This window comes from Thamnophis elegans, chromosome 4 (genome assembly GCF_009769535.1).
Source record: "Thamnophis elegans isolate rThaEle1 chromosome 4, rThaEle1.pri, whole genome shotgun sequence".
NCBI classification, from domain to species: Eukaryota; Metazoa; Chordata; class Lepidosauria; order Squamata; family Colubridae; genus Thamnophis; species Thamnophis elegans.
In genome coordinates this window covers 63,097,482-63,169,570 of record NC_045544.1, presented here as the reverse complement: position 1 = coordinate 63,169,570, position 72,089 = coordinate 63,097,482, and the positions used below count along the sequence as shown (strand labels likewise).

The 72,089-nt window shown below is 40.5% G+C and overlaps 2 protein-coding genes across 2 annotated transcripts; one reads left to right on the top strand and one right to left on the bottom strand.

The window, feature by feature from the left end:
* Positions 1-14,194: 14,194 nt before the first annotated feature.
* Positions 14,195-20,495, top strand: TTLL2 (tubulin tyrosine ligase like 2). The gene is made up of 3 exons (XM_032216030.1): positions 14,195-14,265; positions 15,450-15,487; positions 18,847-20,495. The coding sequence occupies exons 1-3, from the start codon at positions 14,195-14,197 to the stop codon at positions 20,493-20,495; spliced, it is 1,758 nt and encodes a 585-aa protein (XP_032071921.1).
* Positions 20,496-24,020: 3,525 nt separating this feature from the next.
* On the bottom strand, positions 24,021-45,100 carry LOC116507704 (centromere protein J-like). The gene is made up of 11 exons (XM_032216028.1): positions 45,092-45,100; positions 44,220-44,435; positions 43,627-43,773; positions 40,948-41,059; positions 40,682-40,764; positions 39,944-40,072; positions 38,040-38,126; positions 30,234-30,374; positions 27,663-27,747; positions 25,103-25,223; positions 24,021-24,207 (listed from the first exon to the last, which is right to left on the bottom strand). Exons 1-11 carry the CDS (start codon positions 45,098-45,100, stop codon positions 24,021-24,023), a joined length of 1,317 nt encoding a protein of 438 aa, XP_032071919.1.
* Positions 45,101-72,089: the final 26,989 nt, after the last annotated feature.

Here is a 72,089-nt window from a genome sequence, read left to right as displayed (position 1 = left end):
ACAATGCAACCATCATAAATATGAAATCACATGCTAGAGGGCTTTGAATTTTGATCACATGGAATTGGGGATGCTGCAAGGCTCATAAGTGTGAAAAATGGTCATTAGTCACTTTTTCAGTGCTGTTGTAACTTTGAATAGTCATTAAATGAACTATTTTAAGGGTTTTATTTTTTTCATTTTCATACAAAAAATCACATGTATACTGTTATATAACTAACATTATTTTGTATTATTAAATATTTACATCAATTTGTCTTACCATCAACCCCCAAGAATGATTATTGGCTCTTCTGTTCTCCATACACCATATTTGTACCATATCCATCACTTTCTTCTCCCTCTCTCCTCTTCCTCCCTACCTTCTTTCTTCTCTCTGTCATCTTTCTCTTCTCTACTTCCCCTTCCTCTCTCCCCTTTCCACTCCTTCTTTCTCTCCTCCTCCATCCTCTCTAATAACCCTTTCTTCTTCCCTTTATCTCTTGTTTCTTCCATGCTCTTCATCTCATTTACTTGGTGTATTTCAGCCTCTGAGCTGGCTCCATTTTATGTTGATGGTATTTATAATTTCATTTCAATAAACATCTTTAATTTTAACACATATCCTCCTCCTCCTTTTTTTTTTGAAAGAAAAAAGTATACATATATATACCAATTATATTTTAACACCCCCCGCAACTTATTTTTGGCCAAAATGTGGACCTGGTTACAATTCCCAGCTATTCTCATCATAATATTGTATAGTTATACATCATTACATGCCCCAAATTTTTAATTCTGTCTTTATAATCTCAATAATTTTCCATTATTAGCATGTTTCATATGCCCCTCCATTTCTCCATATCTTAACTCAGCTTACATTTAATTGTCTTTAAATAACAATCCTTGCTGTTTAATGTTCATTACAATTCTGTTGGCCTGCTATGTAAAATAACAAGCAATACACCTCACTTTTGTTCACCTTCTTAAGAATTCTATATGTGTCCATATTTCATATATTTAACCTATATTTAATTATCTTTCCATTATCATATTCAATCAATTAGCAACTCAGTTTAATTATCATGTAAAAGAGTAGGTCACCTCAACTTCATATTCTCCACATAACAATTTCTAAATATCTGCTTTCTCCTAGTAAGTATTTTATCCCAAATTCTAAACTGCCTTTTCTTTCTACTGAGTATATCTTTTTTCTTCTCAACCCACTGCTGCATCTTTTGGCATATCCTCTGTCTCCCTGTCTTCTCTTCCTCTTTTCTCTTATCACTTCTTTCTTTCTTTTCTTTCTTCTCCATTCCTGTCTCTTTTCTTTGTTGGGACATATCCCCCCTTTTCAAATTTCCCTATGCCACTGTCAAATCCAGTGAAATCTTTTATCTGCTTTTTATTTGCCACCATTTCTACCATTTCATTACTCTCTCCCTCTTCTTCCCTCATTTCCTGCCTCTCCTCAGTTTCTAACTTCAAGATTCTATTTAAACTTAAGTTTAATGATTTATGCATATGTTTATTAATGTAATTCTTCAAACTTACACCTTTCCATAATATCCAGTTCCAAGGTTACAGTTAGTTATACAGTTACCGTATTTTTCAGAGTATAAGACACAACAGAGTATAAGACACACCAAGGTTTTGAAGAGGCAAATTACAAAAAAGTAGGTAGGTAGATAGAGGGATAAAGAGGGATAGAAAGAGAGAGAAATACAGTAGGTAGCTAAGGAGAGAGAAAGAGTAGTTAGGTAGGTAAGTAGATAAAGGGATAGAGAGACAGAGAAAGAGAGAGAGAGAGTCAGTAGGTAGGTAGGTAGAGGGATAGAGAGAGGGGAAGAGAGAGAGAGAGAGAGAGAGAAATACAATAGATAGGTAGGGGGAGAGAGAGTAGGTAGGTAGGTAGGTAGGTAAAGGGATAGAGAGAGACAGAGATAGAGAAAAATACAGTAGGTTGATAGGGAGAGAGAGAGAGTGTAGGTAGGTAGATAGATAGAGGGATGGAGACAGAGAGAAAAATAGAGATAGAAAGTAATACAGTAGATAGGTAGGTGTTTCTGCTGGCACAGCACTTGATCAATGTGATTCTCATCAATCAGTTAAAGAGCTTTCCAAAAGGAGAAAAAAAAGTTTTTGCACTATGCAAACCTCCCAAACGGCCCATTTTTCGCAAAAATTGTCTATTTTTTTAAAAAAGGCATGAATAGCCGGGGGGGGGCTTGCAGAGTGTTCTGAGGGGGAAACGAGCAAAAAATGGCCCATTTTTCATGAAAATGGGCCTGTTTTTTTCAAACAAATTGCATGCATAGCCTTATGGAGGCTTATAGAGTGCTGCTGGGTTTTTTTTTTTTTTTTTTTGCTCATTTCTGCCCTCCCCAGCGCCCAGGAGCTCTCTAAAAGCCTCCATAAGGCTATGCATGGCCATTTTGGTGAAGGGGTGGGGCTTTGGGAGGCAAAATATGCTGTATTCGGTATATAAGACACACCCAGATTTTCAGCCTCTTTTTTGAGGAAAAAAGATGTGTCTTATAATCCAAAAAATACGGTAATTATAATTTAAGTTCCACGGTTTCTTCTTATTTCATAATTCTGATCCAACTTATATGTAAGGTGACCAGATTTTCAGATTGGTAAAGAGGGACACCATTGACCCGGGGGGGGGGGGGGCTTGATTAAAAATTTTACATTTTGTCAAACATGACCCCAGGACACTGAAACCATCATAAATACGAATCTGTTGCCAAACATCAAAATTTTGATCACGTGACCATGAGGATGCTGCAACAGTCGCTAAGTGTGAAAATGGTCGCTAAGTGTGAAAATGGTCGCTAAGTGTGAAAATGGTCATCAGACACTTTTTTCAATGCCATTGTAACTTTGGTCACTAAATGAACTGTTTGAAAGTTAAGGCTAGCTTGCATTATAATGCCTTATGCTAGCTTACATTTTCAAGAGAGAGAAGCTAAACTCCTTGTTAGAATTGAAATAGAAATGAATAGAGTAGAGTAAAATAGAATAGAATAGTTTATTAGCCAAGTGTGATTGGACACACAAGGAATTTGTCTTTGGTGAATATGCTCTCAGTGTACATAAAGAAAAATAAAATAGTAAGATAGTGGGATCCTTGCTGCACCAAGCCTTCACTAATCCTCTCACTTTCATCAAAAACAGTAAAAATCAATCATGCTTTTTTATTTCTATTTATTATTTTGCTATGGCCACATATGAATATATATGCACATTCCAAACAGATTTTCTTACTAAACAGCCACCATTCTCATCCATAGGCCACTAAATGCCTCAACAATCTTTTCTGTATTCTTTCATTTCCTTTCATCCATTTTATTTATTTAACACAGAGTAGATTATGCTGTCAGCCTTAGTCATTCTTCTAACATGACAACAATTCTTACCAACAAGGATGGTATTGGCACATTTTAGCTAATGCAACCTAAACATACCCAAAGCCTATTTCACTTCAAGTATGCTAACTTTATTCTATGCCTTCCCACGCATTACATGGCTTGAACGTTCGTGGATTGCCACCAAATTGCACAGGTGGTTGTTCTACCAGATGGACATCCTTACTTTTTCTTGAAAACGGGAGAGAGGCTGCCTTTCCTAGTCTAGCCCTGTAACAACAACCCTACGAGGTAGGCTGGGTTAAAAAAAACGCGAGTGTCGGGGAATTCTGCGACTGCATCACCTCTTCGCTGCTCTCGCTTCCCAGGGAGCTCCCTTTCCTCTCACCGAGCAGCCCGTTCTCGGAACAAAACAGAGAGGCTCAGAGGCGGATACGCCTGGCAGTCGGTGGGGACGGTGCTGAGAGGGGCGTGCGCTGGGAAAGGGAGCTTGCACGGTCCGCTGCACACCGCCCTTTCCCAGCGCAAGCCCCTCTCGGCACCGTCCCCACCGACTGCCAGGCGTATCCGCCTCTGAGCCTCTCCGCGCAGTCACCCCCTTCCCCGTCACGCCCCCCACCCCAAAAACAAACCACCAGCGCTCCTCCCACTCCCTCACTCCCCAGGCCTGCAGCGCCTTTTCTTCCCGTTCGGCTCCGAGCCACCGTCACGGACCTCTTTTGGCTCCGCTCTAGGCACCGGCTGCTGAGCCGCCGTCCTCCCCTCCATCATTCCCCCTCCTCCCAGAGCACCACCGGAAACATGCCAACCTCAATATGGATGCAAAGGCTTCACATCGCCACTACCCATGTTCACGAGGTGCCGGGCATTGCAGGGCGCAGAGGAACCGAGCAGACAGACGGGAGACTGGGGGAGGGGGGAAGGAAGAGATCCCATCCAGGGTAAAAAGAGGGAAAAGCGGAGAGCCTACCCTGGACGGGATCTCTTCCTCCCTCTCCCCCCCGGTCTCCCGTCTGTCTGCTGGATTCCTCTGCGCCCTGCGATGCCCGTCTGGGTTGGCTTCCTTGGACACTCAGCCTCCACCCCCACCCCCACCTTCCCTCCGACCAACTGTCAGTTTATTCTTCGCTACAAACAAAACACCCCCCCTGTCCCGGAATATGGAAAAATTGCTTTGGGGAAGCGGGGTGCATGCTGGGAGGAATCTCTCTTCTCCCTGCATGCACCCCACAGTCCCTGCATCAGAGCTCGGGCAGGATTCAGGTGAAGGAAAGGACTTTTCTTTTGCCAGCATCAGAGCTTGGGCGAGCAAAAGCAAGTATTTTAATCAGTGGGCTGCGTGCAGGGATGAATATATCCCCTCCTCCCTGCACGCATCCACTGATTAAAGTGCTTCCTCTGGCCCGCCCGAGCTCTGCTGCGGGCGAAAGGGAGCTGGGAGGACAGGAGATTCCTCCCTGCACGTGAAAGCGCTTTAGTCAGTGGGGTGTGTGTTGGGAGGAATCTCTCTTCTCCTCCCTGCACACACCCCACGGTACCTGCATCAGAGCTCGGGCGGGATTCAGGCGAAGAAAAGGACTTTTCTTTTGCCAGCATCAGAGCTCGGGCGAGCAAAAGCAAGTATTTTAATCAGTGGGCTGCGCGCAGGGACGAATATATCCCCTCCTCCCTGCACGCATCCACTGATTAAAGTGCTTCCTCTGGCCCGCCCAATCTCTGCTGCGGGCGAAAGGGAGCTGGGAGGACAGGAGATTCCTCCCTGCACGTGAAAGCACTTTAGTCAGTGGGGTGCGTGCTGGGAGGAATCTCTCTTCTCCTCCCTGCATGCACCCCATGGTGCCTGCATCAGAGCTCGGGCGGGATTCAGGCGAAGGAAAGGACTTTTCTTTCGCCGGCATCAGAGCTCGGGCGACCCCTTTTCTTCCTACCTCCTTCCCTCTTTTCTCCCTCCCTTCTTCTTTTTCTTCCTTTCTTTTTCCATCTTCCTCCTTCTCCTTCCATTCTTTCTCCTTCCTTCCATCTTTTCTCCTTCCATCTTCTCCCCCCCTCCCTTCTTCTTTTCCTTCCCCCCTCCCTCCTTCCTTCCTCTCCTTCCCACTCCTTGCAACTGCAATCGGAACCGCAGACAGGGAAGAAGAAGAGGAGGAAGCGGTGGCCGAGCCGAATCCTTTTGAGAGGGGACAGGCGCGACCTGGGAGACACAGGGAAACTCCGCAAAGGGGTAGAAGGAGAGGAGGGCCGTCTCCTCCCCCCGCGCCTCCCGATTCCCACCGGTACCGTTACTCACGAGTTAAGCTGCAGCAAGCAAAAGACAAAATGAAATGGAGACTCGCGCAGTAAGCTAAGCGGACTCCAGCCAATCAGTGAGCTGGCTGGGATGGAAAACTGCGTGCTTAAAGTTTTCCATCCCAGCCAGCTCACTGATTGGCTGGAGTCCAGGCCAATCAGTGAGCGGCAGGCTGGGCTGGCTTAGATTTTTAGTGTATATAGAATAGATGGGGGAACGGAACGAGCGAGCTAGCGGCAGCTGATGATGGGTGGGGGAGCCAGCGAGCGCCAAAATAAAGCGGGGGTTTTTGAGAAGCGGGCGTGACGCGGGAAAAATGATGAAAATGCGTGCCTGTCCCGCCAAATGCTGGACGTCTGGTCACCCTACTTATATGCCAATTCAGCTAAAATGGAGAGGAAGAGAAGGGGGAGACACCTTGATCACTTCGCTTTCTTTGTTCTTCCCTCTGGCAAATGGCTCCATATTCTTTCAACTCGATGATTTCCAGCAATACAGTTTGATATTTTTAAATCCAGTTTTAAATCCAGACAAGATAGAATTATGAGCAGGGAAAATAGTGCTTTTTCTTGATTTTTTTTCCTTGTTACTTTCCACTTCTTATTGATTAGAGTTGCTTAAGATATGTTAATTAGAACAAACTTAAACAAAAGCAAGTCTCCTTAGTATGTTTTTAACTTTCATTTCTCCCCTTCTTCTTCTGTCCCTTTGTAGAATTCCCAATTGTCAATTAATCTCTTTTAAAGACACAATCTTTTCAAACCCAAATTCAAAGTTTGTATTTCAATGGGTTAATCAATTCTCTGTTTCCTCATTTCTGTCTCCAAGTTGTTTAAAACAAGCAGTTCTTTTTGGGCTTAATGATTTAAACCACCATTTTTCTCCTTCTTTCTTTTCTTTCTGCCAAATTCTCAATTTTTCCATCAATATTATTTCTACTCAGAAGGTTCTTTGCCTTTTCCAAATTCTGATTTATGTCAGTTGGTTAATTAAATCTTCTTACCAGGTTTCACACTACATTCATACACCACTCCTGTTCCAAATACTTAGTCCAGAAGCCCCCAGCTTGATAGCAGCCATTCTGCCTCCCCTAACGCCGATTCAGAGATCTTATCTCCGACCTACGAGGAACCTGTAACATTCTTCTGAGTTTAATGAGATGCAGCTCCTTCTTCACTTTTCCTTCAGAAAAGTTCTGATCCAGAAAGGATCCTCGGCTTTGGTTTGTCAGACAGAATTTATGTGAGGTTCTTCAGAGCTCACATTTTTCTGTCTGTCTTGTTGTCTTCTCCTAAACAATTTTGCTTGTCAAAAGGTTGCAAAAGGTTGATCACATGACGCCAGGACAATGCAACTGTCATAAATATGAAATCAGGTGCCATGGATTTGAATTATGACCACATGGAATTGCGGATGCTACAAGGTTCATCACTGTGAAAAATGGTAATTACTGTATATACTCGAGTATAAGCCTAGTTTTTCAGCCCACTTTTTGGGCTGAAAAAAGCCGCCTCGGCTTATACTCGAGTCAGTGAAAAATTTGCCCGAAATGGAGGAGAAAAAGGGGCGGGGCCATGCCGCTGGGTGACACTCGTGAATGGCCCAGTGCCCCTGTGAGTTTCCCCTCCCTCTGTGTCAGTTTGCCACGCAGCGCGCACCGCACCATCCCCCCTCCTCACGTTCTAATGTAATGCAGGGCTGTCTTACGATTCCCCTTCCTCCCCCTCCTGCCGCTCTGCAACGATGTCCCACCTCCTCCTTGTTATGGCAAGCAGCCACATAGCGATGTCCCACCTCCTCTGGTACAGTGATCCAATGATAGGAATCACTGTGCCGTGTGTCATAGGAGGCGGGACATCGCTCCCGCGGCTGCACGGGACATCATCATCACAGCGGGACATCAGCATCATGAGGTGAGTGAAGTATTTCATTGAATACACCGCTAGTTTACTGTTTTTCTTTGAAATAAATATTCAAAAACATTATTGGTATCTATTTTTATTTTTGAAATTTACCGGTAGCTGCTGCATTTCCCACCCTAGGCTTATACTCGAGTCAATAACTTTTCCAGTTTTTTGTGGTAAAATTAGGTGCCTCGGCTTATATTCGGGTCAGCCTATACTCGAGTATATACGGTAGTCACTTTTTCAGTGCTGTTGTAACTTTGAATAGTCACTAAATGAACTGTTGTAAGTCAAGGCCTATCTGTATTTTAAACCAAATTGGGGACTACTGCATTGCACAGCCACCCCCTTGCAGTATAGTTTCTGAACTATAGCAGAACTATGTTCTGTAAACCATCAGAGGATTTTTCTAAAGAGGAGTGAGATTCGATACAGGAAGGTAATGTCACTGATGAAATGACAGGAACCTAAGGAAAGCGCAGCACCAGATTTCAGATGAGAAACATTACAGTAATTAATGCAGTGTTGTGTATCTCTCCTGCTCCACCAAGTGAGCAAAGTGGGCATAGGTTAAATATTAAACAACTAGGTTAAAATGCAGGTTCTTTTATTTTCCCTTTTGCTCAGCCATCTGTTTATTACCCTGCAGAACTCTTTGCTCTTTTTAAGATTTAATTTTATCCATGAAATTTAACAAAAAGGGTGCAAAAAGTGACAACACACATATGTATGTGTAAAAAGAGAAGAAGAAAAAAACTATCCATGTCCGAACTTCCTCCATCAATTAACATTAAAATAAACAGATCGCCTTCAACTTATAACCATAATTCAGAGCAGAATTTCTACTGTTAAGCAAGTTTTGCCCACTTTTACAATCTGTCTTGCTATGCTTATGAAGAGAATCAGACAGTTGTTAAGCAAATCTGGCTTCCTCCATTGATTTCACTTGCGGAAAGATGGCTGGGAATCATGTGATCCAAGGAAACGGAAACTGTCATAAATACATGCCTGTTGCCATGTGTAGTTTTGATCACATGACCATAAGGATACTGCAATGGTTGTTATTGCAAGGACTCGCCTGTAAGTCATTTTTTCAGTGTTTTTTAAGTTTGAATGGTCACTAAACAAATGATTGTAAGTTGGGGACTCCCATATTGTTCCAGCTTATCCTTTCTACAATGTAAAGACATTTCAAAAATTAACAAAGATGCAGGTTTTGAATGTATCTGGTGTAGAAAGTTAGCACCCACCTCTCTCCTAGAAGAATGAAATATTCTAGGAAATATTAAAAAGGCAGAATATTATATTTCCCAGGATGACAAATGGAGAAACATGTTTTTGGAGGCAGGAAGCAGACTCACTCTTAATAGCCCCCATCCTCCTCAATAGCCCACAGCAGATGTCAGCACTTAAAAGATAAAGAGATGGCTAGGTCTATTCATAAGCAAATACCCTCACCAAAGATCCAACAAAGGTAGGATTAGCCCTCAGCCATAATAAAAATTGCCCAAAGCCTCTTCATTACATCATCCAGCAAGATTCAGCCAAGTCTGGGACACAGACAATCTACAAAGTTAGCTAAGATCCCCATCCCCTGGGAGTCTAACAGCCAATAGGAGACTTGCCCTTGCTACAGGAACAGGAAGCTCAAAATCAAACCCCAAGAGAGGATATAAATAACACTCACTCTTTACCCAATGTGGTCAGCTACCCATAATCACACATGCTTGTGGTTCTGCCTCACCATTAAATCACCTTTCCAAGCAGCCTCCATGTTTCCAGAGTCTTTCTACCCACTTGGAACTGAGCGCAGATGAACATTTCTTCCAACACTGGAAAAATTCTCTTTGCTGAATTCCAGACTTGGCAGAGTTAGGAATGAAAGAATTCTACAATCATCTACACTTCCTCCAAACTTGCAAGGTTGACAGAAATAAAAACTTCCTCAGCTTAAATAAATCTATGTCTGATGCTGGTGGAACTATGAATCCATCAGGTCACACTGAAGCTGAAGCTCAGGACTTGGGAATGAGGTGTGGCAAAAAAAATCTTACAAATGAAAAAGCCAACTGCATGATGGTTCTGCATGACAACAGAGTTTCAAAGAAAAGCAATCATTTTTTCTCTGGCTTCCAACATGCTGCAAGTGAGCCAGAAGTAAATTGGCTCAGTTTTCAAGCAGTGTTGATACTGTGGAATCATGGAAGTCCAGACCTATAGTTCAGGATCTATTGCTTATGGGGAGCTGGAGCAGAGGTGGGTTGCTCCCAGTTTGGCCCGGATTGGGCAAACTGGTAGTAGCGGTGGCAGAAGGCTCCGCCCACCCACCCGGATGCATCTGTGCATGTGAAGACGCTTCTGTGCATGCGCAGAAGCATTGTGCATGCGCAAAAGCGTTGCACATGTGCACAAGCATGTGAGAGTGCGCAAGCAAACCAGTAGTAAAATATTTGAAAACCCACCACTGAGCTAGAGGTAAAACTTTAATATCTCATGTGACTGACCAAATGGTAAAATAGTAACTCCATAGACTATTTTAAAAAAAACTTCCAGAGCAAAACTAGGCATTCAGGGGGCGGGGCTGCAATTTAAACAATCACAATTTCTTCCAAGTTGTAAATGTCAACCTGCAAACTTCTCTATGCTAAAGAAATGGTACCTTAACAAGAACAAAAAAACTATTAACAAAACAATATTCAAATGGTAACAATATATAACTGTAGAGTTAACTTAATCCTTGATGTTGTCATTTAATTGATGTTATCATTTAATTTAGACCAGGAGTATGCAATGTGAGCAACTTTAAGACTTGTGGACTTCAACTCCCAGAATTCCCCAGCCAGCCATGGGGGGTGAAGTCCACAAGTCTTAAAGTTGCTGACATTGCATATAACAATGTCTAAATTAAATGATAACAATAAGAATTAAGCTAACTCTACAGTGCACACCCCTGATTTAAGCTCTGTATCCACATAGTGGGCCATTGCATAGAGGTTTTTCTCTCTACTTTTTCCTTTGTCTTGTTTACTTTATCCATTAAATATTCCTAGACTTTCTTTTTTTAAAAAAAGTATAATCTCTACCCTTTTTCTCTGCTGGTGACTTTTTTTGTCTATTGCACTATTTAAATAAATAAATAAATAAAAATTTCACTACTTCATGAATCCCAGTAAAATGAAGTATGGAAATTATCACAGTGCATAAGAAGCATTTCCCCATTTGAAATGGGGGGAGGGTCCTTCCTCACCAAGCAGCCAATGAACTGCTAAAGTTAATTTCTATTGGCTGAATCACTCTGGCCAATTGAGTGCCTTCAAGGTGTGGAACAGGGGAAAATGGAGCTCAGCAGAGAGACATGGTCTGTGTTCCCTTTGAAGATAATTAGGATATTAGTAGGATTTCCTAATTATTTCCTTTCTGCCTTCTTCCTGGTGACTGGGCAGCTAGACATTGCTGATCAACCTTTTATACAGGTAGTTCTTGATTTACAACCATAATTGAGGCCAAATTTTCCATTGCTAAGTGAGACAGTGGTTTTGTCCCATTTTACAACCATTTTTGCCATGGTCGTTAAGTGAGTCACTGCAGTTATTAAGTTATTAACATGGTTGTTAAGTGAATAGGGCTTCCCCATTGTCTTTGCTTTTCAGAAGTTCACAAAAGGGGATCACATGACCTTAGAACACTGCAGCCATCATAAATATGGGTCAGTTGCCAAGCATCTGAATTTTGGTCACATAACCATATGGATGCTGTAACGGTCATAAGTGTGAAAAATGCCCATAAGTCATATTTTGATGTTGTAACTTTGAATGGTCACTAAATGAATTGTTGTAAGTCGATTCCTGTATGAATGCCACTTTATCTGGGAGATGTGCTTTAGCAACTTCTGCATTTCCCCCCTTTTTTATCTTTGATTCCCCAAAGTCACTCTTAAAAATTGCACAATATAACTATTGGGAATAACAAATGACACGGTCTGTATCATATAGTAACATTATAAAATTACAAATTACAATGAATTTTTTTTTAAACTGAAAAAGACAAAAAGGTTTACTATTAATGTACCAAAGCGAAGAAAGAATAAAATAACATTCATGTTTTTTTTAAATCAACTTCTGCAGCGATCCTTCTGGGGCATTTAATGGCTGCAAATATCTCTGCTCCAAGCTACTCTTGTTTCTACTCTTGTTAAGAAAACTTAACTGATGAGCTTTGCAGGGGTCCAGCAAGTCATTGGTCATCTAAGATCTCTCTGCTCCTGCTTGAGACAGGGAAGTAAATGCGCTAAAGAAAAGAAAGGGTAGCTGAAGGTTTTTGTGACACTGGCAATATTTGGTTGTGTTCATAAGATCTGTTTCACATTGCTAGGCAACTGTTAAAATCTTTGAGACTTATTTGCTCCATGAAAGATCCAGGTAAGCAGCAGCTTTTAATGCTTCTTTCGATAGCTTCTGAATTTTCACCTGAAACATAAAAGTCAACCAAAAAAGTAGAGATGCTAATTTAAATGATGTCTTCTCCCTGGGTCAAGTCTGGACAGATGGGTTGTGCTGAAGACCAGGACGATAATTGCTATGCCCCAAGAGTACCGGCACAATCATCCAAACTCACCCAAGGAGAAAGGTATGTGAACCTTCCACTCCCAAAGAAGTATAGATCATAGCTCACTTCCAGAAGAAAAACTGAGTTGAAAGCAACAGGAATAAAATGGGTAAACACCCCCCCAATAAAAAACAAAACCCCAATTGGAAATTAGATTGCTGGAGACAAGCTTGGGAGCACAAGGATTTACCTGCTTCCTAGAGGACTGGCTTATGTTTGAAAGATTGCCAGATGACAGATCTGCTGGGAGATATATTTTACTAGAAAGCCTTCCAGTCCAAGATCAAGAAGTATGGTCATGAAGTTATCCATGCATAGGGAGTTCCTGGACAACAAACTATGCTGTATGTATAGCACGAAAGGCTAAATAAATATAATGTTGGAAGAAATATCCATCTGGTTCAGTTCCAATCTGGGAGAAAGACACTGGAAACATGGAGGCTGATTAAAAAGATGGTTTAATAGCAAATGCACTTAAACTTATATACCGCTTCATAGTAATTTTACAGCCTTCTCTAAGTGGTTTATTGCCCCCAACAATCTGGGTCCTCATTTTACTCACCAAGGCTGAGTCAACCTTGAGCCGGTGAGATTTTAACTGCTGAACTGCAGCTAGCAGTCAGCTGAGGTAGCCTGCAGTACTGCATTCTAACCACTGCGCCACCTCGGCTCTTAATGATGAACAGAACCACCAGCATTTATGGTTCTGGTGCAGCTGACAAAACTGAATTGAGAGAGGGTTTTTTTATATCTTATTTTAGCCTTTGCAGTTGAGCTTCCTGTTCCTGTACAAGAACATGTATTCTATTGGCTGTTGTCAGCCTACATGATGGGGTCATGTAGGAGTCATATAGGGATCATAGCTATAGGCAAAAGAGGAAATGCAAATCCTAAGTGTTTTGAGCTTTTCTGGTCAGCCTCTGGCTTATTGTTTATCTGAGCTCCCAGGTGAAGCTTGGACTGCCCTGGGATGGTGCAATGTAGGTGCTTGTGTTCTGAAAGGGTGTTGAGCAATTCCTATTGTGGCTAAATGGCTTTGTCCTGTTTTGGATCTTGAGAGAGGGTGCTACATGTAATCCTACCATTCTGTCTTTGTTCAGACTTTGCTGCAGAGAGTTTCAAAATATCTTGTCTTGAATGGATTACCAAATCTGCATTTCTAAAAGGCACCTCCTCAGTTTCTGCTCGGAGGGAGGGAGACTGAAGCTGCTTCCTGCCACTAAAAACTTGTTTCTCCATTAGGGAAATACAATATTCTGCCTTTTTAATATTTCCCAAAATATTTCATTCTTCTGGGTGATGACTTTCTACAATAACAAAGGAATTAAAAGTGCAGCTTACCTTAAAGTTTACAGCTAATAAACAACTATTTCAAATGCTAGACACAACAACATCAAAGATTCTGCATTACAGTATAGCAATAGCACTTAGACTTATATACCACTTCATGGTGCTTTACATCACTGTCTAAGCAGTTTACAGAGTCAGCATATTTTCCCCAACAATCTGGGTCCTCATTTTACCCACCTCGGAAGGATGGAAAGCTGAGTCAACCTTCAGCTGGTCAGGATTGAGGGAATCAAACTCTTGGCAACGTGAACAGAATTAGCCTGCAATACCGCATTCTAACCACAGTGCCATCATGGCTCTTACTTAAGTATAGCTGCTTAATTAAATGCAAAGAGAACCAAAAGGAAAACAAAAGTGCAACAAATATTGATTTCATCTTTTGTCATTTTTGTTCATGTATCTGTGGGAATCAAATATGACATAGTGTTTGTTGCCCACTCTATACAAGTGTATGTCAGAAACAGATAATGGAGATTTGGCAATCATCAGTGAGTGATATGGAATATCACTGAATATTCTGCTGAGGAGAACAAAAGAACAAGGAAACAGAATGTTGGAATGGGCAACCTGAACCACATCATGAGTTTCTATGGTGATTGGGAACTTGTAAACAATACATTCAAAAGGAGGATTTTCCTCAAAAGGTGGGCAATTAGAATGGAAGGAAGAAAGCTTCAAATTGGCATGAGATGGTCAAGATGACATTCTGGGAAAAGGAAGACTCCAGCCATGGAAAAGATAAAATTTGGACAACTACGGAGGAAATATGGTTTGCAATGTTTTCTTACAGATATTTGTCTCCTAGCTAAAATACTGATATTTAGCCTTCCAATAATTTCTTAGAAAACAGAGGTGATGATGGATAGATGGAGGATGGATGGATGGATGGATGGGTGGGTGGATAAGAGAGAGAGAGAGAGGGAGGGAGGGAGAGAGAGAATGGATAAGAAAGATCTGATTATCACTAAGATGTCAAATCTTTATGGTTGTAAATGTAGAACTATTTCTGAAAACTATGTTTTTGTTGGTGATGGTGATGGTGGTAGAGTCTTTCCAATTCATCAGAGAAATATAACTTAACCTGCTTCTTTGCCCCGCAGTGACATTGATCTCACTACAGAAACTATCAGATGAAAAAGAGTTTAAGGGTTTCTTCATAGGATGAAGAAAAATGTTCTAATAAGGATCAATAAAGAAGTCAGCAGTCCTGTAATGAAATGGTCATTTCATCTCCTGCTGTCAGTAAATGAGGTTATGGCATGACTTAAGTAAAAGACAGTATTTTTTCCCCAAGGAATTTACAATCTAAATTTAGATGGAGAAGATCAGGAAAGGGCAAAGCAAAACAAGACTTAATACAAGTGAAAGCATTAATGATCATAGAGGACTTTGTAACCATATTGTCAGAATTACCAATGATGTGGGAAATTCAGAACAGAAATGTAAGAAACATGAATGCCAAACTCCGCTTACTGGCCCCCATGAGATTTTAAAAAATCAGCCTCTCCTCAGCAACTGAAAACATACCAGGTTGAACTAGTAACCTCAAATGGAATTAAGTGAATTCCAAAGAGTGGAGTAATTGCTAACTAATTTCTACTGCCTTGAATTGCTGCATTATTTATGAACTTTCATTAATTTTATAATGATTTTTGTACTATTGTTTATGGAGAAAATCTATCCATGTAATCCTTGGAAGTTGAAAACTATTTAATGGCACATAATCAGTCAATTAATTATTGATGCTAATAAAGTTGTTTTTGTTTTATACAATTTGATGTTTCCTACCTTCATAACAGAGATATAATAGCGATATATCTCTACTACACCTAAAGCTCTTTCAGTCCCCATAAGGTACCAGGTGATTCCCATTTATTAGGTTGATCTGAATATGTTACACATTTTTTACTATCAGATATTGACAGATAATCATTTACTTTTACATATTTACAGTACTGAAAATCCTGCTGAACCAATAAGCCCAAGGAAAGGTATTTTTGATTTATTTAGTTTTAACATTTCATTTCTATCAAACAAATATTTGATACAAAAACACATAACAAGTTATGCCTATAGACAGAGCATCTGTTTTGTATCTAATGTAGATAAACAGGTAGTCCTCAGTTAACAACAGTAATTGAAATCAGCAAATCTGATGTTAAGCAGCATAGTCATAAAGTGTGATGTCACTGCAGCTTCAGTTGTGGGTTGTTAGGTGAATCATGAGTGGTTAGACCAGGGCTGTCAAACTTCCAGCACATGGGCCAGATGCATCATACACTGGCCACACCCATGGCCGGTTTAGCAAAAGGGGGGAAAGTCCCGATACATCACTTGACTTTTCCCCCTTTTGCCTCATGACGACATGAGTTTTACACCCCTGGGTTAGACAAAAAATTATGCAGTTGCCATTGTCTTACTGTCTTCCCCATTGATTTTGCTCCTGGAAGTCAGTAATGAAAAGTCACAAATGGTGTTCGCATGACTGCAGGATGATGCAAATTTTGTAATAGTTGTGGTGCTGTTGCAACTTCAAGGTCTGGCCATAAGCCTGCTCATCCAGCACTGTTGTAACTTCAAATGGTTGCTAAAGGAATGGTGATCAAGCAAGGATTACTTATATAGTAGCAAGAAAACTGACCTAGACACTACACATATATTTATTTTTGTTGAGCAGCGTCATCATACATTAATGTAGTTCTGACAGATATGACTGAAAGATACCAGTCAGCCTGCTGGAACGTTATCCTAAAGTTCCAATTCTAGGCTTACATAGGAATTCTTACAAATATGAACTCAGTTGAACATACATGTGATTTGAGCAAATATGCAAGGATCAGTTGCAAGCACTTTAAACCATGAGGATTCCAATAGCAAATGTAGAAGCTGGTAGAGATGTTTGTTTTGCTGTTGGATAACCTATAGTAGGCTGCTGCACCTGCTCTGACAACCAGGATTAGTACTGGAATAGTTTAATAATAGAATATTTTTGTTTCACTGTGTAATATAGATGTACCCTTAGAGCAAACTTCACACTTCGGATAATGTCGCTGGATGTAATAGATATGACTCAAATTACAGTTTAAATCAAGGATAGATTATAGCAATAGATAGAAGTAAATCTTCCCTATCTTGTTGTAATCTTCCCTTCTGGTTGTATTGGGCTTCCATAATTGACCCCAGCAGAAAACTATTAAAGTATTAGACCAATTAGCATCTTTATGTCAGCCAAGATGAAGCTGATCTACCCAGCTTGTTTTATGTCTTACGTTTTATGTCAACAGAAGAAGCCACATTCTCTGGAGTTTTAAATTCTGGGTTTCTTCTTACTGCCTTTCACTTGGCTTTTGTTAATGAAAGGGAATCAGTGTGCTTATTGACATTTTCAATATTCATTACCACGCAAACTTTAGTTCTAAATGTAGCCGACCCCGAATTCCAGTAACTATGGCCGGGAATTTTAGACATGAAGTCAAATTATACTTATAGGACACAAATCTGGGAAATTATGTCTCCCCCCTCCCCCTGCCAAATATTGCTTTTAATGAACTAGTCAATAGGAACCATTATTTGAAATATAGCAATACTATTTTGTTAAGAAAAGTGTTGTCTGAAAAATAATATAGGTATAACTAGTCCTCACTTAATCAGAAACTATTTAGCAACTATCTGAAATTACAAGTGCATTGAAGGTGACTTTACCAGAGGCCCTCACACTTACAACTGCCACAGTGTCCTCATGAATTCATGATCCAGTTTCCTACAAACAGAGTCAATGGAGAAGTGGGTAGTAAAATCAAAATTGAAGTCATGTGGTATCTCATTTAAGAATCATGTTGCTTAGCAATAGAATTATCAGTCCCAATTGTGATAAGTAAGTGAGGACCAGTAAAAAGTTTAACTACCAGTTTTGTGAGCGTGGCTTAGTGGATGTGACAGGGGAAGGATATTGCAAAATCTCCATTCCCGCTCTGGGCCAGCTAGAGATGGTATTTGCCAGTTCTCTGAACTACTCAAAATTTCCATCACTGGTTCTCCAGAACCTGTCAGAACCTGCTGAATTTCACCCCCGGTGAGGACTACCTGTATATCAGTGTGAAGAATGGAATTACCATATTTTCCGGAGTATAACACGCACCAATGTTTTGAGGAGGCAATTTTTTTTTAAAAGCTTTTGCACTCTGCAAACCTCCCAAAAATGGCTCACTTTTCACAAAAACGGGCCCGGTTTTTTTTTTTCTTCAAAAAAAGGGGCACGGATAGCCTTTAAGAGGCTTATAAACTGCTTCAGGGGGTGGGGGGCAAAATTGAGCAAAAAACGTTTTTTTTTACTTATTTATGTCCTCCCCAGCCCCCAGGAGCAGTCTATAAGCCTCCTAAAAGCTATGAACGGCCATTTTGGTGAAGGGGCAGGGTTTCAGGAGGCAAAAAATGCTGCATTCAGTGTATAAGACACACCCAGATTTTCAGCCTCTTTTTTGAGGGAAAAAGGTGTGTCTTATACTCTGAAAAATACGGTCCAAACTTGATGAAGACAAGTAAAGTTTATGATTCAGGTTCTTAAATCAAAAGTTATTGTTATTATTCATAGTTGCTGGTCATGATAGGCATGTGATAATTAACAGGATTAGGAGCAGTAGGCCTCTTAATACTAGCCCCTGGGGAATATTAACAGAATGGCCCTAATGAATACATGTCCTGTTTGTATGCATTTGGCTGACTATATTGAATGCTGATTATATATTAGAATGTTGGACAAGATATTCTTTTGATTTCAATTAATAGAGACCTCACATTGTAACAACAGTAAAATATTTAGACTTCCATTTGACACAGACAGGTAGGAGAGGAATTTGAATAAGTGACCTGGTTTATAAATATGCCTCAGATTTCAATTATCCAATTAAAGCCGGTTAGGCTGGAAAAAAATCAAGAGTTTAAGAACAAAATATGGACTTAAGTTGCTCACAATTTGTTCTAGTTTCAGAGCTTTTATGGTCGAATTGTTTCCTTTATCCCACTTAATGTTAAAGATACAGATTAATTTTCCATCTGGACTGAAAGAACTTGTCCTGATATTAGTTTATAGAGCATCTATTATTATTTTTTAGCCTAGAACAGGGGCTCCAAACTTGGCATTTTTCAAGACTTGTGGACTTTTAACTCTCAGTCACCTGAAGAATTCTGGGAGTTGTCCACAAAGTCTTAAAGTTGCCAAGATAGCAGACCCCTGGCCTAGAAAATATGAGCTAGCAATAGATAGCAATCGCATTTCTTTTGTGATATCATCATTCACATCAATTGAATGAATTGTTGCTGCCCTACTATCTGCCCCTATTTATTTTTTTAGAAAGTAAGAGTTCTACAACAGCAAAACAAGTTGAGCCTGGAGGCAGCACCAGGCCACTAGTGTTCCGGCTCCATTCTAGCGTGCCTTCACTAGTCCGTGAAATTTTATTGGAACGTGGTTGGATTGAATATGATGAGCATGAGCAAGATAATGAAGACTGGAACTTGTACTGGAGGAATTGCCCTTTCCGGATGACAGAACACCAGAGCGTCAAACCATGGCAGAGGCTCAATCACCATCCAGAAACCATCAGAATCACTCGGAAAGATTATTTGGCAAGACATCTGAAACGCATGAAGGGAATTTATGGGACCACCCTTTATGAGTTCAGTCCAGTGGCTTTCATCATGCCCAATGACTATATAAAATTTATAACTGAGTACTCCAAGGAGAGGCAAATTCCAGGGAAAAAGTTGAGTTATTGGATCTGCAAGCCAGTTGACAGGTCTCGCGGGAGAGGCATCCTCATTTTTCAAGACATTAAAGATTTTGTTTATGACTGCATGGTAATTGTGCAAAAGTATATCAGTAACCCTTTGCTTATTTCCGGATACAAATGGGACCTCCGTATTTATGTTTGCGTTACAAGTTTTTATCCCCTTACAATTTATATATACGAAGAAGGACTGGTGAGGTTTGCAACAGAGAAGTTTGACCTTGGATCCCTTGACAACATTTATGCTCACTTGACAAATACAAGCATCAACAAGTTTGGACCATCATACAGAAAGGACAAAGAAGTCATTGGCTCTGGATGCAAATGGACTTTTAGCAGATTTCGTGCCTATTTACGGAGCTGCAGTTTTGATGACCTGCTCCTGTGGAAAAGAATCAACCATATAGTCATTCTAACTTTGTTGGCCATCACCACTTCAGTACCATTCACTTCCAACTGCTTTGAGCTCTTCGGGTTTGACATTTTGGTTGATGAGAAATTGAAACCCTGGCTTCTAGAAGTAAACCACAGCCCAGGCCTGCGTTTAGACTGTGCCAGTGATGTCATTGTCAAAAGGAAGTTGCTCCATGACATTGTCGACTTGTTGAACTACAAGGAAGCTGATACTCTAAGAAAAAGCAGAGGGACCAATCGGAGGCTTTCATGCTTCAGCCAATCACAATATATGCTGACAACCCAGTCAGAGGTCCCACTGGATTTCCTGAAGTGTGGGAAAGGAATCAAATCAGCAACAACTTCCCCTTCTCCATCGTGTTTACAGATCAATAAAAGAACACCCACCTATGGCAGAACAGTTAGTGCATATCCTCGTAAAACGTTGACTTCACAATTACGTGAAAAGTTGAACATGCCCCAAACTCCTATCCAATCAAAGCCATTATCCAAAAGCAGACAGATGTTAAGAACTAGTCATTCACTATGTGAGTCTGTGCAGTCCACACATTGGTTTAACTCACTAGAGTTCTACACCCACAAGCCAACTATTCCTCCTTATTTTCTCTCAGATAAAGACAGACGGCCATTCCCCCGTGTAGGTGATTTTATCCTTATATTTCCTTTCAATGATGCAGCACTTGAAGCGTCGAAGAATGGAATGAATGTCAAAAGTGTAATACAGGAAATCCATAAATTAATAAGTAAAGAATTACAACCAGAATATCAAAAATTAAATAAAGCTTTAGTTAACCAGTAGACAAATGGTTGGAGCAATTCTATACTCTTTTTGATGAAAGAACTTGAAAGCTGATAACAAAAATATAATGTGTGCCATTCCTATACTAGACTTCCTCAACCTTGTGACCACCAGATGTACCAAACCAAGACTTATAATTTCTCAGACAATAAAATCAGTAGAATCCAATACATCTAGCAGGAGGGAAATTTTGGAAGTTTCTCCTATATACTTCCAAATTTTCTTCCCTTTTTTTTTCTTTTGAAACAATTCTCTTCTCGATATAAGTGCAAATGTTGGGAAATTTGCAATGACCTCTTTCAAAATATTGTTATTATAGTTATACAAATAATGGAAACAACAGAGATACAATATTAACCAATTTATTCAGATTGTGGCATTTGAATCAATAAACAGTACAAACAAGTAGTATCGCTTGTATTAACATATCATTGTTTAATTGTAAAAAGACTTTTGGTCACTTTCAATTTGCATTCAAGTTCAGCATCAAAATTACATCAAAAACAAGGTCAAATAGCCTGTTTCCCATGAACATGTCAAAAATACAGAATTCTTTTCTGTGGTCTAACATAGACATGCTCATCCACACATTCATCCTGTCACTGAAGGACCACACAGGATCCAAACACAAGATGTGACACCAGGTGAGCCTTCCCAAACTCAGAACCCGCTATATGAGGTCATTGGACTACAAACCACTGATTCTTTGCCATGCAAACAGAGATAATACTCATTATACTCCAACACTTCTAAAAATCACCAACTTGGAAAAAGATGCATATTAGGGAAACAAACAAATACAAAGACAGTTGAATGACAGGGAGACTTGGACACAGAGCTCCTGAAATTTACACATCTTAGTACCTGAATTTCTTCACACAGCTGAAAAATATTACGGATATGCACTCCTGATGAGTGAAACCTCTCTGGATGCAAATGTTTATCCAGATTTCATTTCGCTGGAGCACCTATGGCATTTCTGTAACATGGTTTTTTTTTCCACACACGCACTTACAAGCTGAGTATAAAATGAAAGCTCATAATATTAAAACCAGTGGTGAAATTCAAATTTTTTACTACCTTTTGGAAAGAGGGGAGGGTAAAAACTATAGATAGACCTTGATGTCTGACACCACTGTATGACAGAATTTCCATTGTGTGGTCTGACCTAGGCTTCCTAAAAAGCATGAATCAGTGTCTTGGTCCCGGCAAAACCACTTATTTACATGACTGTGAATTCCTTTCATTCACAGTCAGCGAGGCTTGGCAAACAGTCTTTCAGATGAAAGTTTATCAACACGAACCTTATCTCACTTGGTGAGCTGTCAGATAACTAGTTTCCAAATGCAGGGCAAGGCAACACTTGGCACAGAGTCTCATATAGTCACAAACAGAACTTTCTACTCTTGAAACGACCAAAGGAACAAATTGTTTCCCACAAAAGCCCTCTCCCTGTTCACTCCCCTTTTGTTTCCTATGGGAGGGGCAAATCACCTCCAAGGTATGCCTTTACTCCCAAGTCAACCCTGCTTTCTTAGTTGTTCTTATCTTCTGGCAGCTCTGTGCATGGGCACACTGGGAACAGGCTCCAGCTGTTCCTCTGCCTCACTGCTGTCTAGTTCCCTCTATTCCTCCGAAGCAGAGCCCTGGTATGAGCTTTCCTCAGCCTCCAGGATTGGCCCATGTTCCTCCCCAACCTCCTCACTGTCTGATTGCTGCCAGCTCCACTGGGGCACAGCATATTGCTAGGCAAGGCAGTGGGTAAATCAGTTGTGCCTGATTATACAATTTATTTTGCAACGATTAAGTGAATCCCTGTAAGTGTTAAGTGAATTGTGAAGTTATTAGGTGAGTTCAACTTCTCCCATTGACTTTGGTCATCAGTTGTTGGCTGGGAAAGTTGCTAATGGCAATTGAAAGACCCAGGGATAGTACAAGCACCCAAATTTAGATCACACGACTGTGAGGATTCTATGACAGACATAAGTGCAAGGACGGGTTGTAACTCACTTTTTTTTAGTGCCATTTATCTTTAAATAGTTGCTAAACAAATGGTTGTAATTCAAGGATGACTTTTACCTTCCTGTTATATACAAAACAGCTTTTTCATTCAGCAACTACTTGATTGGTACATGTAGTCATTTCCACCTAACTACTAGCCCTTCTAGCTCCAGATATATCTATTTTTATTGCTGTCTTTTCACATGTTTTAAGAGGCATTGCCACAGCCTCCCTGGCTAAAGGATGTATTTTCTGGCCTCATTGCACACAACAATATAGTATGAATGTTAGCTTGATCTCATTGTGATTTGTAAATCACTGTTTATGGCTTGGCATGTTGTGAGAATCCAGTCAGTTATGACTAATTCAACAAACCCTGGCTTAGCAAATAATGGCTCAGCTAATCACAGAAATCTCAAAACTCAGATCCTGGGAAGGTGATGTTGATCATCTCAAAACTGGTGATATTTTAGAAAAGATAGTTTACATTAAAAAATAAAAACATTTTCCTTTGCCACATACAAAAGGCTACAGATGAGTACAAGCATTCAAACTTGCATGATAAAAATTATGATGATCCACACAGGAGTGCAACAAATGACAAAAGATTCGCAACACCTTCACCCAAAACTCTACAGCTTATGTATTTCCATCAGGCCTCTGGATGCAGCTATGTATGATGACGTTATTGCATCTGTGTCAATTTCTGACATCACCACAATGTGTTCCACATGCTAGAGGTCGTTGTGACTGATTAATTAGAATATACTGTTTTTTTTTCTTTTAACGACCCTGTAATCCCTTGCATTGGAGTAAACTTGGGGCAACTGATTGGAGCTGAGCGTTTATAGCTGCATGCCCTTCCTGATGTGTCTGTAGAGTTCACAGCAGATTCATTGTGCCCAAAGCGAGAAATATCTGCCGCTATGTAGGATCGAACTCACAGCCTCTAGAATCAGTGTTTCTCAACCTTGGCCACTTGAAGATGTCCGGACTTCAACTCCCAGAATTCCCCAGCCAGCAATGCTGGCTGGGGAATTCTGGGAGTTGAAGTCCGGACATCTTCAAGTGGCCAAGGTTGAGAAACACTGCTAGATTATGAGGGGAGGGCTCCACTTCTAGGGCACTATGGCGGTCCATTTAGAATATACCATATTACTTCTATGATTTTAGAGTTATAGAGGTTCTTGATTCTTCCTCACAACTTCTCACAGCTCAAACAAAAGCTAATGGGGCCTGCAGTCTTTCACCATGATTCCAGAATTCCTTTCCACTTCAGGCAGATGGGAGCAACTTTTTTTTTTTCACCACTCTTTCAAAAATAAATTCATATTGAACATCACTATAAGATCTTTTTTTTTAAAAATGCTGATTATGTCACTGTTTACATTAATTTACAGCAAACCCGTATTCTATTTGCATCGCTTACATTTTGAATTTTAATGCTGGTAGAAGGCTTTCGGAAAAAAACTGCAAGGTTTTACAACTCAGCAGCGTTGTAAGGCCTCCATTTAGGAGAATGAGTCACTCGTTGAGAATAAGCGCTTCCTTGTCATTCGGCATTGGGACCCGTTCAGCAACGTTATTGGTTTCCCACTGGCCACTAGCATATACAGTCCTTATAGTACCATCAGGGTACTCTCTTCTTTTCGACCCAGCAGTTTGGATTTCCTTTTGCCCATTATGAAAGTGAATGGTTTTATCTCCATTTCTGTAAAGAAAATAAATCACATGTGCTCAAACTAATATCTTCAAAATAATATGGGTTCATATCAGGTTTTTACTTTTATAGTTATAATGTACACTGAAGATGGCATTTAATTTCATTTAAGTTTAAGCTAAAACTAAACTTAAACTTCAACTAAACTAAACTAAACTAAACTAAAGCGCTTAAGAGTCAAAGCATTTGCCCAGTGCAAAGACAAGGAATTCCTGACCCCAGGAATAAGCATCTTTTACAAGTTTAGTAAGACAGTCAGTAAGCCAGATAGCTATCAGACAAGGATATTTTATTTAATGGAGATTAACTAGGGTTCCTCAGAAAAAGTGTAACAGAAACAAAGCACAGGTTCTACCTAGCCTTAAAGTCAAGAATAGTTTATGCATGTAGTCTCAATCTATGACAGGTCTCTTAATGACCGTTTGAAATTATATCAAACCCTTCCCCAAAACTACTTATGACACCATTTTGAAATTCTGACATCATCTCCCTGCGATCACAGGACTGCATTTTGGGCGCGTAGCAACCAGCCTGCATTTACAAGCCATTTGCAGAGCCCTCTGATCATATGACTGTGATTTACAACGCTTTTGCCAGAAAGCACCATTTGCTTCCAATTTCCAGCAAAAAATACCCCATAACAAACAATGGATTTGCCTACCAATGTCCACATTCATTTCAAGTCAGTACCATTGTCTTCTGTGTCCAGTCTATACCTCTGTAAGGTAAAGGTTCCCCTCGCACATCTTTCCTGACTCTAGGGGGCGGTGCTCATCTCCGTTTCAAAGCCGAATAACCGCTGTCCAAAGACGTCTCCGTGGTCATATGGTCAGCATGACTAAATGCTGAAGGCACATGGAACGCTGTGATCTCTGTAATTACTTACTTTTCTACTTTAACCACCGTGCCATCTGGGAAAATGGTTTCCTCAAAACCTCCACCATAGCGACGTTTCACTGTCTGGTTCGGAAAGATGATCTCTTCAGTACCATCAGGATGATACTTTTCTGTCAAAAAGGGCATCATTCAAAATTCCCTGTAAACTAAATTGCCCTGGTCTAAATTGCATTATGAATAAAATACACACAGATGACCGTTTTATATATAGTGATCTAACAATAGCAGACGACAACAATTTTCTTGTGTTGGAATGGTGGCCCATTTAAATTCTAAACCTGCTGAAGCCTCATCTTCCTAATTAAGGGAAGGTAGTTTACATATATTATTTTCCAAGCAGAAAACAGATGAGTAGAATATGTACAAAAAATCAATGTTGTAATATAGTAGCACGCTATTATACATAATGCATGTAACCATATATCGTAAAATGCAATTCTCCACTGGGAAAAAAAAATACAACCTAATAATATTTTACAATCACACTTCCAAAAAAATGCCTTCCAAATGTAAGGCTACATACAATAGATGAAGGCTCCAACTTTGGTGGTGTTTAAGACGAGATTAGGCAACCATTTGTCTGAAATGTTATAGGGCAGCGATGGTGAACCTTTTTTTGCTTGTGTGCCATAAGGGGGGGAGCGCAGGGGTGGTCGTGTGCTGATGTGCCACACCCATAATGCAATGCACAACCCCCCAGCGTGCATGTGTGCATGACAGGTGTGACTCCCCCATTTTTTGCATGCTTTTTTTTGTCCTCCCCAGGCTTCATTGGCGAAAACAGCCTTCCCCACCCCCCCAAGAGGCCCTCTGGAGCTTTCAGGAGCTTCCCTGAAGGCTCCGGAGGATTAAAAATGACCCTACAAGCAAACCAGAAGTCACTTCTGGTTTGCTCATAGGGCCATTTTTAGTCCTCCAGAGCCTTCAGGGACCTTCAGGAGGCTTCTCTGAAGGCTCTGGGGAACTAAAAACAGCCCTACAACCAAACTGGAAGTCTGTTCCCAAACTTCTGTTTTGTCCTTAGGGCTGATTTTTTGTGTTCCAGAGGCTTCAGGGAAGCTCCTGAAGGCCCCTGAAGGCTCCGGAGGGCTTAAACCGGCCCTATGAGCAAACTGGAAGTCTGTTCCCGAACATCCGGTTTGCCTTTGGGCCAGTTTTTTTGTGCTCCGGAAGCTTCAGGGGAGCTCCTGAAGCCTCCGGAGGGCCTGGGGGGGGCTGTTTTCACCCTCCCCAGGCTCCGATAAAGCCTCTGGAGCCTGGGGAGGGTGAAAAATGGCTTTAAAAATGGCTGAACTCAGCTGGCAAGCAGGCAATGCCTCTCATGCCCTGATAAATGGCTCCGCGTGCCACCTGTGGCACGCATGCCATAGGTTCGCCATCCCGGTTATAGGGTTTTCCGTATAATGTCCCTTCCAATGTCCCTTCCAACTCTGTTATTTGTTAGACATGTTTCTGTTTAAATATAATAACATATAAATGTACTTTCTTTTTCTGAAGACAATGAGTAAATTTCTGCTGATTTTAATACAGCCAGCATATCACTAAGGATCGATAATGAAAACTATAATCTTATTCCCGATAGACCTGTCTACTTTGCAGTTGTGACAATGTGCATGATCATTTGCTTCAAACAAAAGAAACAATGTGCCACTTTTAAAAAATGTCAGTTTCTGACGTAATGTCATAATTTTTACTTTCCTATAAAAGAAACCTGCAGAAAATCTGCCTGCCTGCCTTCCTGCCTCCTGCCTACATACATACATACATACCTATCTATCTGTTTAAATACAATAAATTATAAACCTTCATTTATAATAAAATGTTTCTGCTGATTCTGATACAGCTAGCATACCACTGTGGATTGATAATACAAACTGTGTCTCCTGCTCCAGACAGATCTGCTTACTGTGAACAGCCCAAAAAATCTCTATTGAAGGGCAATAAGGAAGTTAATATAATACATGAAAAATACGTTGCCTCTATTAAGCCATTATGTTTCATGGTCTACACCAGTGGTGAAATCTGTGGGCATGGCTTGGTGGTGCCACGTAACTGGGTGGGCGTGACCAACTTTTTTTCACTTTTTAAAGCATTTTTGTCCTGCCAGTTCAGGTGAATAGGCAGGATAAAAATGCTTTAAAAGGTGGAAAAAAGAAGTTCTGATGATCGCACGGCTCACAGCTGATCTGCGCAATCGGAAGCTTTTTTTTTTCCTACCGGTTCACAGAACCAACGTCAATTATCCCTACCAGTTTGGCCAAACTGGGCTGAATCGGGAGGATTTCACCCCTGGTCTACACAGGTCTTCAGAGTCTATTTTGGTGGCCATTTCATAAGGAAAGTGGTACAAAAGCATGTAACTTTTAATCTGAAGTTATATTGCTATCTGTATCAACTGTGGATGTGTTGAAGTGTAGTTTCAATGGCCAAAGTAGTTTAGGATGTAGGATGTAATCCAACAAATCTAAATAGGGAAGAGTAGTCTATTATCTACCACCTAACATTGCTGAAGAAGTTGGTTTAAAACTTAATATGCCAACATCACATACCAATCTGATCATTCGGAAACTGCAGCACCTCCAAGCCATCTGGATAAATAGTCCTGCTTGTCTGTGCATCTCCATAGTAATAAATCTGAAAAAGAGGGAACAAATCTTGGTTGCTTACCATCTCTTCTCCCAGATATATTTTAAATAAAACTTTTCCTTTTATTTAATATCTTTGTGACAAAAGTATCATATTTTTCATAGTATAAGACGCTCCAAAGTATAAGACGCACCTAAATTTTGGGGAGGAAAACAAGGGGGGGGGAATCTGCTTCTGCCTCCCAACAATTTGCTTCCTTGCAACAAACAGGAAACAGTACAGACAATATACACTGTTTGTAGTATTACATTTCAGACTATACTTTCACCCTCTTTTAGGATGACTCCTGCGAGTCCCTTGGACTGCAAGGTGATCAAACTGGTCAGTCCTAGAAGAGACCAACCCTGACTGCTCTTTAGAAGGCTAGATCCTGAAGATGAAACTCAAATACTTTGGCCACCTAATGAGAAGGAAGGACTCACTGGAGAAGAGCCTAATGCTGAGAAAGATTGAGGACAAAAGAAGAAGGGAAAGAAAGAGAATGAGGTGGCTGGATGGAGTCCCCGAAGCAGTAGGCATGAGCTTAAATGGACTCCAAAGGATGGCAGAGGACAGGAAGGCCTGGAGGAACGTTGTCCATGGGGTTGCAATGGGTCAAGACACGACTTCACAACTAACAACAGCAATGTTTAGGAGTGGGGGTGGGGTGGGGAAGGAAGAGAAGGAACCACTATGTTTTTCAATTCAAGTACTTTGTATGCATATGCAAACACAAATACAATATTAATACAGCAGCTGATCCCAGTATTCCTCAGCAGTCTAATCAAAATGCAGATGCCAAAATGCTCTGTATATAATAGCATCCCTCAAGAACGTTTTCCCAACCTCAGGCCCTCCAGACTGTCTGTAGCTAGGGCTGATGTCTGCAATTCCATTTTTAAATATATCTTCAGGCACTCTGGGAAGACTGATGGTTTGAACAGCAAAGATGGCCCGGAGGTTGAGTTGATGCTAGCAGGAGCTCTCTGAATTGTTTAAAACAAATCAGCGGGGATTTCCTATTTTAAAGGACTTAACAAGAGAAGTCACAAAATGATCCTGACCCAAACATTACACGGGTAGTCCTTGCTTGATGACTGCCCTGTTCAGCAACTGTTCAAAGTTACAAATCTATTGAAAAAGTAACTTTATGACTGGTCCTCGCACTTATGACATTGCAGCTACTCATGGTCATTGGAGCAAGAATCCAGCATTTTGAAACCAATGGGTGTTTATGACCATCATAGTGTCCCGTAGTCATATGATCACTATTTGCAGATTTCACAGTCAGCTTCTGACAAGAAGAAACAGTGGAGAAGCCAGCAATAAAATTGCACCACAGTCACATGAAATCTCACTTAATGGCCCTGTAGCTTAGCAATAGAATTGCCAGTCCCATTTATGGTAATGAAGTCAGAACTACTTGCACTAACCAAAATATTTTTTAAAAAAGGCTTACAGAATGCCAAATAGACTGGCAAATATAGAAATGCTGTGAGTTGCATTCAGGTCTGCTAATCGAAAGAAATTCCTGTATTCACGGGCTACTGGTTCTTGAAATTTCTTAATTTTAATTATTTGACTCTTGCACTAAGCTCCAGCTTGGTGTTAAATGAATTTAAAAACACACACATTCTGCAAGCCTGAAATTGGTCTACCCTTACTATATTATTCAAGGTTGTTCAAGGGTTTCATTAAGTTAGACTTCTTTATGAACTTTCCCATGATCAGCCAAGGCAAAATAACACTCTAAAGCAGTGTTTCTCAACCTTGGCCACTTGAAGATGTCTGGACTTCAACTCCCAGAATTCCCCAGCCAGGCTGGGGAATTCTGGGAGTTGAAGTCCAGACATCTTCAAGTGGCCAAGGTTGAGAAACACTGCTCTAGAATCTAGTAACACTCTTGTTATAACAGAATAACAGAGTTGGAAGGGACCTTGGAGGTCTTCAGGGCAACCCTCTGCTCAAGCAGGAGACCCCCATACCATTCCAGACAAATGGTTGTCCAATCTCTTCTTTAAAATATCCCCTGTTAGAGCATCCACAACTTCTGAAGGCAAATCCTTCCACTAATTAATTATTCTAACTGTCAGGCAATTTCTTAGTTCTAGGTTGGTTCTCTCCTTGATTAGTTTCCATCCATTGCTTCTTATACTGCCTTCAGGTGCTTTGGAGAATAGATCGACCCTCCTCTTCTTTGTGGCAGCCCTTTAGATATTGGGACGCTGCTATCATGTCGCCCCTAGTCCTTCATTTCATTAAACTAGACATGCCCAATTCCTGCAACCGTTCTTCAGATGTTTTAGCCTTATGCATTATTGAAATGGGAAGACTATGGAATTATATGCTGAAATAAATGTGTTCATATTTTGCTGCAACGAAATGACACAGCCTCCTATTTACCTCCTTTTTTCTCAAGATTAATCATTCAGAAATCAGAGTCCGTTGGTAAAACTGTAGCTTTAAAGCAGAGCGATGGAAACAAACATACTCACCACTGTCTGATCTGCTAAGATCTTTTTAATATCGCCATTGTAAAAAGTAACAGTCACTGTCTTTTTATCAGTACTAATTTCCATCTTTGTACCATTGGGGTATGTAGTAATTCTGCGTCCATCGGTGAACAGCTGCTTCACCTTTGAAGCAAAGACCAGATGTTTGAGAATACACATGCATCCTTTCTTGTATGGACAGCCACAACTCGTTATTCACATGTACATAAATTCATTTATAAATTCTCTTTCATTCATTTACAGTATTTCTATGCTGCAATCATCCTGACAAAATTTTACAGGAAGGCCAAGAAGGTATCCTTCTCTATTTGTATCACCTGTTTCCAACATTCCTCTATCATTTTCCTTCCCATTAAAAAAAATTGTCCAGGGGGAAAATAAAATGTAACTCTTGTGCAAGTCCTTGTGACTGGCAAAACGGAAGCCCTCCATCTGGAAGCTGATAGAGTGTTAATGTTGTGCTACCTACATCTATTCTCAAAGTAAAAAAAAAAATGCACTATTTGGGGCCAATCAAAATATGGCAGCAGGAAGCAAATAAAATTCCACTCAAACTGGGATAAACTTTTCTTAGCCCCAACTTTAAAAAAAATATCAAATGATATTGGAGCCCTTTCACATGTTTTGTAATTGCACTTCTGGGTGGGAAAAAAGTTGCTAGTATTTCTATCATGAAAACATCTTCCCTTTGCAAAACAAGTAAAGAAAGGGAAACAAATCCACCTTCATAAAAGTGATAGTATTTTTCATCATAATTTATTACATTTATATGCCACTCAACTCCCAGAGAGTCTTGTGAGAACGGAAGCTAGGTTGCACACCCGCTCAAAGGATTTTTGCTCAAATCTTGCAACACTCAACTCAAACTCATTGAATATTTTCCTCTGAGTATTTCTACAAAGCAAGAAAAAGGATGGTGGGGAAGGGGCCTAAATACCTAGATGATTCCTCAGCCCCTTGAGTCATGAGGCTAAACCTGCCCTGCTGGTGGCTCTGTTTCCTTTGGTCTTTATTGATTGAAAATAGATGGTGCTTATTACTATTTTGGATTATTATTGTGGATGCTTTATCATGTATATTATGTTGTTAAGGAGTTTGCAGGGCTTTTCTGTTTTAATACTCTGTGTGCTCTCTAGATTCACTCTTGAAAGATGTGCAGCTATATACAGTAAATTGCTTAAAATATATAAACAAATCCAAAAATAATAATAACAAAATCTCAGCATCTACATTGGCTACACTCCCACAAACTCTATAGGAGATACATACATACATATATACACACACACATACACACACACATACACACACATACACACACACACACATACATTCACACATACACGTTATTATAAAGCCAATATAGAGTTGCAAGTCCATTAGGTTCTATAATTGTTCTGTCCCAAGCTTCTAATATATACTGACGTAGACTTGGCTGTCTGCCACAACTAAGGAGGCAGATAAGCAACCCCTTGGCTAGGAGCTTAGAAAATTATCTCTATGAAAACAAGGCTTGAATTCACGAAATTCTCCCAATCTTTCACTATGCCTGGATTAGTAAACTGTTGTTTCCTGCAAAATTCCCCTCCCATTGCCCCACCTATAAGCTCTCCGGGAGGGGCCAATCAGTAGCCACCTGTTCCTATTTCTTTCTGTGAGCCTTTTTCCAAAGCTGCTCCCTCCTCCTCCTCCTCTCAACCCTATGCATACGTATGTCAGGGACAGCCTCCCTCTGTTCTTCCTCACTGCTCCCTGACTCAGATGCCATCTGGTGGCCAACAGGTCTCTCTAGTCCAGTGATGGCGAACCTATGACACGCGTGTCAGTGCTGACACGCGTAGTCATTTGGGGTGACACGCACAGGATTCATCCTTAAGGTGACCGACGTTCCGCTGTTGGGACGCGATGCATCTGTAGCGGAGGAGCAGGATCCCGAGAGAGGCTGTTGCAGAAGGGCGAAATCTGAGATTTCTTCGCTTCTGCGGCAGGATAACATTTGTTCTTTAGAGGAAGGGGGGGAGAGACCACTACAGTTGCATTTCTTTTCTTGCTGGGGATTTAGAAGTCTTATGTTCACTTTTATTCCCGGGAAAAAAAACAAACCCGAGCCTCCGCCGTTGTCCAACCCTCGCGTTTCCTGGCAAGAAATCCATCCCCCATTATGACGAGGTACGCCGGCTTTCGATTGGTAAGGCATCCTCGGCATCCCCCGGGTGATCTCCGGGCCCCCGGCTTCCCCATCTCCTCTCCTATGGGGAGACGTGCATCATAATGTTGTAAGCCGCCCGGAATTACCTGTGTGTGAGGTGGGCTGCCCTATGCATTTGCATTTGTGTGCTGGAGAGAGAGTGAAAAAGAGAGGGAGAATTATATTAATTAGAAGTGGCGGTGGCGGACGTCGGCAGCGACTGTAACGACTGCTCGGGCGAGGTGTGGAGGAAGAACGGAAGGTCCCTCCCGCCCGTGACGACGGCTCCAGCCATGGACGAGCAGGCTGGCCCCAACAACAACAACGCACTGCTCTTGCCGCCACCTCCGGATGGGAAGCAACCACGCCTGTGCGGCCCCTGTGCTGCGGTGGGAAGCGAGTCTGCAAGGTGTGGTTGCTTCCCACCCGGAGGTGGCGGCAAGAGCAGCGCGTTGTTGTTGTTGTTGAAGAAGACGCCGGGGCCAGCTTGCTCGTCCATGGCTGGAGCCGTCGTCGCGGGCGGGAGGGACCTTCCGTTCTTCCTCCGCACCTCGCCTGCGCGGTCGTTACAGTTGCTGCTGACGTCCGCCACCGCCGCTTCCCTCGTCCGTCTCAATTGCTGGAAGCAGTAACAAACGGCGCGTCTGCTCCGCTGTCAGCGCCTTGACAGCCACCCCAGCCGGCGGCTACCGGGCCTCGCTGGAGTCAATTGCAAAACCGCGTTCAGCGCTTTGAGGACCTGAGGCATCTTGGGAAATGCAGTTCCCTATCGGAAAGAAGTAGCTGCGAATTTGTAACAACAGAAGATAATAACTTGGTGCTTCGCAGGTTACGAAAATCTCAAGTTTGATTTGCACACTGTTTTTTAAAAGTTAGATAAAGAAATTATGCTGTGAAAGCGACTAGAAAGCCTCCCCTCCCCTTCCTGTGTGCGAGAAAGAGAAGGAGAGGAAGGAAGGAGGGAGGGGGGGAAGGAAAAGAAGAAGGGAGCGGGGAGAAGATGGAAGGAGAAAAGATGGATGGAAGGAGAAAGAATGGGAGGAGAAGGAGGAAGATGGAAGAAAAAAAGAAAAAGAAGAAGGGAGGGAGAAAAGAGGGAAGGAGGTAGGAAGAAAAGGGGAAGAGAGGGAAAGAGCAGAAAGACAAAGAGGATGAAGTTGATAGGCAAGAGGAAAGAGGAAGGAAGGAAAAAAGAAAACGGGAGGGAGAGAGGAAAGAAGAAAAGATGGAACTAGAAAGGAAAGAAGGGAGGGAGGAAAGGGGAAGACAGGGAAAGAGCAGAAAGACAGAGAAGGTGAAGGTAGATAGGCAGAAGGAAGGAAGAAGGAAGAAATAGGGAAGGAGGGAAGGAGGAAGGAACAGAAGCGAAGAGGAAGAGAGAAATGGAAAGAGCAGAAAGACAGAGAAGGTAGATAGGCAAAAGAAATGAAGCTGAAAGAATGGAAGGAGGAAGGAAGAGAAAAGGAGGAAGGGAGTGAGTGAGGAAAGAAGAGAGGATGGAAGGAGAAAGGAAGGAAGAGAGGGAAAGAGCAGAAGACAGATAAGGTGAAGGTAGATAAGCAAGAGGAATGAAGGAAGAAGTGAGGAGTCTCGAGGAGGGGGAAAACATTTAGTGACCAGAGTTACAATGGCATTGAAAAAAGTGACTGATGAACAAAGAAGTTACTAAGCAGGTATGTTAAATAATTTGTTTTTGGTTTATTAAATACAATTATATTGCAATTATATATTTTTGTAGTTTAAACTATAAATTGCGCAAAATTATGTTTTTGTCGAAGTGACACACAACGCGAGTTATGCTCGATTTTTTGCCGATTTTTGACACACCACGCCAAAAAGGTTGCCCATCACTGCTCTAGTCCCTGCTCTGACTCCGAACAACCCCCAGAGTCTTTCTCAGCCTCCAGGGCAATCCCATAGTGTTCATTGCTGTCAGATTCCATCAACAGCTCAGCCAGCCGCTGTTGGGCCACAACACTAATCATAATTATTTATATGTAACTTTTATTATAAAGCTTTGTATAAAGGGTTATATTTGACCTGTTATTCCTGTTATATTTGAGCTGCTTTTATGATGCTGCCCTGTGTAACAGATGCATTTCCTTCCTTACTCCAACTGTTTTTGGGACAGACGTAACATGCAACATTCTGCAAAGCTAAATTTCAATAACTTTCAATTAATGTACAAGCAGCAATCTCAAGGTTTCTTTAAAGAGAGAAAGAATCCTGCTGCCAGTCACAAATGCTGTTTTTATTAGATTCACGTCTGGCACAAATTGCATTATAAATTCAATTTCTCTACAAGTCAACATAATCAGCATCTCCTTGGAGACCGTCAGTCCTGCATGGGGTGCTCCAATTTGCACGTTGATGAATTGCCATATGGCACAGACATATGCCTGTAATAGTTTAATTTTCGCATTATGTGACCCCCATCGTACCCAAACCAGCTGTATGGGAAGAAGGAGCACCTAGGAGATTATGCAAGACCTCTCGGAGAGCAGATGGGGAACACACTTCCGGCAAATAAATTTTTCAAAAGAGGTGCCAAATGAAACTAACTGCCCAGCATGCCTGGTACAACCTCAAATTAAGGATATTTATAAAAGACAGTTCCATTTTATCCAGCAAATTGCATTGTCCTGAAGCAAATTATTTTGTCCTGATACCCAAATTGAAAGCTCCTACATCTTTTATCTTAAAACAGCATCAGCTCTTTCTTCACCTGCAGCTTCTCTGATCCATATTATATATTTACTAGTACCCACACTGCTTTTCTCTGTTTGCAACTCAAATGGCTGGAACATATTTTGAACCACCTTAAAAGTCAAAAAGTAATATAGGAGCAAAGTGAGCGGAGACATTTGAAACAGGGATGATAAAGACAGAAAATGAATCATACACATGCACACATATGTACCATACACACATCTATGGTGGTTCTCAATCATCCAGGTCATGATTGTTCCAAAGGTGCTTTCAAAAAGCAACTGGACTTTCTTGATTTGATCTTGATTCTTCCCACCTCCCACAACAGTTGATGTCAGTATCAACCATACAGAAACATAGTAGCAGTGAAGAAAGGTGCCATGTCTTCTTGTAGTCTATGTCCCATTAACCATGATTTAGGATATCAATATATGTCTTAAGCAGGTTTGTGTCTGTGTGTTTGTTTGTGTGTGTGAGAGAGAGGAGGGGAGGGGAGGGAGGGACAGAGACAGAGAGAGAAAACCATGTGTTCAAGCAAATACTGCTTTCCAAAGTTCATATTTCTTATTTAATGCGTAAATGTACAACATCCCCCTTCAGGAATGGAGAAATATCAACTGTTACATACTGACAAACAGTATGGTAGTTTCCACCAAGGTCCTCTGTTCCGGCAGGAACAGTATTCAAATCTGATTGGTTGAAAGGTCTGACAGCTCCCTTTAAAAGGGCTGCTGCCAGACAGAGTCTTTGCTGGATTGTACATAGTTGTCACTTAATAAAGAGCTGTTTGTTGCTGAAGCCTGAGTCTGCCTCATCCATTCACCCTATGAATGGCCACTGGCGACGAGGATGGGATTGGAAGGCAACTAAACACCAAAAGAGCAAATACAATCCAGCAAGTCAATCCAGCCCGGAGCAAAGCGCAGCATCGAGCAGCCACCTTAAAGCGGATAATTCAAATCCGCTTGCCGAGACAAGATGACTACGCATGCCCCACCAGCTCCATACAACCCAGCCACCAAGCACTGGGACTCGTATATGATGAGGTTCGAATGCTTCCTTGAAGCCAAAGACCTCCTGAGCCTATCTGAAGGCTGGAAGAAAGCAATGTTCCTGAGCTACTGCTGACTAGATGTGTTCGAGATGGCTAAAGACTTGTCTGAACCAACGCCGATCCAGTCGGTTGTTTGGTTGGTCCTACAACAGACGCTGCGAACACACTACGCTCCCAGACTGTCTAAATACATGCAGAGGCACAAGTTCAACCTCCACAACCAGAAGGAAGGTGAAACAATCAATCAATATGTTGCCGCACTTCGGAAGGCTGCAGCCTACTGTGAGTTCAGGGACTTAGATGAACTCTTGCTGGACATAATTATTTTTTGGTGTTCCGGACATCAGTTTACAGAGGAGGTTGCTTGCCAAAACAAACCTCACTCTACAAATTGCCCTGGATGAAGCCAGGGCTATCGAGTCTTCAACCAAGTCAATGGAAATGCTGCAGAGGCAGAGCAGTCCAAAGAGTGCATGCAAAACTGTGGAGATGCATCGCGAGACTACAGAGCCGGAAGCTTCAGAGAGTGAGGATGGGATCTACCGCACGCACACCGACCGCAAAGAATCGGAGTGGAAATTTGAAACGCATTTCCTGCCTTGTGTCAGCTGTGGCAGGTCTGTGGCAACCACCAGAGATCGGCTTACCGCTTCCGGGATGCCATCTGCCAGTGTTCCGGGATGCCATCTGCCGGGATGCCATCTGCCAGTGTTGCGAACAAAAAGGGCACATCGCCAGGGTCTGGAGAAGCAAGTTCCCTGCAGCACCAAAGCAACCAAAGCGCCAACCTGCACGCCCGAAACTGCCAAGAAGAGACTCATGGCAACCACAGCCAAAACAGCTTGGGGCAGAATCCGGCGCAACTTTCCAGACCACCATCGATCAAGCATACACGCCACAGGCTAAAAAGCTAAGAGTCACCATCCTCCTTGAGGGATCTCCATGCTCCATGGAGATTGACACAGGGTCATCATAGACCATTATGTCCTGGGCTACGCTTAAGAAGGCTGTCCCCAACTTGAGGAGGCATAAGCTGAGGGTTCCAGATCTACACCTGAGCGACTACCAGGGGAAACGAAGGCACTTTTCGAGTGCAATTCAAGTCCTTCGATGGACTGCTTCCTGTGATGGTGGTCGACGGAGCCCTGAAGAGCCTCCTAGGTTTAGACTGGTTCAAATCCCTGGGACTGGGGGTGACCGGAATCAACGCCGTTTGTGATGAGAGCACCGAAGAATACCTTAAGGAGTTCGAGGACGTCTTCAGCACTGGTCTAGGAAAGCATGTGGGGACTCCAATCTTTTTTAATTTGGACCCCAACAATATCCCCTATTAGGCTTATACCCAGGAGAGTGGAAAGTGCCTTGGCCCAGAACCAGGATTTGGTTCCCCTGGTAGTCGCTCAGATGTAGATCTGAAACCCTCAGCTTGTGCCTCCTCAAGTTGGGGACAGCCTTCTTAAGCGTAGCCCAGGACATAATGGTCAGTGATGACCCTGTGTCAATCTCCATGGAGCATGGAGATCCCTCAAGGAGGATGGTGACTCTCAGCTTTTTATTCTGTAGCATGCATGCTTGACCAATGGTGGTCTGGAAAGTTGAGCTGGATTTTGCCCCATGCTGTTTTGGCCATGAGTCTCTTCTTGGCAGTTTCGGGCATGCAGGTTGGCCCTTCGGTTGCTTTGGTGCTGCAGGGAACCTGCTTCTGCAGACCCTGGCGATGTGCTGTTCGGGCTGCGCTGCCTCTGCAGCATTTCTGTCGACTTGGTGAGGTTCGTTTTGGTGAATATATATATATATATTCCTTTAGGTATAAATATATATACCTAAACTGCCTTACCTTTCCATCTAGATACTTAATTTCTTCTTTCACTTCTCCACCAACCTTGGCTTCAGTAAAGGATGATGCTCTTCTGAGTAATGTTGGCTTTGAGGGGGAAAAAATCATCAGCAATTAAACATGAATGAATTTGGAAAAATAACTTATTTTACCAAAGAACCTAAAAGGAAGAGGAAGAAATAAAGGCAATAAAGCATAGGCAAACCTAATGTAAGACTAACACAGAAAAACTATTTCTTCTAGTGGCCAGATTTTCTGCAATTTTGGGAAATTTAAGTATGTTAGAAGACATGATAATTCACAAGGAATCTTGTAAAACAAAATCTCAAAAATAGAGCAGGATTATCCTGATGTTTATCGAACATACAAAAAGAAAAAGAAAAGCCTTCAAGGAAAATTATCTATTATCTCTAAACTCTTCTATGTCATGTTGTTTGTTTGTTTTTCTGTGTTCTTTCGTTTCTGTAGGTGTGACCGTCCTTTTCTGGAGGAGGGCCGGATGTCAGCCTCTGCTTCGCTGCTGCTTTTTGGCTGCCATTGAAATGGGGAGGGGGGGCATGGTATTTGGGAGGGGAATCATTATGTATTGGAGGATTGTTATTAGGAGTTGTCCTGACTATCTATCTGCGCATGTGGAAGAAGGGAGTTTCCCGCCAAGGCCAACTGTCCAGCATTCCACCCTGATGATGCTTTTTGAAGACATCTCCCACCTGACGGTTGGGTGAATTATTATTGGACTATGAAATGGGGTGCCAAGGGGAGGGGATTGAATTATACATGATAACTATTGCTTTCACGCCAATTTACTCAGACTCAGCTTTGCTTTGCTACTCATCGTTTGTAATTAGTAAAAGTACACTTAATTCTAAGCATGGAGTTGAGTGGTTTCTTTCTTGATTATTAAACGAAGGAGCACCTGACAGTAATACTTATTAGCATTTTAAAAGATTATATGCAAAAATTATAAAGTTTATCCACTTCGGGCAAAAACAGTAAAAAATGGACACATCACACCACGTATGTTTATGGAGACTCTTCCATGGCTAATTTACCTACTATTGCAGAGTAAACTTTTCTTTGTACCTGTTGGCCTCCTCTACTCATTGGGTATGGAATTGTTATTCCACAACAAGCATCTGAGAATTTATGGTGGCAGTGAAGAAAAAAAAACACTAAAACAGCTGGGAAAATAAAATTCATCTTGAGAAACATTAAATTTGAAGAAAAATTATCTGTTAATCCTAGGATTATTGTGTTACTCCAGTTTAAAGGTAAAGATTCCCCTCGCACATATGTGCTAGTCATTCCCGACTCTAGGGAGTGGTGCTCATCTCTGTTTCAAACCTGAAAAACCAGCGCTGTCTGAAGACCTCTCTGTGGTCATGCAGCTGGCATAACTAAACACAAAAGGCTCACATAACGCTGTTACCTTCCCACCAAAGGTGGTTCTTATTTTTCTACTTGCATTTTTACATGCTTTCGAACTGCTAGGTTGGCAGAATTTAACCTCCAATTTAGAGAAAACTAAATAAAGTAAGATGCCACTTTCATACCACTGTGACAGGCAAAGTCATTTCACAAATTGTGAAATCAAATTACTAAATCACAGTTAATAGCAATTTAATGTAGGAATCAAGTTAATTTTGAACAAAATCTCTTAAGCCCTGTTGAGCTAGTGGAAATGTATACTTATAGTAGGGCTGATAGTGAAGAAAGATAACAAGTGGGAAATCTTTTCTTCTTAAACTGGTGATAATCATCATGTCGGCCACTGAACAGAGGTAATCCTCCAATAATAACCATTCATCAGAGATTCCAAATATATCTTATCCCACGAAAGATGCTGATTTGACAATAGATGCATAAGAAGGAAGTATAAGAGGTGAATCCTTAGGGGCCCAAACCTTTTTTTCAGTCTTCTCAAATGTAGAAAGATTGCCTTCAGGTGTTTCCCTTCCATTTGCAGGGACACTCTTTGGCCTAGAGGCCTTCTTGAACCTCTGAGTCCTTTTATGGCCAACATGTTCCATCATCTGCAGAGATATTAAGCAATTCATTTGAAATCGCTTGAGGTGGTAAGAAAGCCACTGTCAAGGCGGCCTCCTTCAGTAACCAAGAAAGAAACCACTCAACTCCATTTTGCAGAATTAAGAGTACTTTTACTGGTTATAAGTAGATAGCAGCTAGGCAAAGCAAGTTCTGAGGCAAAAGCGCACATAATCATAGATATCAATATGTAACTCAGCCCTTTCCCCCTGGTAACCCCATCCCATAGTCCAATCCGTACACCCCACAGGTGTCATGTGAGAGACATCTTCAAAAAGCATCATCAGGTTGGTATGCTGGACAGTTGGCCTTGGCGGCAAATCCTCTATCTGCAACATGCGCAGTAGATGGCGAGAACAACTCCCTTTTTACAGTCACTCCTGTACTGACACTTCCCCACCCAAATACAATGCCCCCCCTCCCCGTTTCAATGGCAGCCGAAAGCAAGCAGCAAAACAGAGACTGACAGCCACCTCGATTTGACTTTTGAGGAAAAGAAGCTTCTCCCTTGTTTTGGAGGCTTTTATTTTAAAACAGAATTATAGAAACATTATCTGTATTTAAAGATAGTGTTTAATATTTGAATGTAAACATACCTGAATTTCCACATCATCCAAAGGTGTGGAGTTTAAAATGTCAGTATTTAGGCTGTTTGAAAACACTGCATCTTCTGAAGCACCTGAGGTGGAAGAGCATATGCCTAAAGGAATTCAAATATCAATAGGTTAAAATGGTTAGTGACTTGCACAGTAAAGCATAGATCATTCAGAAGCCATTTTTAAATCAATACAGTCTGTTGCTGTTAGCTAGCAAAAGGAATCTATTCTTCAGTTACTAGATGCCTTCTTTTTACATATTTTACCTTTTACATACAAAAATGGAGCAGTATTCTTGTCTACGCACTGGTTAGACTTCAATATGGGTGTGTTTCTTCCATGGTTTTGTTGCTGATCAGAAGTCAACTGAGGTGAGGCCTACGGCAAAGAGGCAACTTTTTAAAGAATAAACATATTTTTGCACGGATCATTACTTGAAATGTCTAGATGTATAAAGAGTTGCCCATATCAGTGAAAGCAAGACTGACACACAATTAACAACAGTAGTAATTACTCTATATGCCCATATTTTTCGGAGTATAAGACGCACCAAGATTTTAAAGAGGTAAATAAAAAACAGTTTTTGCACTCTGCAGATCTCCCAAACCCTCTGCATGCCTCATTTGTTGTGAAAAATGGGGCATGCAGAGAGTTTGAGAGGCCTGCAAAGTGCTCCTGGTGGCTGAGGGGAGCCCAAAAATGAGCAAGAAGCAGCCCGTTTTTCACAAAAATGGGCCCTTTTTTGCCCCCCAAAAAAGGGCATGCATAGCCTTTAGGAGGCTTGTGGAGTGCTGGTGGTGGCTGGGAGGGAAAACAAGCAAAAAACGGTCCATTTTTTGCTCGTTTTTGCCCTCCCCAGAAGCTCTTTGCAGGCCTCCTAAAGGCTATGCATGTCCATTTTTGTGAAGGGGGCAGAGTTTCGGAAGACAAAAATGCTGTATTCAATGTATAAGACACACCCAGATTTTTACCCTCAGAGGGGGGAGGTGCATCTTATACTCCAAAAAATGCGATAATCCTTATTCAGTGATATCTTCTCAAAGTTCCAGCCTGAATATTCAGTTCTTAAAGTTGTTTCCCAAATTATGTTATCAGATAGGATAAAACTGTTCTAGTGATAGAGATATTGGGGATTTTATAGACAACTTGAAGATATATTCCAAAAAGATAGACTTTCATGCCATTACTCTCTACATTGAGGACCCAAAAAGCAGACCTTTCCACAATAAGGCTGTGCCAATCAGAGACTGGTACCATGCCCCTGAGGCTTATGTAGGAGCCGAAGTGGCGCAGTGATTAAATGCAGCACTGCAGGCTACTTCAGCTGACTGCAGTTCTGCAGTTCGGCTGTTCAAATCTCACCGGCTCAGGGTTGACTCAGCCTTCCATCCTTCCGAGGTGGGTAAAATGAGGACCCGGATTGTTGGGGGCAATATGCTGACTCTGTAAACCGCTTAGAGAGGGCTGAAAGCCCTATGAAGCGGTATATAAGTCTAACTGCTATTGCTATGTAAAGAGCTTCAGTTCTAGAGAAAATGGCATAAATACAGTTTTACCAGGTTTTCCTATGGATTTTCAAGGCAGGTGAATCCATTGGCTAGAACTCTTACCTAAACCCTCTTCTGCAACTTAGAAGTTCTACCCTTTCAAGTCATCCTGGCATGGTGACACTGTGGTGTGTTCACCCTGCCCTCCCCAAGTGCTCAGAGAGGTTGCTCTGCAACCTTCTGACAAGCCAAGTCCATGGGGAAGCTAGATTCACTGAACAACCATGTTACTAACTTTAAAACTGCAGCGATTCACTTAACGAGTGAAGAAAGGTGGTAAAATGCGGCAAAATTCACTTAACACACGTCTTGCTTAGCAATCAAAATACTGTGCTCTATAGTGGTTGCAAGTTGAGGACTATCTATGCTATTTGCAAGAAATACTAAAGAAAATGGTCTATTCAGGGAATCCACATTACTTTCTGGATCTGAAATGGTGTTTGATGGGGAGTCCTCTGACCAGTAGGGGTTAAACTTCCATTATTCAGCATTTTAGATGGGCTCCTTGTTCTTTGTTCTCCTCTTGCAGTTTTCAGTGACTCAGACCTTAGCAATGTCCTTCTGGCTGCCTAAAAGACATTAGAAGTTTTTACAAGAAGTTACCTTTTGGGGCTCCTATTAGAAAAAGATGCAACTAAGCAGGGATGAGTTCCGGCAGGCACTACTGCCGACCCGCTCATCTGCACGCTGTGCATGAATAGAAACAAAATAACAAGATGGTGGCACCTACAGTGCCACCAGGAGAACCGGTTTGGGGGCGTGGCAAGCCTGAGTCACTGCTGCTTCCAGCAACCCAGGCTACCAAACTGGTCCAAACAGGTAGGAACCCACCACCCACAACTAAGAAATAACAGCTGAGATACATAATAGAAATCCATAATGGCAGTGATGACTGTCTATTTATATTGTGTTTTTAAGAGTTCAGTGCCCTTAATCATACACTGAAAGCTTTACAATTGGTGAAATAAACATTCTACCCTATGCCATCCAAGCATTCTGGGACTACAATTTCCAAAACTACAGAGCCAGAGTGGCCTTTGTGAATTACAGCCACAACCATAGGAAAGTTGGTTGGACCAAAGTTAAGAGGGAAACATATAGCCAAGGATGCTTACTGAGGTCATAGAAGCAACCAGATTCAAATTAGGATTTTGTTACAACTAGCTTAGTATATTAACCCTTGGACCATATCAACTTTCATTTCATATGGGAATTTGATCCTCAGACGCCATAGTGCAGCTACCGTACTATGCAAATTGTGCCTGTTCTTTATATACTGCAGGAGGTTTCTTTCTTTCTTTCTTTCTTTCTTTCTTTCTTTCTTTCTTTCTTTCTCTCTCTCTCTCTCTCTTTCATTCTTTCTTTCTTTTTGTCCATCATCATGATTACATGACTTACCTGGGCATTCCTATCATTATGAGCCAAATTATCAAATGATATTTTCCTTCGCACATGGACATCAACGAGACTCTTGTGGTTATCTTGCAACGGTCTCTCTTCTACAGTCTCTTGGGAGGATGTCCCTCTCAAGATAGCAGCAGAAAGCTTGGAAAGAAATGATACATTAACAATTTAAAAAAGGTTTCACTGAGTGAAATACAGCCAGTAGTGATTCTCAGTACACCTGAATTTGGGGGGGGGGGGGGGGGAATCAAACAAAACTAAGATCATCCATGGAGCAGTCAATTCCTTGGTGAGAAAAGAAAGGGCCAACTTCCAGGATATTTCTTGTCCTTGCACACTAATGAAAAAAATATCCCAGTTTGTTACTTGCTCCAATATCACTAATACCGCTCTATGAATTGATATACTGGGTAGATGAATTGCAAGATTTCATTAGGGGGAGTTCTGAAGCTGAACTGAGCAGCATTATACTAGAGAATAATCAGTTACCAATAGAATATTTTGCAAGACCCCTGGTCTTTAATCTGAAGAAAGCATGGGAAAGGAAGCCAAGCATTAAACACAAATAAAAGTCTTGCTTATAGTACCGGTGTTTCTGATCTTCTGTTAATAATATCCACTGCTCCATGTTTTCTCTGGGTTTCCATCTTCTGATGCTCAGACATTCCAAGCTCATCCTGGAGATCCAGGTTCCGTTTGGTCAGCGCTTCCACTTGACTCTTTAGTCTGCTGTGGGCAGCTTGCCAGTGGATTTTGTTTCTCCTGAACTCCTCCTGTAGGCCTGCAATTTGCTTCTTCAACATCTGTTATTAGAAAGCAGAGATTGTTTTCAAGGGGAAAAAAAGACACTGATATGTTTCTGATGGAAGACTAAGTATTTACATTAGATCTTAATCTTTATTCATATCAGATGGGAAATTATGGAAGATGGGCATATCAGGAAGGTGTCAAGCTGGGAAAGATTAGACAGGCACCTAAAGGATATTATTGAACCACCACCCCATCCACCAAGTCAACAGATGCAAAAAGAGCTGAGTAACAATACAAAGAGAGAAAAATGGGAACCTGAGAGCTTGTCAATTTGTAATTATTGCAATTGATTATGTGCCAAAAGTCTGTCAACTATAGGTAAGACTTCTCCAAGGTGACCTGTCCCTAACCTGGACCTTCAGGTCTTCCAGTGATAATTATTGCAATAAGGCCAATGTATTCCAACCTTTTATCTACCAGATGAATTGGACTATAAATTCTATCATCTTACCTAATCAGCAGGGACACATATTAAAGATGGAATGATAGAAGGCTGGAATCAATTAAACATTAGCTTTACCCCAAGATCTGGCAAGGAAATTCTTTTGAAAATGCAATGTGATTGTTATCTTTTCTTACCAACCATAGAATAGCAAGAGGAAAAATTCTAATAGATCTTTTGGAAGGTTACTTGGCTGCTCCTCATTACCTTCGCCATCTGAACACTGCATGTGTACAGAACTATAAAATGCCAGACAACAGAGAAATCAGCACTAAGCAATATCGTCGTGAAATTCCAGCTAACCTCTAAGGAGCATACATAGAAACACATCAGAGGTGGTATTCAGCAGGTGCTGACCAGTTCTGGAGAACCGGTAGCAGAAATTTTGAGTAGTTTGGAGAGCCGATGAATACCACCCCTGACTGCCTCCACTCCATCTATTCTCTGCCTCCCAAGTCCCAGCTGATCGGGAGGAAATGGGGATTTTGCAGTATCCTTCCCCTGCCATGCCCACCAAGCCAGAACCGGTAGTAAAAAAAATTGAATCCCACCACTGAAGCCCACATGCAGTACACAAAATTGTAACTGATTTTGATATAACAGATCTTTGTAACAGATTTATAAGGGATATAAATCTTGGCATTCACAAAATTTTGGAAGAAACGGTCTCATGAAATTTGGAAGGAACTTTTCCCAAAATCTCAGAAGATATGATGGTGGTTTCAGTCATTATTTTTTGGCACTTGTAAAGATCTCCTATCAGACAGTATGGGCCTATAAGTCAAGCAGACAAGATTAACTGACTTAGTAATATCATCATTCAGTTCTATGATTTGCCAGTCCAATAAGATATCTAATTTTAGATATTCTTTAACAAACAGGGTTTTTTTCTATTGGCAGCTAGGTATGCAACCACATGTTCACATTTCATTCACAGATTATGCCATTTCAATTCTAGTTGGAGATAACAAGGACTACCTTAAAAAAAGATTTAGGGAGAATAGTGAAAATAGGAAGCAGAGAAGGTCTCTTTAAAAACATTCCCCACACGTACTGCAGGTAAACACATCTCAAGGAGTGGTCTAGTGGTAATAGCATCCAGAATTTTGCACAATAGTTTCATTTAAAAAAATATACAAAGTCACTAGCTTTGTGGATCATATTTTCCACTCAAGTCATTTTGCTTTTCTCCTTTAAACCAAACTGCCATCATATCAAGATAATTCCCCAATTATTTGCTCTATATTCTCATTTGAAAAAGTGAACTGAGATTCCAATATAGTTATAACCAAAAAGATGCCACTTACTCTTATTTGTTCAGACTCTTCCTCTTTTTTAATAGCTGGCACAGGCATCTGACATTCTGGTTTTTCTCTGTCAAGTTTCAAAGTTACTTGACTCTTACATTCGTCCAGGAGATGTGATGACTGAGCCTGGACAGCATCATACTGGATAATTTGTTTTCTGCTGGGGGGAAAAACACACCCTAACCATACGAATAGGAATATCATATGATCAGGAAAACAAGCATTCACCAATGGCTCCCCCCCCCCCCCATTTAATTATGAATGGCTGGAATTTGAACAAACAGGGTCAGCAATATTTCATCATCCATGTAAAATAAAACACAAGAAAAAAAGATATAAGGGCAAATGCCAGAAAGTTATCAGATACCCTTTGCTTTAAAAAAAAAAATCCAAGAACATTTAAATGTCCAATCACCATCCACTGACAATGTAATAAGGTATACACATAAAGACAGACAAAGCACAGACAAATCGACCATCAATATTTACATATAGATAAACATCTACAATTACAACACAATCATTTACAAAATACATCTACAAAAGATACCACTAAAAGCCAAACAAAAAGAACAAAACACTTCTTCACTAGCAATCAATACCCAGTAAGCAGAGAATAACACTAGATTAACACTAGACCAACAATCAAGAAGTAAACCATACCCTAATCAAGAAACTACCAAGTCAGACAAACATGGTAACAGTAAACAACAATCTAATCAAGGAACCACCAAGATCACACCCACCCACATTGATAGGGCAAGCCATTAGTAGATAACATGAGAACCAGCCACCCTCACTCCCTTTTGGCACTGATTATATTATCTGGTTTATTACCTAAATGTTACCTAATAAAAACAATCAAACTCAGACAACACCCTGGACCAATGGTGGGTTTCAAAAAATTTTAGAACCTCTTCTGTAGGTGTGGCCTGCTTTGTGGGAATGGCTTGCCAGCCAAGTGATCGAGTGGGGGGATGGCTTGGCAGCCATGTGACTGGGTGGGCATGGCCACCTTGTAAAATGGTGAAACTCACTTAACAAAGCTCTTGCTTAGCAACTAAAATGTTGACTCATAAACTGGCATTGAAAGCACACAAGTCTTAAAGCTGTCAAGTTACAAGACCCTTCTCCCTCCAACCTTTTAGAAAAAAAAAAACCCCAGGGGCATTCAAACTTCACAGCTTTAAGACTTGTGGACTTCAACTCCCAGAATTCCTCTTCTCGCTCTTCATTTGATGATGTGCGGCGGGGGAGGGAGCTGGAACCGGTTCTAAATGGCACTGTAGATTTGTGGAATCTCTTCTATAGAAGAGGTTAGAACTGGCAGGAATCCACCCCTGCCCTGGATCCACAGTTCCTTGATCTACAAATATTCTCTTCCATCAGAGACAAAACTGCATATCAACGATACAAACAATAATTTGGACATTCATCCTTGTCTTGAAATTTAATTTGGCCTTCATCAACAACTCAGATAAATTTGGGGATTGCCATATCACAAAAGCAATGTATGAAACTAATAAATCCAATATTTGATTCACCAAGCGCCACTTATACTGCCACAAGGAAGAGGGGGGGCAACCTATTTACCAAAGCACCTGTAGGCAGGACAAGAAATAATAGATGGAAGCTAACCAAGGACAGAAGCAACCTAGAACTAAGGAGAAAACTCCTAACAGCAAGAACAATTAACCAGTGCAAGAAATTGCCTTTGGAAGATGTGTGTGCCTCATCACTGAAGGCTTTTAAGAAGAGACTGGTCATCCATTTATCAGAAATAGTATAAGTCTCTTGTGAGAGCAGGGAGTTGGATCAGATGACCTCCAAAATCCCTTCCAACTTTGTTACTGTTATTATTATGCACATTGGAAGTGGCTTTGTGGGATCTAAATAAGGATCTCATCAATTGCTTTCAGATCTTTTCTTGGAGATACCAAGAAGTGAATCAGGGACAGTCTAAGAATGTCTACCAGTCTACCAGCCTACCAAGAATGTTTTCTGTCTCTGAATTACAGATCCTCTGGGATAGCTGGATCTCTAAACGGCAGCCTGTAAATGCTCAGTTCATAGCCTAAACATATCTAAACAATAACTCTGAAATGACTCCATATTTGCGGTTGTCACTCGGTTCTAACCCATCACTCTAGATTAGTTGACTTTCAGGAAATAATTAAAGAACAATTTCACTAGGCCTCAAATTGCATTCTTGTGATCCAGGAGGAGAAATACAATCCAGCAATTTCTTCTTATTTTTGTTCAATGTTAAATATATCTGCCTTTATCGCTCTCTACTCTGATAAGTAAATAATAAGGTATGTACTCAGATTTCACATACTTAATCCCACATTAAACTCTTCTATTATTCTTAGCATTCACTTACTGTTTTCAGCCTTTGCCATCTGATCCATTTGCTTAACAACAAACATGCAAAGGACCCGGATTGTTGTTGGGGGCAATATGCTGACTCTGTAAACCGCTTAGAGAGGGCTGAAAGCCCTATGAAGCGGTATATAAAAATCTGCTATTGCTATTGCTATTGCAAACAGATAAATATTTCAAATACTAATTTCAGAGTTAGAAATAGGTCTGATGAGATTACAATCCAGAGTGCAAATGTGAAACATTTTACAATTTTTAATCTTTTCTCTTATTCTTTATTATTTCCACCAGTATGTTTTTTTTTCCTTGCTAGAGTAACAGAATAACAGAGTTGGAAAGGACCTTAGAGGTCTTCTAGTTCAATTCCATGCTCAAGCAGAAGATGCTATACCATTTCAGATAAATGGTTGTCTAATCTCTTTTATAAATTTATAAATATAAAAGTGCAAATACATGTACACACACACACACACACACACAAACACCAGAAGTGGTATTCAGCAGGTTCAGACCAGTTCTGGAGAACCTCTAGTGGAAATTTTGTGTAGTTCGGAAAACCGGTAAAAACCACCTTTGGCTGGCCTCGCCCCCATCTATTCACTGCCACTGCCTATTCACTCCTCCCAGATGATTGGGAGGAAATATGGATTTTTACAATATAGCAATAGCAATAGCAATAGCAAGTTAGACTTATATACCGCTTCATAGGGCTTTCAGCCCTCTCTAAGCGGTTTACAGAGTCAGCATATTGCCCCCAACAACAATCCGGGTCCTCATTTTACCTACCTCGGAAGGATGGAAGGCTGAGTCAACCTTGAGCCTGGTGGGATTTGAACAGCCGAACTGCTGAACTGCAGTCAGCTGAAGTAGCCTGCAGTGCTGCATTTAACCACTGCGCCACCTTGGCTCTTATCCTTCCCCTGCCATGCCCACCAAGCCATGCCACGCCCACAGAACCGGTAGTAAAAAAATTTGAATCCCACCACTCTCTCTCTATCCCTTCTCTCTCACACACACAGATATGTATGCATACACATGCATATGCATACATACAAATATACATAAATAGAGAGAGATGGAGAAAGACAAAGGTTTTATACTTCTATCCTAAATAAATCTTCCTAATTTTCTTACCTGAGAAAATCCATTGCTTTTGCTTGCTCGTCTTTCATTTGAGCTAACAGAGAAGTTTCTCTGTGGCTGACAGGATCCTCCCATTTGTGTTCTTCTGTCTTGCCCATCTGCTTCTTTGGAGCTTGCTCTAGAAAGAAATTCGTGTGATAATATTACTGTGTACTAACAAGATAGTCAAGTAAGGTAATGGAAGCATCATGAAACCCTTTTCATTCCCCATGCTGGCTGGGCAATTCTGGAAGTCGAAGCCCACACTTGTTGAAGTTGAGAAACACAGGATCGGAATGACTGAAAGATATTACATGGGGGGGGGGTAGAATTTGAAATTCTAGTTCAGTACATATAACATAATAAGTCCACATGTAATTTATGGTTTCAATTAGCATCAGGGCCTGTAAATAAGGTTCTCTGGGCTCCAAAACAAACCTCTCAGGTGCAGCCCATTAGTCAAAGAGCAGGTAATTGCATTCTAGAAAGAAGAACTGAAGTTGTATTTGTGGTGTGCAGACACAAGCCATCTAGGCAGGCTTGGGCACTTCAGTGGTACTGGCAAGTTGTATCAGTATTAAGAATATCAGAACTAGGCTGCAAAAAAACCCGAGGGTACGGGGGTGGCAACTAGATTTCTCTATTTCTTTACCACCATCTGGTGTTCATCTTAGTCATAGAACCGTGCCATGGAATATTATCAAATTCCACCAAAATTTAACAACCACTAAGAAAGAAATTGTCAAACTCGCACAATTAAAATCTTTCAAAGAATTTCAGAAAAGGTTTCAACAAACACAGAGGGTTTTTACAACATTATACGTGTTAATTGGTAAGATACTTGTAATTCAGAGTTGGTTGATCCTGGTTTTACTACCGGTTCGCTTCGCACGCACTTTGCATGCACAGAAAAAATTACAGTGAACTGTGTACGCACAGACACTACTAAACAACATTCCAGCAATGGCAGCAGCAACCAGGTAATTGTTTCGGGGGCATGGCCAAACTGGGCTGCTGGTTCTGTGACCCGGACTGAACCGGGAGCAACCCACCTCTGTTGTAATTGGTATTGTATGTAACCTGTATCTGCATAATCAATTTATCTTCCCATCAATTTCCCACCCTGACACAAAATTGCAGTTCAATTAAGTCACCCAATTTTGAATTAACTTTCAGAGGAATTGTAGTTTAAATGTTATTTCAATGGTTCTTCTTATCACAGCTTTATTAAGATTATTGAAGGGAACATGCTGACTTAAACCTTAATCTCTCAGTTCGTTCAATGGATCTGTATCCATAACAGTATAGGTGAAGAGTACCAAGCTCAGCAAAAATCAGAAAAAATAGCCAGTGCTTAATTTAATCCCTATTAAGGAGGTTATATGCTTAGACAGAAGGACTGCCACTCTGAGATCCTCCCCTCACTACATAGTGGGGAGAAGGAAAGATGGAAGCAACTTTTTTTTAAAGAAACAATTAAAAATGGGAGCCTTCTGTTATCAGACTTACAAAGCAAGGAAGAGACAAAGAACCAATAGAATTCTCTTTTTATCTCTCCTCTTGTCCTCCCTGGTTAATAGAATAAAGGGTACAAAGAATTAGTGCTTCCAGAGCTGCATCTCTAACAATTATAAAGCATCCACAACTAATCCCTATCCTGTGGTATGATACAATGAAGCACATTAAAATTGCTTATGCTGGAAGCTCTAAGCAGATGGAATTCAGCTCTTGTGTATTTTTTTTAAGTCCTCTCTTGTATAATCCCTTTTATGTACTTGATGAAAATCAGAATATATTTTCATCACTGCTTTAAGGATCATCAGGAAGGCAGTTTAGCTACTAGACTCATCCAAGCTGGTGCATTCAGTGAGCAAAGTTACAGGCTGCCTCTCCAAAAAGTCTTAGCTTTTAATTACTCTCTTCCTTCTCTAAAGATAAGAATAATGCAGAGGAAAAAGGTAACAGCAAAGAGAAACTCCCTGGTAATATCCAATCAGAAGGCCCAGATGACCTCCAACTTTATCTTCTGCAATGAACTCTGACACCATGTGCTGAAACCTATTATTCAAGGAGACAATAAGTAGCTAGTAACTAGTTAAATTGGTCTTAACTATATTGATTTATTGGAAATCTTGTACATGCCTTATTATTGAGTTTTCCTTCTTTCCTTTTATGCCTAACAAACTCATTTGTATAGCAAGAGATTTGGCTTCATCTATTCATTCAAAGAGATTAAACACTGGAACTTTTCATTAAAACTCTTCTCATGTGCAAAACTGTACAGGAGCACAGCTCTCCTCTTGTGAATCTGGGACTGCCCTACGATCTTTTAAGTTCTGTCCTCTGTCCTCTTGTACTTTGGGACAAGAAGAGTCAATGCTCACCTGCCTACCCTAAAGCTAAGTTGAAGGTAAATGTTTTTGACAAAAGGCCGAGAACTTCCCTGTCTCACAGATTAGAGGAAGCTATGTTAGAAAGCTCAGCCTAAATGGTGGCAGCCTAATTCAATAACTTTCTACCAACATTAAACTTCAGTATAAAACAGTGTGTCTCAACTTAAGCAACTTGGTTCTGTGTGGACTTCAACTGTCAGACAGCCTCCTATAGGATGACTGCATTGTAGAGGAAATATTTTTCAAATTACCTTGAGTGCCTTTCCTATGTTCTGGATTTGCTTTGCTCTTGAAAACAGGGAAGAGGCGAGCCACAAGGTCATTTCTCAGAGAAGGAGCTTTCCAACTTAGTTCTCCACCATAATTGCTTGCAATACTCTTGATCAGTATTTCAGGCTCTCGTTGATTTCTTGTGGCTTCCAGGGGATGAAAAGGAGATGCCAGATGGGAAGAGAAAGGCTTTTCATATTTCAAGCAGCCATCTCTGAGACTGGATTCATTGCTGCTACTGCTGCTGCTGCTTGGGGTCTGTGGGGTTTCCTTTTGGCTCATGGGTTCCTGAGCACAGAGTTTCTTGGGAAAAGATTTTCCATAGGTTTTTAAAACATAATCTTCAGCTTCACTGGGCTCATCTGTGGCATAATCGGCATCAGAGAATTCCGCATCCTTGTCTCTGCTGGATGCTCTATGGAGCCCATATCTTGTGAGATAGGAAGTACAAGGCAAATTGTTGTCAGTAGGTATGCAGAATGAATCATTCGATGAGGATTTTCCATTCAATCTCTTTCCAGTGTTTGCATTGTTGTGGTGCTTCATTTGTGATTTAACAGGTGTCATCTCTTGATTTTTCTCTGGTTCAATTGTAACATTTTTTATTTGATCATTGATCTTCTTAAACTCAGGGTTCCTTCCTAATTTGGGATCTGAACATTCATCTGCTTCAACATTACATTTATTTTTGCACTGCCCAATCCTTTGTGTACATTGAATAATCTTGAATTTGGAACTATGATTCTCTGGCTGTTTCAATTCTGTGTTCTGAAAGTCAGAAACATCTAGAGAATTCCTTGACTTTCCTGCTACCTGTGATACATCATCATCTAAACCTTCCATAAGCCATATCGGAATCTTAGAAATGGTTGATCCACTGAAAAACATGCCAGAATGTTCTTTGGAACCAGAAGAAGAAGAAGAGTCATTTTTTTCATCCACTTTTGCCTTAACTTCACTTAGTTGTCCATGCCACTGCTGTGAATATTTGGACCAATTAAATGGTAGTTCAGATTCCTTTTCACTTACCATCTCTTCATCATCATAATCAGAGTTACTTTCTTTTCGGCTTTCTGGCCTTGGTTCATATTTATTACGCTGACATTTTACAACACCATTGGAAATAAAACAATTTGTACTTTTATCATCTGGGAACATAACCTTCCTTTCTAATTGCAAGCATTTTCCCAGTTGTTTTCCTATTTTCCACTGATCAGGAGATAAGAGATTATGCTGATCAAAGCTGACTCTTCCCAGCAGTTTGGTAGGGCTCATGGCAAGACTTTCTCTATTTTTTTCACACTTCCCAATGCCTTCTGAATATTCCAGAAATGAGTTTGGATCCGCCATTTCTGCCTCACTAGAATCCTGCAAGTAATATGGCAATATAAATAATGTAATGATAAGATAAGCCAACATTTTAATTCGTACTAAATCATTATTAAAGCATGCACTCTTAAAGAGATAAAATCTGATTCCAGAATGAATAGCTCATCTCCTTTTCATTTTTTTATTTATGTTTTGCATCCAAAACTTTACATCTAGATATAGGTTGCTATCAGGGGTGGATTCCTGTAGGTGCCACTGCCAGTTCGCTCTGGGGTGTGAGCATGTGCTTGATGTGTGTCAGGTGCACATGTGCAGTACCATTAAAATTGCTCTGTGCAGAAGCAAAAAGTGAGATGGCGGCACCTATGGGAGAACCGGTTCAGGGGCTTGGCAGGCCTGGATCGCTGCCGGTTCCAGCGACCCAGGCCCCCAAGTTACTCTGGTTCGGCTGAACTAGTCCGAACCAGTAAGAACCCACCTATTCAATTCCCAGATATATTTCCCTTTCTTATTTTCTTCTCTGAAAGCAAACGACAAACATATACACATCATGCAGTCTCTGAGTAATCAGCAAATGCAAATGACAGAAAATGAAATAACAAACATTAAATCAAAGAAATTAAAGATATGAGAGTAGAAAGGAAACAGAAATGTAGCGCATATGCAGAAGCAAAAATCTGAGCTAATAAGAGCATTCATAATGTCTCTCCATACTTTTCCATCTTGGCAAACCATTTTTGCTTCCATCATACCCATCCACTAATTCCATTCTTTGAATTTCTCACCTCTCTTTTTTTTTGGGGGGGGGGGGGGAATCTCAAAGTGCCATCCAACGATGATTTTTTTCCATTTTTTCCCTTTCTCTAGCCCCATTCACTTTTTCTTCTGTAATTTGATTCATATTCATTCTGACTATATGATCAAATTAACTGAGCATACGTCTTTTATACAATCATGCACTTGTACTAATCCATGCTGTTTTAGCAGCCATTCATTCTTGAGCCTCTCCTTGTTTTATCACATAATAACTCAAGTACCCATTTAGAATGCATCAGTTTGATTTTAAAATATTTCTCCTATCATACTCAATATTCATTTCCATATACCAAAGTGAGTAAAAGTAGTCTCTTCTAAGCTACTATTTTCAGGTCTCTCAGGAATCATTCCTTACAATAAACCTTGCACCACCTTGCTGTTTTTATGTCTGTTAAAATGTTCCCGGTGATTTTTCTATCATTAGTAGACATTGTGCAAAAGATCAAATACTGATCTTAGATACTGATGATTTTCATATCCATACTTCTTGTTGCCTCTTGCAATCTAGCATTTGCCTGCAACTACGCACTCTTCACTATTTTTTTTTCATATTCATAAATTTCTTAGTGAAATTCTAAAGAATAAGTATCTAGCTGGCACATTGCCCTCATGGAATAAAGTCTCATCACATTTCCCAGATTTTGCTAATTGCCTCCATTAAAACCTTTAAGGTTTGCCTTTCCGAGGCATCCTTATTAGTCTTATCCCTCTTTTACATTCATTCGTGTTACCTTTACTGCTGTATATTTGTATAGAAACTTCACATAATCATTCCATAATTAAACCACATGTGTATTTAAACATTATGCCATCTGTATCCAAAATCTCACAATTTTTCATCATTCTCGCAGCATTTACTATCTCCTTTCCATGCTTTTTTCTTTGGCACCAGCATCTGTTTCCATTGCATATTCTTCTTCCTAACACTGCTACTCCCATACATATTTATCAAATAATCCTTCTGGAATTCAGTGCTGTTATTTTTAATCCCATTTACTCAGCCAACAGCTCCTTGTTTAGTTAAGTTCTTTTCATCCATTTCCATGTTTGCTATTTAATATCTAACAAAATAATTCTGCATTTCTTCTACCTCTGTTCCTATAGCTAGTGCTTTTCAACTGAGGTTCCATTGTGTCTTTCTTCTACCTGTCTTAATCAATATGCTTGACCTTCTATAGAGAGATCATTTTCCCTTCCTTCCTTATTTCCCAAAGATCTTAATTTGAGGGATCCGTTAAAACTCTCTTGTATAATAGGAAATGCAGGTCACTTTGGATAGTAAGATGGGTGGCATATAAATAAAATAAATAAAATGTTTTATAGAAGTACAGATGGTCAATAAGCAGGAAAATTATTATTTGTTCAGCAGCAAGATATAAGATGTTTTGGTAAAGCAAACGGTATTTTTTTACAACAATTAAGAAAACACAATTCATTTTCCCCTATTAAATTCTCCACAGCGTTATTTTTCACCTAGCTCATGGTACCTGGTATTGCATCTCAATTGTTGAAGAATCTACTTTCAGATCTTCAAAGGATTTTTCCATGTTTTTCTGTATTTTTCCAATTCCAGGAGTGATTGATCTAAGACAGGAATAGCAAAGCATATTAGAACAAAATGAATGGGCAATTTATTGATTCCAAATTAACTGCAGGCATGTTATGCTCTTCTCTGCCATCTTTTCCCCTGACCCTCTCCAGAAAGGAGGTCCGAAAAGGTCTCAGGGAAGAGAAGAGCTCACCTAGTAAATTATTCCTATTGACAAGACATTCCCCACCCATGCTTGATAGTAAATTTCAGAAAATTTCAGAAAACAACTTATTTTGTTGCCCCCGTTAATTAATTAATTAATTAATTAATTTTATATGTCCACCATTTCCCACAAAATGACTTTGGGGGGCATACAACCAGGGCTGGGCTGCTGTGAGTTTCCAGGGGTTCGGGAGAACCTCTAGCTAAGATTCTATGCAATTCAGAGAACCCCCAAATTCCACTCCTGACTGTCCCTGCCCACCCCACCACACCCCTCCCAGAAGTCCCCACATGGCCATTTTGGATGCAGGTAAGTACAGGGCATGTGTCCAGGCTCGGGGAGGGCAAAAAATGGGCCTACCGGAGGTTTGGGCCAGAGGGCCTACAGAGCCTGGGGAAGCCATTTTCACCCTCCCTGAGGCTCAAGAAAAGCCTTTGGAGACTGGGGAGGGCAAACCCCCTCTCACCGTGGTGCAGAAGGCCAACAAGGCCACACCCACCCTGGCCATGTCCATCCAGCAACTGGGTAGAGAACCTCTTGCTAAACTTTTTGAAGCCAACGCCTACATACAACCAGTTGTCAGGCAGTAACAGGGCAAGAGTGCCCTATTAGATCTGCACTTGAATAAGTTATGGTATTATACATTTAAAAACTTTTACCATAAAATTAATTATTTGCATGCTTTAGATACAATTTTGCCAACTCTACTTACAGCAGTTATAAAGATAACAAGAATGCCGGCTAATTCTAAAAGGACAACTTCATATTTTTATTTGACAAGAACGCTGCATTAACACAGTTTAATCACAGCTCCATTTTATACCTGTGCATGAAAAGATTTGTGCATAAGCTCTCACCTGTCATTTACAATCTGAGTCTTCATATTTGTCCCTAATCCAGAGGGTGACAAAGGAATGTTCTCCTCTATTGATTGTTCTTCCCTTTCTTCTGTAATATGTGGCAGGCATTCAGGCCAAAATTCTTTAATAAAGAAGCAAAAAGAGCAAGAAGTAAGTTGGTTTTTACAAAGGGGTGGTGGTGGAAAGAGAGTCATTATAAGTTGCATGACTTTAAAAGGGGGGAGGGAGGCTAAATAAAACTTTTTAAATTCATTTTCCACATTGTATATTTCAATTCCCATTCCTTTAGTAATTGCAAAGATTCAATTAAGCAAGGAGCTCTAGTATCTGCCCCTATTCTGGTGGAAGCAGTTAGAGAAAAGACACAGGCTGAGACTCCCTCTTTGACAAGTGAATGCCTAAAAGGGCAATTGTTTCATATAAGTTCTTTGTTTTCTCTGCTCCAGTTAATTGCCTTAGACCAGGGGTGTCAAACTCAAGGCCCTTGGGCTGAATCCGGCCCACGGGATGCTTAAATCTGGCCCTTGGGGCTGGCCTGGAAATAGCAAAGGATCGCCCCATAATGCCTCTAGCAGCCAAAATGGGGCACAAGGCAGTGGTGAAATTCATTTTTTTACTACCTGTGTGGGCATGGCTTGGTGGGTGTGGCAGGGGAAGAATACTGCAAAATCTCCATTCCCACCCTTCTCTGGGGCTTGGTTCTTCAGAACCTGTCAGAACCTGCTGGATTTCACCTCTGGCACAAGGTATTTAAATCTGGCCCATGTTTTGGCTGGCAGAGTGCTGCAGGAGGCCCTCTTGGCCAAAACTGGGGCATGGGGACCCCACACATGAGCGCCCCTGTGTCCTATTTTGGCCAGCAGGGGGCTGCTGTAGCACTTAAACTCTTATTAATAAAAGGAAAAGTAATTGGAAATCAGGTTGAAAGAAACCACAGAACAGAAAATACTGGAAATCAGAAATTTGGAAGTGGCCTTATTGGATTCTCTATAAAAAGTGAACAACAGAAACAGCAATTCCCAAGAAAAGCGCACCCACAAACACACATTACATAAAATATCCCTGTGGTTACCTTTGATTGGACCATTTTTCTGTTCTTCAAGAGTATGTCTAGAAGCGTTTTCTGTGTTGGTCTCATAACTCTGGGGAATTGAATCCATGTTTGTTTCTATATGTATATAAAATATTCACATTAAAAATAAAATAATCAGAAATAGCTGTGAATATTAATTCTGAATGCTTTTGGGACCTTTCCAATTTACAGAAGTTATACATGGCAAAAACTGGGTTTAAGCAACTTTTTATCAAGTTTGGCTACAAGTCACAGAGGATATCCTGGGCGTGCTAGAAATAGTCTGAGATACACTCAATCCTTGTATCCGTTCATTCTGTTTCTGGGGATTCATTTGTATTCTTCTACAAAAGCAAAAGACTCTGCATGTCTTTCTCAGTTTTGGGAGCCTGTACTTGAATAATATTTACATTACATAAATGTACATATAGAATTGCAATTGTTAATTGCCAAAATGATGTACACTTTTTTTGTTGTTGTTGTTTTGTTGTTGAAGCATTATAATTATCTTTGTGCTTTGCCTCTTTTCCTTTTTTTTTTTTTTTTTAAGGAGTAAAAATAAATTTTGAAAATGAAAGGTTTCAGGATTTGTAGTGTCAGGACCAGAGATTTCCTCTTTAGTAGTCTGCTGCTGTTCTCAACAGTCCTGGGTTCTGGATCCCGGTGCAACTGGTACGGTGCAACAGAGCCCGGTGTCCACTACATGAATACGTGCAGCGCGCACATGTGTCCTTACCTCCTGTGATGCTCCAGCTGCTCTGCGGAGCTTCACACAGGTGCCGTATGCTGCACACGCGTGCACAGAAGTGTCAAAGAGCTCAAATACAGGTAAGGAGCACGGGCAGGTGGGTGGGCCCTCCAGAGCTCTGTACTGGAATGGTACCGGGTGCTCCTGGCAAGCACCGATATGCCGTACCAGGGCATACAAGTCGTAACCCACCACTGGTTCTCACCCAATAGCATAATGGGGAAAAGAGCATCTAAGAAGGATGTATAGGCCTTTGGATTCAAAATCAAAATGCTGCTTCACAAAGGCACAATTTTCTAGCAGGAACTGTCCACAAATCCTTAGAAAATCTGCTTTTTTTCCTTCAGCCCTTAGACTTCCCTCCACAACTGTCCTGAAAACCTAAAAAACCAGGGACAGTGATGGGGCATAAAAACGTTAACTTTTTTGACACCCCTTCTTCTCCACGCAAGAAAATATATACTTTTTTTTTTTAAAAAAGGTACAGAGAAATGTTGTACACAAGCCAACTTAACATTTTTTGGGATGTCTGTAATTAGTAACAATTTTCAAGAAAGTGTAAGTTTACACATCCACCCAAAACCCAAAGGCAAATAAATAATTAAAAATACAGAAATACCTTCTTGTTTAGGTCTCTACTCTGTTATACCTGTCAGAATATTCATGAACCTGCAGAGACATGGTAGCAAGGTCTGCCAATGAATAAGCATGGTAACAGGTCAGCCAATGAGGCCGGAGTCCTTCGGGATTGGGCGGCCTATAAATTCATTAAATTCAATTCAAATTCAATTCAATTATTTGGAAACAGAAACTTAACTAAGAAGTCTGGGCATGTCTTAGCTGTATTAAGCTCTGAACTCTGAACTGAAACCAATCTCTCCTCTGCCTGTTTTGTCTGTAACTACTACCATGTTGGAGAATCCACTATTGGTATTGTACATTTACTCATGTGTTATTATATATATAAAGAGGTTAATGAATCCTGCTGAATCAGTTATCTGAGTGTGCTTTCTGGATGTGATTTCTGCAACAAACCCTGAAAATACCTTACCCAACTTATTTGAGTAGTTGAGTGATAATATATATGTAACTTACTTTAGACAGAGAAGACTCTTACCTACATTCCTTGAAAGATATGGCTTCTTGAATTCTCAAGAGGAAAACTGCAGCAGCAGAATTGGATTTTCCCAAAGTTTCACAGCAGGAAGAAGTCCAGCTGCAATTTATGGCATGAAATGCTTGGGAGAAATGCAGCTGATTGAGTTTCTGAAAGGCTTGATATCCAGAAAGAGTGATGTGTTACCTAGATCCTCAGGTATAGCAACTTCTCATCCCAGCATACAACTATTGTCAGAATTATTGAGGAATATAAACTGCTCAATGAAAAGGATGCCGGTGCTATTTCTCGATGATAGGTATCTTCTTCTGATCACTTGTTCCAGGAGGTAATACTTTCACCGGGGACTCTTTTGAAATCCAGGGAATTGACATTTTTTTATTCTCCAAGCTATAGTTTTGCCTTTCCCATTTCTCAAAACATTTAATAAGGATACATAATCAGCAGACTTGAGATATTTATGCCACCCATCTCACCAAGATCAAGGAAATTGATAAAAAATATAGGGATGTAGACAATACTTGAGGATAGCAAAATAAAATAGAAAGAACTGGAGAAAATTATAAAAGAGAAAGACCTGCAAAAAGAAGTAAAACAACTTGTAAAAAAAGGCAAATATAGTACCAATGATAATAGGTGCCTTGATGTAATCCCAAAACAACTGGAGTACCACTTGAGTACCATTGGCATTGACAAATTCACCATCTATCTATCAATTCAAAAGGTAGCTTTATTTGGAACAGCTTATGCCCTACAACAATACCATTAACACCACCAAACAATAACTTCTGCCTACTCCAGGTCCTTGGAAAGGACTTGATAAGTGGATCAAAATGCCAAATCCAGTCTAAACATCTGCCTGGCTGTGCAACCAGCTGTAATAATAGATTATTAATCTTGTAAACTGCCAGAGTCTCAACAATTCTGAGAGGCCCTCGTTAATCAAAGGAAGAAATTATGATACAAATCAATAAAACATAAACAAAAAAACTAAAGACAAACATTGACAGCATGGAATCAACAGATGAAAAAGAAAACCATCCCAAAGGACTTATGTTATTGCTTTCAAGAAATAAGATGTTTGTATGAGGATTAAAATAACTTTCCCTCCTCTGTTTTATTTATCAGCATCTCAGAGCCATAGAAGACTTCTCTGAAATATGCAGACGCGGGGCGTCATTCTCTCTGGCTGCTATGTAGATACGTGTTTGTACAAAGCATGCAACTAGGGGTCTACACGTTGAGCAAACAGTAGTTAGAAGGCACTGTGTTCATAGATTAAAAATCACTGCAGTACCGCACATGTTCTTCCTTACTTGCCAATCGAAGGCAGTTTTATTTGCAGCCCTGGTCTAAGCATGCAGTGCAATTTAAAGAGTTCGAAGTCCAATTCAATTCAGTTCAGCTGCAATAGACGCGTGGTTTCCAAAATTTAAAAGCCTACTTTCGTAGGTAGACTCTGAAAGCGTGAGCCGTCAACCCAGAAAGCCGCAATATCATGGTTTAGCTTTAGAATTTAGTTTGAACAAGAGTTATCGTCTGGAATGCGAATGCACCCAATTAAACCAGGAACGATCAGGAACGCTAGGTGGCCCGTGTTATTTGCAGCCACTGCGCTCATCCTGTTCGCAGTTCATTCTTCTGCGCTCATCCTTTGGTTCCATTAGAGCAGAGGTCTTCAAACTTGGCAACTTTATTTAAGATTTGTGGACTCCAACTCCCAGAATTCTCCAGCCAGCATAGCTGGCTGGAGAATTCTGAAAGTTGAAGTCCACAAATCTTAAAAGTTGCCAAGTCTGGGGACCCTTGCAGTAGAGTAAAAAGAACATGAGCTCTTTTTTAAAAAAGAGGGGAGCGTGGGGGAGAAGAAGAAGAAACCCCTACAAATATTATACAAACCCATGCCACACGCCTTTGACCGTCCTCCTCCGGAGCTTCTTTAGGATTTGTATATGAGGGAAGCAAATTACCCCGAGCTTGAGCGAAATGGCTAAAAAGACGGAAGTTTAAGACGCCGAGAGGCTCTCCTGTAGCTACAGCAACCGTAAACAGAAAAGGCTGAAACGGCGGCGTGCAAGAGCGGGCCACCCGATCAACGGCAGGCACACCTTCAAGCCCCGATCCTCCGCCAACTGTAACCGATCTAGCGTGACCGTGGTCCTCACGGGGCTTTGGGCTCAGCCGAAACGTGGCGGGATCAGCTCGCTCTGGAAGGGTAACCTGTTTGCTGGTGAGGACTTTCAACCTATTGCGTTGAAAGATTTATAGAGAGAGAAAAGAGGGTGGAATCCTAGAGGCAACTGGACTTGAAGAGGTTTCCAAAGAAAAACCAGAAAGTCCAGTTGCTTCTTGAAAAAGCACCTTTGGGACAATCAAGACCGGGATGGCTGAGAATCGCCATAGACAGTTGAATTATAGATATTTCTTTACTTCTTTCATTGTCTCCTGTCTCTAATCCAACTACTTTGGTCACCACATTACAAAAAAGATGTTGAGACTTGGGGTGGGGCGGTGCAAACTAGCAACTGATGATTATGATCCTGGAGATAAAAACATATGAAGAACAATTGCAGGATTTGGGTTTGGCTAATCTAAAGAAAAGAAGGTCTAGGAGTGGACATGATAGCAGCACTCCAAAGTGAAGAGGGTAGGGTCTCCTATTTGAGTGGGGGGGTTGGACTAGATGACCTCTAAGGTCTCTTCCAGCTCTATTCTGATTGGTTGTGATATGCTAATATTCAGATCCATTCTGTTATATCATATAAGCTAACATTCACTGCAGACCATTTCAGTTCTTAGGCAACAAACTGGCATCATCTGAACACATCGATGTCACAAATACATCATTATCAAAAGCATTATTGACGCATATATCCAAAAATACAGAATATTAAATGAAGGGATAGTATACTCTTCAAAGTATATTCCATTAATTCCTGTGCATGTCTTATTTCCCTCATTTACTCTTACAGTATTAACAGCCAACAATTCAGTTTTATAATTGTCAAAAATGATCAATTTGAATCCATTAACATTTATGTGTTTTCCTAAATTAAGAAAGATGAATTAACTTTTTCAATGATCAGTAAAAAAAAAATTTTTTTAAATCCCCAGTCTGTATAATCTCTGCCTAACATAAAGCCAAGTCCGCTTCCCAATGTTACTCATTGTCACCTCTTATTCCCTTTCATTCAGAATTGCCTCCCCCAGTACTTTTTGAATCCCATATTTAATAGGATGGATACATTCTTCCAATCATCAGGAATGCTCTATACATTAAAAAGTTGCTCTCTCACTCCATAAACAAACCACATCCATCAGTAACATTTCTCCAACTACACTGGCTACATGTGCAGCCTTAACATTTTTCAACATTTTCACAGCATGTAGAACTTTTCATCTCCCCCCCCCCCAATATTTCTTCATTTCAATTGTATTCTATGATATATCATTTGTTTCCTTGACTACTCAATCCCATGTTCCATCATCTCAGCTTCATCCTTAATCTTTTCATCCTTTATTGATTTCAGTTACTCTGCTGCAGCCTCATCATTTAGCCTTTTATCCCTTCCAAAATAATTTTATTTTAATCAAAATGGCTGTTTTTATCTTTTCCTCTTTTGTTAATGTTCCTTGCTTCTTTTAATACAATTCTTTTCAATTAATTTTCTTTTAATCTGCATGTTATACTCTCCGTCCCTCCCTCTCCTCCACTCTCCAATATTCTTTTGTTGTTTCCCCTCATCCGCAACTTCTTCCATTTCATAATTCCACCAAATGTTCCTCATTCTTCTTATTAGCAGAACTTCATGCACTTCAGTGGTACTTTTCAGCACAATTAACTCACCCTTTATTATCTTCCAGACAGCTTCTACATCCTTTTTTAAACATCTACTTTCCATGCATTTGTTAGGAACTAATGTGTTGAGCACGGGAAAATCAGGAGATTGAGCTCTCTACAAGAATCTGAGCTACTAAAGGGCCAAGAGAAATTCACAAGAGATAAGAATAGAAAGGAATTCAAGGTGGGCTGGGTTTATATTTCTTGTGGATGCACAGGAACTCATGACTGACTATGTGTTTGCCCCCTCCCTTGGGTTCAGCCTTGTCAACTCTTACACAATCTTTTTAATACTTTTGCAAATAAAATTCATGCTTTCCCTTTCTGTAATCATTCTGCTTTCACCTTGTGTTTTGCATCTGTATTTCTTCTCCCAACACCCATTCTTGACTGCTGAAAAATAGACTATCCCACATTCAAAAGCTTTTGCTATTTATTAATTTGTACCCCATCTTTATTATAAGAAATTTAGGCAGTGGATATACCTAATACTCTTTCCCTCTCCTCTTTTTCCCTACAACCATGTGAGGTCAGTTTTTATGAAAGTGTCTGGCTTTCATGCTTAAAGCAGGACTAGAACGCAGTGTCTTGGTTGCTATCCAGCACCTTAGCCATTACATCAAACTGGTACACCTTCAATATTTCTAACATTCATTATAATCAAACCATTCAGGTCTTTAGTTTCATTTTTCTACCACAAATACTTAATGCTCATATTTGAAATAATCTGATGCATTTCCAAGCAGATGCTCATTATGTTCATTCTGTTTCCAAAGTGCCCAGTCCTTTTTTCTATATTCATCTCATTCCCATCTTACCTGTTCATATAATCTAACAGAGTAATTTTTACTTCTAGACTGCATTCACAAAAGCCCCACCACCCACCTCCTCTACATACGGGATCCCAAAGCAATATTCAATAGAATTGCATTTAAAAGTAAAGATATTTGAATGACATGATCTGTATATAAAGTTAATATCAGAACCCATATATTTTTTCTAGTTCCTTCCAGGATATATATGCTATTTCTACACTACACTTGATCTTAGCCAAAAGGCCGAGAAGCGATATATTCTCCCCTTATTAGAGAGATTGCCAGGGAGGGCAGACAATGTTTATCTAGGCTTTCTCCTCCAGGACACTAACCCGGCTACCACGTATGCAGTGGCAAAGTTCTGTGCTGCTTCAATGTCCATAAGAAAAAAATTGGCTACAGTATAGTACCATCTTGTACCAATTATCTGGACATACCTTTAACAATCTTTGGACCATAATGTTATTATCCACTTTTAATGTAAATACTTTTAATTATATTTTAATGTTAGTATTTTTAATATAGTGTAAAGACAAATGTATATTGCTGGTCTTTGACCGTAATAAAGATCTTACTTACTTACTATATGCTATTTCTATCGTGTGTCTGTACACATACACACATTGGACAGAAATAGCAATATTTTATTTATTTCCACAACCACTTTCTTAAGATAACCTTGTTAGTAATCAAATTTAATAGACAGGAAACAAATGACTAGTTCGCATTAGAAACGATCACATATAGGACTCAATATTTTAAGACCTTTCTCAAACATTTTAAAGAACCCTTTATGAGAAGTATTATATTTCAGAATATTATCAAAATATGAGATCAGCAGTCACAATTAAAGCTTTCCATAGCTTGGTCACTTGCCATAGCAGCTTTTATTGCAAGAATAATAACTAGATTGAGAACTTTCTCCAACTCTGTGGTTCATGGGAACAGAAAAAGATAATGACCCCAAATTTGCCAATTCTCATCAAGAACGAAAGCATCTAACAGTAGAACAGAGAACAGAGATCAAGATTAGAATTGGAAGGGACTTTGGAGCTCTTCTAGTCCAATCCCCTGCCTATGGCAGGAAATCCTGTACCACTCCGGATAAAGGGCTGCCCAGTTTCTTCTTTAAAACCTCAAGTGACAGAGTTTGAAAATCACACATGTACCTCATTGAAGTGAATAGATCATTTCAGAATAGACACTTAGTTTATTAGTGGTAAAAGGGAAATATTGGTAAATGTTATTAGACTATGTTAAGGTTTTGATATTTCCCTTCCTTCTCTTAAGTCATGTCCAATACTAAAGAGCCTGCCTTTTAGCCTTATAATCCCTGCAGTTTTCTTAGCAAGGTTTATCACAAGTGGTTTGTCCTTGCCTCCTTCCTAGGACTGATAGAAAGTGACTAGTCGAAGGCGGGGCTCTTTTTTTTAAGTAATCTTTATTAATTATACATTTTTTAAAGAGTAAAGCATACAAATACAAATACAATTTTAAACATACAAACCCCCCTCCCCTCCCCCCCCCCCCGCGGTGACGGTCATTCACAGCCCAACTTTTTTTTCCTTCCTCATTGTTAAGTCTCTAAGCCACATCTTCTCATTACAAAATTCAGGGATCTATTACAATACCCATGTTCACTTTTAACTTTCCCCGTTTTAAGTCCCTGCTGTTCTCCTTGTCGCCCACATATACCATAAGTTCCAGCTAAGGTAATGTTCCGTTTCTCCTTTGTCCCTCAGCCAACCCGTCATTCTGTCCATTTCTGCACATTCATAGATCTTTTTAATTATAGCATCTTCCGACGGTATGGTAGTGGATTTCCAAAATTGTGCATAAGTTATTCTTGCGGCCACAATTATATGTAGGCTCAAATGCCATATTGAACTGCTCATGTTTTCTGGTTTAATGCTTAGTAGAAGGTTCTCAGGTCTCCATTCCATGCATGCCCCGGTAACCTCTTTTAGCCATTTTTTAATCCTTCTCCAATATTTCGTGGCCTCAGTACAGGACCACCAAATATGGTAGACAGTGGAGATAACCCAGGAAACATTTTGGCTAACCTCGTTGGGGGGAAGTGCCACCTATAAACCATCTTGTATATGTTTTCTTTGAATGCTGTAGATATTGTAAGTTTAATGGTCTTACTCCATAGCTCCCATCATTTGCCCATTTCAATCTCATAGCCAAAGTTTCTCTCCCATGCTATTAGAAGGCTTTTATCCATCTCTTCATTAGCATCTTGGCAGGTCAAAAATTGATAAATCTTCGATAACATTTTCTTGTCTCTGCCAAACAAAATCTTATCTAGCCCCTGAGGGTTTGGGTAGATCCCAAACCGTACCTTATCGCTTTTAAACCTGTTTCTAACCTGTAAATATTCCCACCATTCCAGATTCCTGCCCTGCTGCTCTAATTCCATCTTTGTTTTCATGTTGCCATCTTCTGTCATAATGTCTTTATATGTTATGTTTCTTGTCCAATTAAATACACTGGGATGCGTTAAGGCCTCTAACGGTGCCAACCAGCACGGAACCCTAAGATAGTATTTTTTCCTCATCTTTTCCCAGACCCCCATCAAAATCTTCCGAATAGAATGTCCCATGAAGTACCTATGGGGGGTGTCTCTTTCTTGCCAGAGGGAGGCATGCCATCCCTGAGGTCATGTCCCTCTATAGCCAATAGGCGCCTTCTACTCAACATCACCCAATCCTTCACCCATGTCATAATTGCTGCATTATAATATGCTTCCCAGTTGGGTACTCCGAAGCCTCCCAGTTCTCTACGTTTTTGCAATATTTGGGCTTTAATTCGTGCTTTCTTGCCTTGCCATATAAATCGAGCCACTATTGTCTCCAAAGAGGGCAGGCTTGACGTCGCTATGACACGACATGCAATCTCCAGGATTGCTGTCGATATCTCTGCTGCTGGACAATCCTTTTTAGATCCAAACTGTTCTGAAGGAACTGTGATAGAGAAGGGCATGTCCTGCTGATCTCAGGGGTATCACAAAGCCTCTGATTGATCCAGGAAAAAGTTTTTTACCAACTACAAGAGAAGCAGCCATGGCTGCAGAAGGTTGGGACAAGCCCCTGAAATGGAAGCAGTACAGGAGAGACAGTGTGTCGAAATGATGAGAAAAATCTTTATTATTAGAGAAGAAAAAACCCAAAAGACTTAGAGTTAAAATAAAATTGAAGACAGAAGAAAGTAAGTGGCAAATTAATCCTGGTTTAAAACTACCGTGTTATCTTTTCCACTTTAATTTTGTTTGTTCTCTATGGATGGACTTTTTACAAATGCCTTTTACTTTTAAATTGGACTGGTCTTTTTTTCCTTCTTCCTCTATACTTTTCCCATTTTTTTGTGGATTAAAAGACTCTTTCCTCGCAAGGCTTGGTTGGATCGTAATCTATAAACAATTCTTTTCCTCACTTACGGAGTTCAGAGCTTAGAAAGAGAGGCACAAACAGAGGGAAAAGAGGTAACACTGCCATCTAGAGGCTAGAGGCTTGGCAACATCTGATACAAAACTATTGGCTTTGTTTACTGAAAGGGTCAGGGGAAAACGTTCTGTTTATACAGGTGTTCCTTTGAAGGAAAGAGAAAGATTTGAACTGAAAAACTTCACTGAATTTGTTTGAAACCTAGCAAAAGCCTTGGATGTTTTAGTGGCAGTGTTTATAACCTGGAAAAATGGCACGCTATGAAGAAGAAAAGGAATTAACATTGCAAAGAACTATTCTAGAAATTCAAAAAGTCTTAATAATCACAGAGAAAATTGAAAATAGACTTGAAATTATAGATCAAAATACAGAAAGTACGGAGGGAAGAGTTGAGAATACTTATAAAACAATGATGAAATTTGAGGACAGAATTCAAAAATCCACAAAGATATATGAAAGTGATAAGAAAATTGTTGACATTGACAGCAAATAGTGTGTGGAGGGAAATGATAAGTGCGAAATACGGAAAGGAGAGATCGATGAACTGGAACTCTATCTCAGATGTCAAAACATAGATGAAGAAAGGGAAGAAAATTTGGCAGCAATAATGAGAGTAATCTCGGCAGAAGCACCAGTGATAACAAAAGTCAAGGTGTTGAAAGGAAGAGATGGAGGGTTTCGAATCTTTATAAGATATGCAATGAACAACAAGTTGTAAGAGAAGTCCACATAAGACTTATCAAGAAAACACTTAGAATACAGATTCTACAAATGGCAAGAGATATTGGACTGCACTATTTCTGGAAGGATACAGGATGATGAAATGAAATGTCACAATAAAATTTAGTTAAATGTAGTTAAATTTTGAGTACTATGTATAAGACAAAGTAATAATAGATATAAATGATAATAATGATAATAAAGCATTTATATATACTAGATTGATAATATGAAATGTTATACAAACACTTGTAGGTGAGGATGATGGAGATGATGTTGAAAAGCCTTTTTATAAATGATAAATAATTCCATATAGAAGAGAATATAAAGATGTAATATCATGGGATGATTTCAGGATGATGTAATGAAACGCCATAATATAAATTTACTTCAAATTTAATATGCCTTATATAAAAAGGATGTAATAATAGTTATGCTTAATGGATGTTTAACAATTATAACAATTTGTATACATGTATATTAGATTGATGATACTAATAATGGGAAAAGCATGGAATTGAAAATTATTAGTGTTATCAATGCTAAAATAGAATGATTTAGAATAGGATATAAAAATTCTTTATTATTAGATATATAGAAGATATAATGAATTATTATAATATGAATGGATACATATTTAGAATACTTTGTTTAAAATGGAGAAACAATAGTGATAATCAAACAAATGAAGTATAATAATATATACAAAGATATTTGATTGATAATATGTGATTTTTGATAAAGCTGGAAAGGATGCAGAAAGATCTTGTGACCAATCGACACACTGTATGCAGTTGAAGAGGTTTTTATGTTGTATGTTTTGTGCGTTTGTGCTTGTTTGAAAATAAAAAAATTATTTTAAAAAAGAAAAAAAGTGACGAATCCAAGGTCACCTAGATGGCTAGGTGCTTAAGGTGGGACTAAAACTCACACTCTAGCCTGTTTCTAGCCTGATGCCTTAACCACCACATGAAACTGGTTCTCAAAGGTTTTGAATACAATAGTATTAAAATGGCTCAATGGTTAGTGCCACATGTTTGTCAAACCCCTTGAATTAAAGCTGAAAACCTTCAGTTTGCTCACTTCTTGAGTGGTTTATTTCAAATTCAATGTGGTGGTGTGCAAAGACCAAATGCCCCCCAAAATTATCATTGTCAAAAATATTTATTAACCTGACTGTATGTATATTTTCAGGTGGTTAATCAAATGAACCAGATTAGAAAAATATACAGAATTCTAAATAGTATTCTGCTATGCATTACTATTTTACTACTCTTTACATTGCTCTTTCCCTATATTGATCATGAAAACAATAAAATATTGGATTATCTAATTTCTCAGCATTAAGAACAGTTAGTTTAAGGTGACCAGATTTTCAGATTGGTAAAGAGGGACACCATTGACCGGGGGGATCGGTGGGCTTGATTAAAAAATTTATATTTTGTCAAAAGCTCACAAAAGGCGATTAATGACCCCAGGACTGAAACCATCATAAATACGAATCTGTTGCCAAACAAAATTTAGATCACATGACCATGAGGATGCTGCAACGGTCGCTAAGTGTGCAAAAATGGTCGCAACGGTCACTAAGGGTGAAAAATGGTCATCAGTCACTTTTTTCAATGCCATTGTAACTTTGGTCACTAAACGTTTTCTCCATCCTCGAGACACCTCACTTTTTCCTTCCTTCATTCCTCTTGCTTATCTACCTTCACCTTATCCGTCTTCTGCTCTTTCCCTCTCTTCCTTCCTTTCTCCTTCCATCCTCTCTTTCCTCACTCACTCCCTTCCTCTTTTTCTCTTCCTTCCTCCTTCCATTCTTTCAGCCTCCTTTCTTTTGCCTATCTACCTTCTCTGTCTTTCTGCTCTTTCTATCTCTCTCTTCCCCTTCGCTTCTGTTCCTTCCTCCTTCCATCCTTTCTCCTTCCCTCCTTCCTATTTCTTCCTTCTTCCTTCCTTCTGCCTATCTACCTTCACCTTCTGTCTTTCTGCTCTTTCCCTGTCTTCCCCTTTCCTCCCTCCCTTCTTTCCTTTCTAGTTCCATCTTTTCTTCTTTCCTCTCTCTCCCTTTTTCTTTCTTCCTTCCTTCCTCCTTCCTCTTGCCTCTCTCTCCCTTTTTCTTCCTTCCTTCCTTCCTTCCTCCTTCCTCTTGCCTATCAACTTCATTCTCTTTACCTTTCTGCTCTTTCCCTCTTCCCCTTCTCTTCCTACCTCCTTCCCTCTTTTCTCTCTCCCTTCTTTTTCTTCCTTCCTTTCTTCTTCCATCTTCCTCCTTCTCCTTCCTCCTTCTATTCTTTCTCCTTCCTTCCATCTTTTCTCCTTCCATCTTCTCCCCCCTCCCTATTTCTTTTCCTTCCCCCCTCCCTCCTTCCTTCCTCTCGTTCCCACTCTCTCCTTGGGAGGGGACAAAACCCAAGGGCTAAGGGGGCGGGGTGGGGGCAGCAGAGACCAAATAAAGTCAGTAGATCTTATTAAAACTTTCCTATTTGTTGGATCGCATTGCTGCGAACTTATAAACCAAATCAGGGGAACATTTTGCAACCGAGGGTGCTGCAAGGAAAGTGGGGAGGGAGGCAGCTCTGCCATTTTGCAAGGAATGAGAAACGGTGCTTTAATCCGAAGGAACTGCAATCGGAACCACAGACAGAGAAAGAAAGAAAGATCCTTGTAGCACAAAACCCACCTTTGAATAGTTGTGAGAACATAGGTAAAACAAAACAAAAAAGCACAGCGCCCCTCCGCCCTCTGAATGGGACTCAGCATGACTCTGATTTGAATAGAAGGACACGGGCGGGGAGATAAACACCTTCATTTGCATTCTCTGCGACCATGATGCTTTGTGAGGAACAATCCCAGGGGCTACCCGTGACTTTTTGCAGATTTTTCCTTTTGTGCTAAAAAAAAAAAACAGGACTTTTTTAAAACGCCACAGAATGAGCTGTCCTCCTCCTCCATCAATAATAGCTGGGGGCTCAGAAATCAGAGCGAAAAGCCAGTCCTCCATCTCTTCCCTCTTCTTGGATTCACTCTGAAGTTTTTTAAATCCCCCCCCTCTCTCTGTATCTGTTTCTCTCTCACTCTGTGTGGCTCTTTGTCTCTATCTCCCTCCGTCTCTCTCTCTCTGTCGTTCTCTCTGTGTATCTGTCTCTCTCTGTGTGTGTGTGTGTCTCTCTCTCTCTGTCTCTCCTCCCTCCCTCCCTGTGTGTGTGTGTG

Bases quoted from the DNA above. Each gene is read 5' to 3' on its own strand.
- TTLL2 (XM_032216030.1), top strand. From the start codon at position 14,195: ATGACATTCTGGGAAAAGGAAGACTCCAGCCATGGAAAAGATAAAATT. The intron at 14,266-15,449 runs GTTTGCAATGTT...ACATATTTACAG, and splicing joins ACAACTACGGAGGAAATATG to TACTGAAAATCCTGCTGAAC. The intron at 15,488-18,846 runs GTATTTTTGATT...TTATTTTTTTAG, and splicing joins ACCAATAAGCCCAAGGAAAG to AAAGTAAGAGTTCTACAACA.
- LOC116507704 (XM_032216028.1), bottom strand. The intron at 40,765-40,947 runs GTAAAATATGTA...CTTCCACCTCAG, and splicing joins TCCATTTTTGTATGTAAAAG to GTGCTTCAGAAGATGCAGTG. The intron at 27,748-30,233 runs GTGAGTATGTTT...CCTCTTTTTCAG, and splicing joins TCTTAGCAGATCAGACAGTG to ATTTATTACTATGGAGATGC.